General features: G+C 23.5%; 2 protein-coding genes and 1 long non-coding RNA gene across 5 annotated transcripts in view; 1 reads left to right on the top strand and 2 right to left on the bottom strand.

Moving 5' to 3' along the window:
* The window catches only part of LOC145840668 (uncharacterized), a 5,918-nt gene extending 3,432 nt beyond the window's left edge, over positions 1–2,486 (top strand). Inside the window, exons 2-3 of the long non-coding RNA XR_014370116.1 lie at positions 489–562; positions 2,353–2,486. This is a non-coding gene — a long non-coding RNA (uncharacterized LOC145840668). The remainder of the gene's footprint in view (positions 1–488; positions 563–2,352) is intronic.
* Positions 2,487–14,016: 11,530 nt separating this feature from the next.
* On the bottom strand, positions 14,017–54,174 carry LOC145840324 (G protein-coupled receptor kinase 3-like). Of its 3 annotated transcripts, XM_082947547.1 has the most exons (23): positions 53,182–53,400; positions 52,268–52,344; positions 49,105–49,175; positions 48,827–48,928; positions 39,618–39,692; positions 36,494–36,555; positions 33,537–33,588; positions 32,228–32,319; positions 30,692–30,779; positions 27,794–27,875; positions 23,729–23,781; positions 23,352–23,429; positions 21,678–21,772; positions 20,511–20,685; positions 20,289–20,389; positions 19,325–19,391; positions 18,162–18,333; positions 17,595–17,675; positions 17,106–17,239; positions 16,785–16,916; positions 16,564–16,695; positions 15,650–15,754; positions 14,680–14,809 (listed from the first exon to the last, which is right to left on the bottom strand). In XM_082947547.1, the coding sequence occupies exons 1-22, from the start codon at positions 53,292–53,294 to the stop codon at positions 15,698–15,700; spliced, it is 2,091 nt and encodes a 696-aa protein (XP_082803673.1). In that variant the 5' UTR covers positions 53,295–53,400; the 3' UTR covers positions 14,680–14,809; positions 15,650–15,697. The 3 variants fall into 3 exon arrangements, with proteins under 3 accessions (XP_082803672.1, XP_082803671.1, XP_082803673.1); XM_082947546.1 differs by lacking the exons at positions 15,650–15,754; positions 53,182–53,400 and adding an exon at positions 53,952–54,174 and having other exon boundaries at positions 14,017–14,809; XM_082947545.1 differs by lacking the exon at positions 15,650–15,754 and having other exon boundaries at positions 14,017–14,809.
* Positions 54,175–71,181: 17,007 nt separating this feature from the next.
* The window catches only part of LOC145840149 (dnaJ homolog subfamily A member 1-like), a 5,027-nt gene continuing 4,119 nt past the window's right edge, over positions 71,182–72,089 (bottom strand). Inside the window, exons 6-7 of the mRNA XM_082947295.1 lie at positions 71,966–72,089; positions 71,182–71,717 (exon numbers count right to left, since the gene is read on the bottom strand). The exon at positions 71,966–72,089 is cut by the window's right edge and continues 99 nt beyond it. Of these exons, the coding sequence (XP_082803421.1) occupies positions 71,588–71,717; positions 71,966–72,089 (254 nt within the window). The 3' untranslated portion in view covers positions 71,182–71,587. The remainder of the gene's footprint in view (positions 71,718–71,965) is intronic.

Here is a 72,089-nt window from a genome sequence, read left to right as displayed (position 1 = left end):
ATCTCAAAAATTGGTTTGAGTTTTAAAAATATGTAAAAAACTCAACAAAATAAGATCAAATTGTGAAAAAAAATGATAACCTCTTATGCCTTTAAAGTATGATTATAAGTAAATTTTTTATAAAAATTAAAATTATGTGATAAATTTTATGGATTATGATTAAAAACTTACTAGAAGTTTAATTAATTTTCCAAATTTTTGACTAAGAGAATTTCAAATGACAGGAAATATTCTTTGAACAGCTCTAAAAAACTTACTTAACAAGTTTTATTTCTTATCAATAATTATTGGTTCTTTCATCCTGATTTTGAATTGATAAATACATTTTTCATTTAGATTTTTAAAGCTATTTCTTTAATTCATAATTTTACTTAGCTGTATATTTAAAGTATGTGATAAATTAGGTATTTAGATTATTACCAGTTTAATCATGACTAATTTCTTACCAATTGTAAATAAAAACATGATAATAATCAAATATATTTCAGGTTTAAGGAATCACTATGAACTGAATTCAATCAAACGTGAAGTTTTATCAGGATATTTAAATTGCATGCAAGAAGTAAGTTGATAAATACCTTTAAAGTACCTAATTTAAAATAACTCTTTTTTTATTGATTGTCTAGTTTTGTCTGATTTATAAGTTTTACACTATATATAGTAAAATAAGTTTACTTCATTAACTCCAATTTTATTTAGAGCTATTAATATATAATGATGAAAAATTAGAATTTTTTAATTGTTTTTTGTCTTATATTTTTAATACGAAGCTTATCTTTTCAAAATTAAAAGTACTTCCAAAATTTTTTGTGACACCCATTTCTTTAATTTTTATTATAAAGTTGATAAAAATAAAATAAAAAATTTTTACTTTTTTTGCTAATGTTGGAGCAATTTATAAATAGTATTGTTATTGATATATTTATTTTGTAATTAAATATACTAATCATAAATATTATGCATTTTTATCAAAACAATTAGATTTATAGACTTATACAAATTTAAGGATATAGTGTACAAACATTTTTTTGATGTTAAGTATTTTGTAGCAGGTTTCATTGAAAAAGTACATCAGTTATAATTCATATTTAAATTGAAATTAAAAGCTCAAGCATGAATAAACATTCTTTTTAGACTTGATAAATTTTATAATTATTTATGTTTTATAAGTACAATGCTTATTCACTTATCCGGATAACTAAAAATCCGGATAAGTACAAAAAATCATTTTTTTCATATAATAATATAACTGCCCCATATAATGAACTGCATAATAAAAGTCTTATAATAAAAACAAATACATAGCAATTGTGAGTAATATATAATTAAATGATAAATAATTAAAGCTAAGTTTTAGATTAGTTAATTCATTTTTTTAAAGTAGAAAAAACATCAGACTTACTAACCCTCTGCAATAATATTAGTTTTGAGGGTCAAGCAAGTAAAATTTGTCATTTGTAATTCCAACTGCCCTAACTATTAATTTTGAAAAAAGATTAATTTTTGATTAAGAGAAAATATGAATTAAAAAATTAATTGCCTAAATTAAAATTTTCTAAACTGACTTACCTTACATGCTTACAGATTAATGATAACTAAGCTAATTTTGAACAAAGATAGAATGTAATCTTTAGTAGTATTATTACGCCATAATAATGAACAAAATTTTAGAACTTAAAAATCACTTTAAAATTTCTTACAGCAAAAGAGGTTAAATATTTGTATCATACGAAAATGTTCGAGTTTGTATTGAAATTTTTTTGAACATTCTTCTGACTGAAACTGTCCGGATTAATGAAGTCTGGATAAGTGAATAAGCACTGTACTTTAAAACGTTATAAACTTACTGTACTTAATTTTTGCCCAGTACAACTGATTGAATTAGTTTTAACTGTTTATTTTCATTTACTTTTACTGTCTTCAAATAAGATTAAGTCTTTTAAAGCATTCAGAGTGTAAATTTTCCTTGAGATTTTCATTATTTTAGTGGGAACCCTTATGTATATATTGTATAATTAAAACTTTAGTAGATATTAGTTGTCTAATATCTTAGTTTTTTTTTCGGGCTATCATTACAAAGTATATTTTTTTAAACCTTTTTTTTTTGCTTAACTGTAAAATTAAAAGTTGTGTGTTTTTTTTTACTAGTTTGCAAATATTATTAATTTGTTAAATATTTGAAGAAAAATTATCTAATCATTAAACTATTTAATTTTCAAATATGTGACAGTAATGAAACAATATATGATAATTTTATAGTAATTTAGTTTTATAATAAGAAAAAACTTAAATGGTGAGTATAATTTGTTTATTCATTTTACTTTATTTTTTTTTAAATAAATTTATTTTCAGATGGGAAATGCAATGAAGCTGTATTTATGATTTTGTTGCTGTTAATTATTTCTATGAAAGACATTAATAAAATATTTAATTTTTTAAATTATAAAAACTTGATTGATAAGTTTTATAGTTAAACAATACAGTACTCTTAACTTGTTTACAAATAAAATTATTGTTTAATGTTACTATTTTTGAAACTTTTTAACAAAACAAATTAATTTGTGTGTTTATACTTTTTACTTAAAGTTTTTTGTTGTGCAAGTTTTCTTATAAAATTGCTTTTATTTTTCTATTTACTATTATATTTAAAGCAAAAAAGTTTATTCCATTCATTTAAATTTTGGAAAATATTTAAGAAAGATAACATAAATCTTTACTTTAACTTTCTTTAAATTTGATTAGTTTATACAGTTTTTTGTTATTAAAAAATATATAAATGTTAGGTTTATGTTAATTGTAGTGATTAACATTTCTTTTTTTTTTTTGATAATAGTTCTCTAAACTAAACATTAACTAATTGCTTTAATTTTGGCCTTTTTTCTTTTCTAGTGTAGTTAGATGAATCTTGAATTTATTATTCTGTTCTTTATTCTAAATATTTTATAGTTTAATTTTGTTGATTTTTTATTTATCAGAGTGGCCTGGAATTTAGATACTTTTTGAAAAAAAACATATTTAAACAATTGTAGAAATAAAATAGTAAATTTTATAAAAGATATCTATTGTAAACAATAAGTTCTGGTAATATTATTTTAAAAAATAGTTTTAAAACACATTTAAAGTATCACTGCAGAATATTTTATACATATGAAGAATTTTTTACTAACTGTTCAAAAATATAGTTTTAATCGTTTGCTAACAAAAGATCCTAGTGAAGTAACTTCACTAGAATATAAATAAAAACAAATTTTACAGTAATCTTCCTTTATTGTACCAACATATGTTTCTGTGTGTTAACGAATCAACACTCTTCAACTAGGTTCTGTAAAAAATAATTACTGTAATGAAAGAATAGAAGCATAGAATAAAGTACATGTTTTCATTAAAATAAAATACTTTCAACAGATAATAGTTAATAATAGGTAAAATACTTAATATTAAATCCGACTGTTATAAAACTATATAATATTTGTGATTATTAAGTCTAAAATAATTTAAGTCACAAACATTATATAGTTTTATAACAGTCAGATTTAATATTAATTATTTTACTTATTATTAACTATCATCTGAAGAAAATATTTTAATGAAAACATGTATACACCTACTTTATTCTATTCTCTCATTACAGTAACAATTTTTTACAGAACCCAGTTGAAGTGTGTTGATTCGTTAACACACAGAAACATATGTTGGTACAATAAAGGAAGATTACTGTAAAATTTGAATTTTTTACCATAAATATAATTTTTTACTAAATATAAGCAAGAAAATCTCAAAAAAAAAACTCCTAAAAAACCAAGTTTTATAAATCAAGTTGGTAATTTTTTTTTACCTTGGAACTACCAACATTTAAGTTAATGTTTTTCAATTTCATATTGCAGTGTTCAAAGTAAATATTATTTTTAAATCACAAAAAATACTACGGCAGTAGTCCTAACTTAAAATTTAAAGTTAGCCTTCAAGTTAAGAAAGAAATGTTTAATGACCATGCAAATTAAATATTTTTTATTATTTATAGATAGTTTTCTAGCACTTGACAAATGTATTGTCCTATTGACTGCAGTTCCTATTTTTATCATTAAATATTAATTTGCTACTGAAAACATAACTAAAATAAAAATATCAAAACTCAATTTGTTTACAGATGTCAATAATCTTAACTTTTCTCTTAAAAAAACTGCAATCTACCGTTTGTTAGATTTTAAATACAAAAAAGTTATTACTATTTTTTACATATAAAGCAGTTTCATTTTTAAACATATCTTCCAAACATTCTTTAAGATTTGCTTGTCTAGGTAAAAAATAATTCAACTTAGACTACTGATAGTAACCTAGGTGATCATAATTATTTTGTGTTTTAAGATACAGCACATAAATATTAGATTCTAATTACTTTTAAATTTAACTATTTACTAATTCCAGCTTTCTAACTGAGTGTATTATCACTCTCTCTTCAACAGTAGCAGTATTTTGCTATATAGCTAATTTATCCTTAGTAATATTTAAAGCTTAGATCTGTATAAAAGTATTTTGTAAAGTTTTGTTGGAAGGGTTTTGTATGACTTTACTTGAGGCTATATGCTTTTTTGTGCTAGTAAGACTTAGTCGTTTCAATGAAATTAAGCTTTAAAATTTTAATAGCACCGATGTACTTTGCGTCTACTACTATCATGTTTAAATTGATCTTGCAAAATTTTAAAATAGTAATTACATTTATTAAAGATTCAACTTATAAATATGAGGTCCTTCAGTTTTCAGCTAGTCTTTTAATGAAAAATGTATGGGATACAAAATGTAACCTTTAAGTTTTTGGCTGGAAATTGTTTGAAATTTAGCAGTAATCAAAAAAACGTATGTGCATAACTAAAGACGTTTTGAAGAAAATCTTATAGAGGCCCTTTTTGATTTTCTGTAATTTTTCGTTCGTTACCAGTTTTTTTTTTAATTATGGAGAGTCTGCAAGAAATTCTTTAAATTGTCTTAAATTCTGCACAATACCTTTTTGTGATAATTGCCTCGTTCAAAAACAACTTCCAGCTAAAAATCTTAAGTCGAACTTTTGAGTCCCATACAATTTTAATTAGGGTTGTATTCAGAAAAAACAAAACTTTTGCTACCGTGAAATTTTTTTAAATCAGCTAAATTTTGCACAAGGTATTTTTGAAACATTTGCAAAAAAAAAATCAGCTGAACACTCAAGATCGCATTTTTATAAGCACCCTACTGTGCACCAATGCAAATACTTTTTTCTGTTACCATTGTTTGTGACTGTTGTTTAATAAATTTTCTGGTTTTCTTCTGATCACTTAATTTGTTTTAAGTTCAACAGACGTTTTTTACAGATGTATTAAATCTGCAATAACATGGACAACGGTTGGCTTAAAATCTTATAAGTTTCATTAATTGAAGCACACCATAGTCTTTAGTGAATTTTTGAATATTTTTTATTACCAAATAAACAGAATTTTTATTAATAAAACTGTTATACATAGTGGTAATATCTTTTGCTAAAATTTAAACTAATTTCAGATTTATAAATCATGCTTAGTTATGTTGACTTTATTCTAGGTTGTTATTTTTTACTAATCTCACAACTTCCGTATTATTTTTAACAACTTGTAAATTTCCCTCATGAATTTGTGTTAAGAACATTTAATTATCAGTTATTTAAGCTTTTGCCAGTAGTTTATACCATTTTTAATCAAAAAAGCTAAATAATAACTCAATTTTCAGCAAACATATCTCTTACTAAGTTACTTACATTGTAATTTAAACGACTAAAATTTTTCAAAGACTCTTTAAGTTTTAGTAAAAACTTCATTTCGCTTCAATTAAAGTTAACAAAAATACTGAACAATTTCATTTTTACACCAAGAAATCTCAGGTCAAATTCTGTACTTTATGTTCTGTAAATTTTAAACAGGTTGTTTTATAATAAGTTTCGAAAATATTTTTATGTTTGATTTGTAGTGATTTGAAAAATGAAAGGAACAAAAATGTCATTATCTTGTTATGTTTGTTTGCTTGTCTAAATATTTTTCATGGGTCATTTGTTTTTCAAGCAATATTTTAATAAAATCAAAAATTAATTTTCTTCTTAAAAATCTTCATAATAAATATCATTTGCCTAATATTTACCATTTGAGAAAAGATTAACAAAAACATCGGCGAAAGTTTGCAATGCAGAAACCTGGACTTTTGTATGCCGTTAGACAAGCTCAAGTTTAACAAAAGGGTTGATCATACCATTTCGATCATCAGACCACAAGCTTCGGTAGACTAAGACAGTTGTTTTAGAAAAAAACTATTTAGTTTTTTTTTTGGTAGGACTGCAGTTTCGGGTACAAACTATTTTATTCTTTTTTAAAGAACAAACTTTTTAACTCACTAAGAAAATAAAAGAGGAAAATTGTACTCTGCTTTTTTGAACAAAAAGATTGTTATCTGATAAAAATTAAATAATTTAGCGTTTTAGAAACTACTTGATAGTGAGATTATGTCTAAGTAATTAGTTACTAAATAAACTACTTTACAACTAGCTACAAAATAAGTTTAATTTTTTTTCCAATAAATAATAATAATAATATAGTGAAAATAATTAATCGTTATTTAGGCATTATTATGAAAAGATAGATAAATGTTTAGATACCTAAAATCATTAAATTTTTTTCATATTTTTGACTCTAACGTAGTACACAAACTTTGTTATTTCTAAGGTCTTCTAAAGCAGGAATCGGCAAACTGTGGCCCGCGAGCCAAATTCAGCCCTTAAAGTCTAAATCTGTGGCCCGCAGGGCACTTTTAGCTCAAAACATACCATTTTAAAAACTGTTATAAGATTTTTTTAATGGTAAAAACTTAAAATTGGGCTATTAATTTAGTTTTTACTCATTACTCATTACTAGTGCAGTGCTCTACTATTGCTTATTTTTTAAGATTTTTAGTTTATAATTTTTAGGGGTAACGTATAGTTATTTTTTTATTAACTAAAAGATTTCGCTCGACTCATTATAATGTAAAGAGCTTATTTTAACATTAGTTTAGCGCAAATTAAACATTCTATTCACTACCGGGTTTCGGTGGAGAAAAATTCTGATCTTTTAAAGTTAATTAGGTTGATTACCGCAAACATTTTGAAAAAAATTCGGCTTGTAAAGATTTTTATACAGTCCGACCCGTGATTAACTTTTATCGGGAAAATCGGCATTTAGCTTATAAAAGGCTGTCGACCCCTGTTCTAATGTATTAAAAAGTTCATGTTTTTTTATACTTACTTAAAGACTAGATAAATTCGTGGAAAAAAAATCAGTTAAAATTTACATTTTAGTTCAAAATTCCACTCACTGTGAAACAAACAATCTCAACAAATTTCTCTTTGTGTGTTGAACAACTTTCTTCAATGTCTACAGACTAATACTACAACTAAAGTAGTTAGCAAGAGTCAACAAAAATTAACAACTTGTCATTTTACCGAGAATAATCAACTATTTCTGATTGGTTACTCACTGTCATTACTACCGTCAATACAAACACCAATGCCTTATTATTTAACTGTTTAATTTTACTTTTTAAGATAAACTAGCTTTTATTGTTGTCATTTTTGTACTTTTTGTGTGTCATAAACTTCCTTAAAAGAAGAAGTTAGAATTCAGAAGCACAAGTTCTTAATAAAAATTTACTACATGAGTCTGATTATTGTTTTTCAATTTATTTTAGTTCTGACTGAGAGTAACAAATTCAAAATGTTGAAAACTTAGAAGCTATAAAAATATTTCTTTTGTTCAAGTATATAAACGACCCTAGTTTTTTCTATTAATTTATTTTTGCAGAAACTCTTTCTTTAAATTTATACAGTTTTATCATTATGTTAAAAAATTATTTAGAGCCTGGTCGTAAAATGCTCAACTTTTTTTATTTTGTTAATTGCTATCAAATTTAAAGTTAAAACAAATCACTGAAAGCATTTATAGGTTTTCAGTTTAGTTTTAGAAAAGTACAAAACAAACTAACATTGTAAAAATAGCACTTTAAATTAAAAAAAGGAACGAAATTTTTATTTTACTTAAAGTTTATAAATTAGTAAACTTTGAGGACTTATATCAAGGTAAAATAAGAAAACATAGATTATTTAGATAACTAGTTTTTATAAAACTATACTATATTTGTATAGAATTTAAAAAAGGATTTATATTATCATTGCTTTAACAAGAACTGTTAAAGTTTGAATAGCAATCAGAAAAAGGTTCAATATATTCTTTTCAATTTTAGTTGACTTAATTTTGAAATTTGTAAAAATGTTTAATGAAAGTATGTTTTATTATATTAGTAACATATTGATAAGTCAGACTGATCAATTGTTAATCTAAAAAACGTTGATGCTCAAAAGATTTGGTAACCTGCTGACCTCATCGAATCGTACACTACAAAGATACCTACAATTTTTCTAAAAACATTAGTTTGACAATAAAATTGTTTATAAGATACCAATATTGTTCCAATGATTAAATACCTATTTTAAGGTTTCAAAAATTTTCTGAGTAAGTATATTTGTTTAGAAATATTTAGGTTGTGACTACAATAAATGTCCTACTGTTTTTAGGTCATATATATTTTGGGCTTTAGAGCAAATAAAAACATAAAAAAAAACCAAACATAAAGCTTTGATTACTTGATAATATGTACAACTTACAATAGAAAAAGTTTTGCTAATAAAGTTCTATAACTTATTACTTAAGTTTAAAGTTTGAAATTGTAGCATGAATCTATTTTCACAAAAACTTGGTTACTTGGTCCTTCCTAAGACAATATTAACAGTTACTATAGTTATTTTTAAAGGTAATAACAAGAATTATTTCTGTAGATAAGTATACAAAGAAGAAACAAAACTTTATAACAATTATTTTTTTTAAACTAACAAAAGTAAAATATGTATAACACTTTAGTACTAACTGTTTAGATGTGCTAAATTAAATTAACTTACTAAATATATTTGAATTATAAAAACTAATAATTGTAAATAAACCTTATCAAAATTACCACTGTATGATTGCATATTCTTTAATTAGCTTACATCTTATTTTGTTTAAGTTTTAAGTATAAAGAGAATAAATAAACTTAGTCATGCCATTAGTTTCAATTTACTACCTCAGTATAACCTCTTGTAAAGAACTTTTAGAGTTACTTTTAATGAAAAAAATAATTTTTCAATTTTGTTTATCTTAAAAAATAAATTGAATATTAAAAAAAAATAATTCCATACTAAATAAATTAGTATGACTACTGATTTTTGCTCAAGTTTAACAAAAGGGTTGATCATACCAATTCGATCATCAGGCCACAAGCTTCGGTAGACTGAGACAGCATGATAAATCGTTTGTAGATTGAAGACTGCAAGTTTTTCGGTTATGACTGACTGATGAGTCCTAATAAGAACGAAACCGGTCTCAGTCTACCGAAGCTTGTGGTCTGGTGATCGAATTGGTATGATCAACCCTTTTGTTAAACTTGAGCTTGTCTCACGGCATACGAAAGTCCAGGCTATTGCAGACTTTCGCCGATTTTTTTGTTGATACTATTTTTTGCATTATACTTATGGTGTTCAATATAAAACAAGTAAAGTAGAAATATTTACCTAAAATTAAAATCATCAAAATTACCCAGAAAAAAGATAACTTAAATATTAAAAACTTTAGTCGCGCAAAATAAATTATTCAGTTTTTTAGTCAATTTTCGTACACTAAACAACATAAACAAACAGAAAGTAGTAGATTATACAAAAATGAAATTTATAAAACTTTTAGCAACCAATTTCAATAGATTGTTACTTAAAAAAAAATTATATGATACTTCAGTTCAAATCAACAAATAGGTTTAAAACCGAAACACTTTATAGAAACTTAAAATGCTAATTTTATTATGATGATATCAAAAAAATATATATTTATGATTTGTTATTAAGATTCCTTTGATCTAGAACAAACGACTTTTTTACAACTGTCTCTGTTATGAAATTACTCTTTAAAAAGAATGAACTTGATTTATCATAACTTTACAAACTACAAATCTTCAAAAATAGATCTTTATTTAACGTTTTATAATGAATAATAAATATTCTAACAACTAAAATCTTTTAAATGTATCAGTTCATAAGATTTTATGGTTTTACTTTATGTTAGTTAAACACATTTTTACAGAGTTTTGAATTACACCTATGTAAAATGAAATATTATCAAGTCAAGAGAAAATCTCTGATACTTAACAATAAAATGCTTCTAATTTGTAATAAGAACTGACAGCAAAGCAGAAACTAATATTTATAAACTTTGTACACTCAATCTCAAAAGAATCGTCAAAAATATTTCAATCAGATAACGAATTGTAGTATTAATTTTTTTGTAATAACATAAAGTATAAAGCTTCAAAAAATAAAGATTTTTAATTTTTTTGGAGTTTTATAATTATCTGAAATACTTTTAAATGATTAAAATAATAACTATCGCATATCTTTAATATTAAAAATAAATAAACAAAGTCTAAACGATAATAAAAATTAGATACTATCACTTAAAGTTGAACAAAATTTTCAAAATTTACCTAAAAGTTATAATTTATCACAGTAAATATAGTTGCAAATAAAGTTTTGTGATTTTTTGTTTTTGATAATTTTACGAGTTTTAGATACTAGGTATAAGTATTATACTGTTACTTTATTAAAAAAAAACAAAAAGTTAAAATAATAAAAAATATTTATTTACTGACCTAGATTTGTTCCAAAATTATTTTTATTGATATAATGTGACAGGTTTGTGGTCTCTGCTATATATAATGCTTAATCCGTAACAATACCAAAAAGTATATAAACATTTTTCAACTAAATATAATGTAGATAAGCTATCATAGGTAAATTTATAATAGTCTGAAGTCTTTCACAAACGCTAGCAAACAAATCAAATTCATATTTGGTTGGAAAGGTCAGTTAGTTTGTTTTTAATTAGACTGTCAGTATTAAGTGCTGTATTAGCATTTTCAAAGTTTAGAAACGTACTTAATAATATTCATACCCCTGGTAGTAGTAATAAGTATATGGTAGAATGAAGATTACAATAAAGAAATACCCTTGTCTCATTGCTAGTTCTTATTTTGAAGCTCAAGCAAGTTTTTTAAGAAACTAACAAGAGCACCTACAGTTAGCTATGGGCATCACCTGAATATATATGTATGATAAATAAAGCAAATATTCATCTGTTACGTAATTAAAAGATTTAAATGAAACCAACGACTGCACTTCTAAAATTTATAAACAAAGTGAGTATTAAAAACTATGATCATGTATTTCGTTTTTATTAATTCAACATTAGTTGTATGCATAATTAAGCGGAAAAATAAATTAAAAGTGAGTGTTTGTCTATAACATTCACTTTGGATTTGTTACTAAAGGGAGAATTTAGAAAAAGTTGCAAAGTCTTTTTTTAAATAAAGTATTAAAATTTTATATACCTCAATCATACAATTAGTTGATTCATAAATGTAGTTAGCTTTTTTTATTGTATATGTACGAAAAACAAGTAAGAACAGTTAGGTATTTCGTTTACAAGGTAGCAACCAAAACTTACAAAACTGCTACTTAAAAAACGCTACAAATGTTTCCTTAACTTAAGAAGTAAAAATGTATACTTGATATAGAAACTCTGTGTTTGATTTTGAAATAATTAAGCGATATTAGGTTCGCCACAATGAAATTCTTTACCTCGCTCTGAACACAGCAATAGAATTTTTTTTTCGTAGTTAAATGAAAAACTATATTTCTTTTACATTTATCATAATCAGGAAAAAAAAAATCTTGAAAATAAAACACTTTAAAATAAAAAGTCTACCAAAAACTTAAACTAACTTTTGTTAATTTTGATACAAATACACGTTTTTTTTAAAGGTTGGTATTGAAAACTGAGAATGAGTCATTTTAGGAGAAAATAATAAAATTTGTGTGCAGCTACTTCTGCAGTTAGGTCGTTTCTTTTCAGGTTTATTTTCTAAAGTTTTAGCATCCAAGAAAGTCATTGAAAAATTTTCTTTTGTTTTCTGTTTACCTTCTTCTGCTTTGCAAAGATCAAATTTGAAAATATATAAAACTTTCGGCGCACAGCCTTACTCAACACAACTGTAAATTTTTCAGTTAAAAAAGAACGTATCTTTTTATTTTAACATAGTCGTTATAACAGTATGTTTGAACTTTTTATTGTTTTAACAAGAAACTTTTATTGCCAGATTACTTTTTTGTCAATGAAGGAAATAGAATTTTATATATTTTGCTTTGCGATTTTTTCCTGCAACTAAATAACTAAGAAAAAATATCAGCTGTTGCCTGAAACTAGTTCACAATGTTTTTATATGCATGTACACGTCTTGAAAATTGTGTGAATTCGGATAATACCTGCAAAGATCTCGCTAACAACTTTAATCTCTCGATAACTACAAAATTACTTTATTTTCCTTCATTCTCGTCTAATTATTTATTTTGGCATCATTTGTTTCCTGAAAAAAACTTTCTTTTCAAGTCAATATATTCAGATAACTAAAGCAGTGTTTGTATCAGAAAGAACAAATTTTTGTAGCTCTTTTTAGTTTTAAAGATAACATTGATAATTAAAACTTTCGAAATAGTTATAACATTTATAGAATTTGTAGTGGTAGTTTAACTATCTGCTAATATACATATTTGTTAGTATCATACTGCTACCCCAGTTTTATCCATAAGCTCTTTTTTTAGACTTGTTTTCTAAATTCTATACTGCAGTTGTAAGTCCTAGAACTCTTTTCAACATAAACTTTCTAAATGTTTTAATTTTTTTTAAGTTTAAAGAGCAACTAGTTTTCTTAAATTAAAACAACAACTAATTAGAGGAGTATACGTTGCCGAACTTACCTGAGATTAAAAAACTTATTAACATTAATTAATTTACTAGGACGAGTAAGTGGTATTTTTTTACAAAACATAATTGTTAAATTTCTTGCGAGTTTCAGTGTGTTTATAATTGTTCTGCATATAACAATACAAAATTTATCTTATTTCTGTCACATAAATTTTTCAGTACTGCAAGTTCTGAGTTTTTCATTGGAGTATTGGTGAGCTGATGCAAACATTTAAAAATTTAGTTTTTGACGTTAGTTTTCTAATAATATACCTAAATAAGTGAAATTATTATCTTTTATATTAATTTCCAATACCAAAATTTTTGTTTGTGTCATGATTACTGCTATAAGATCGTAGTAGAATAGTTTTCTTTGTAAAATCATCAGGTTAAAAGATTTGAATCAGTTATGTCCTATAGAAACTTTCTTTTCATGTCATTGTTTTAGTAAATATGAAGCAGCTTATTAGAAGTTTTTATGGGGTAAACATTTTATGTTGAGGTCTTCAAACATAATTTGATTGCTACCAGTTAGGAAGTTAATGAGCTTCAAGTATTCTTATTAAAAATGTGTAAACGAATTTATAAATAACAAATACAAGTTTTGTAATTAGTCCAATAGCTTTTTATTAAATTCGTACAAGAGTTTTTCCAGGTTTCTGTTTAACATTTTTAAACGTTTTATGAACATATATACTTTTTGATGATCGTGTATAGATTTCTAGTTTAAATATATAAGTTCAAATTTTTTTAAATACTAGATTTTCTTGACAACAGCTCAACTTAATTTTTTAAGATGTAAAGAACGCGGAAACTATAAAAAATACTAATGTGTACTTCTTAAAAACAAATAAAGTTTTTTAATAACTTTCATTTAACAAATAAATCTAAATGTTCTACATCTTTTTAAAATTATTTTAAGTCTTCAAAATATAACAATTCAAACTCACACGAGAAACTTAATGAATAACTCATGTTTTTTTAACATCTTAATAGATCTTGAACAATACACAAACTTAAAAACGTCAACAAAAATAGTTCAGACTAAAGTGTTAACCTATGTATACTAATAAAGCAATTCAACTTTGATTTTATTCGTCGAAAACGAGAAATACGGTGATAAAAATTGCAAAAAATCAAATTTTGAAATTATTATATTATGTATTAATAAATTTTTGTACCAGTCGAAGATTTTGTAAATAAAGTACCGAATTAGATTCAGATTTTTTATACATTTTGTATTAAAAGGACGGTTTATTTTTCTTTCTAAAATGAGGAATTTAAAAATTAAAGTTACCATGGGGTTGCTATTGACAATTCAAAAAAAAGTATTTAGCTTTTGTGGCAGAAAGTAAAGACATGCTCAAAAAAAAAAGATAAATCTATATATCTACTATTTAAATAAATTAAAACTAAATCTAGCTACTTTTAAATTTGAAAGTTTTTGTTTAAATTATACTTATGTTTTTTACTTTAATATAGTTTTAAGAGTCATATGATTAAAAAGATCAACAGCTATCCCAGCCGCTAAAAAATATAAAAATTTATAAAAATACATTTACTCTACTATTTTTAGTTCAAGACATAGCAACAAAATAAAAAATAATTTCAAAAATGTAAACAACTACAATATATATTTAATTTACCGTGATAATAAGTGAGTGAAGCTAATTATAATACTTTTAGTAATTGGTAAACTTTTAAACTATATTAAAACACAAAACTAAAAGTTTACTTCAGTCTTAAAAAATATAAAAACGACGAAAAATCCCCATAATAAAAACTAATCAGTCATGTTGTGTACAGTGGTCGTCTTGGTTGTCTTGGCTACCAAGTTGTTGAACTTGCAAATGATTTCCATGGTAACTAACACTCTTCGCCTGTGCTGCCAATATCGCCTGTATTACGTCATAATAACATTTTTATTAAGTATTTTAGAACAAATACTACTTTATGATTATAAAACTAGTTGGAAGAATGTTTTTAAATAGAATTTTACAGTGTCAACAAAGCACCTGTACTTGTGATTAAAATCAAAGAAATGGGGTAACATATTTTACTATCAAATCAATTGCTGAATGTTAATAAACAACTACTTATATGTTTGAGGCTGTTAAGATTGTAGAAGATTTATAGAAACTAAAATAAAGAAGATAATTTAACCTTTTCTTAAACTACTCAGACCATTGGTAGTTTTACTCAACATTTTATAAAAACTTTTAACATTTAAATTAATTTATTGACCAACTAGTTTTATTTCTTTCTTTACAGTTAAAATAAAACGTTCATCATATTTTATTTCAAATTTTAGACAATAGCAGTCTCATACATAATGCTTTACATTTCACAACATAAAATAAACATTCTTCAAACTTTTTTTGTTTTAAAGTCAAATAAATCAAAATAAAAAACAAAAACTTTATTGTTTTGCATTCACATACAACTTTACTATAAAAAACTATATTTAAAACATTGAAACGTCTAATATGTTCTAACTATAGGCTTAAAGGTAAATCTAATAGATTAAAAAGACTTTAAAACCTTTTCAAGTTAATGTAAAATGTATAGACTTGTGTAAAAACATTATAAATTATATTTTATAAATAAAAAAAGCTTTAAGCTCATATAAAAAGGTCTAACAATGTATACAAATACAATGTTTCAAATAATAATTTTAAAATAAAATTTTATTTTTGAACTATCAATATAGAAACAAATACATGCAAACAACAACTAACACTACAAACAAACACATAGCAACAAGTTGCCGTGACAACTAATTGTTGCTACGTGTGGTGATGGAAACCCCAAAATCTTCCCAACGCCCTATTCATACCTCTTGTCTGAAAATCATTAAAAAGTATTGAGGTTTTTGTTATACCTGATCGAAAATCCTTCAGTTATGTTAGTATTTTCTGATATTTACCAGCTTTTTCAAATCAAGTATAAGAATACCAATCAAAGTAAAAGAAGCTTTGTATATGTTTAGTTAAACTGTAGATTATTAATTTACCAACTCAAACTAAAAAATTATGTATTTTCGACATATTTCTAAATATGATTTTTAACTGTTTTTATTTTAATTGTTAAAATCCGGTTAAGATTTAAAAAATGTAAATAAGTAGTAGAAAAAAAGAAAGTTGGTTATAATACTTCAGAAAATGCCTCCATATTCTTATTCAACTTATTTAAGATTTAAATTACTTTGTTCAGTAACTTTAGCACTAAATCAAACTAAAAACTTACAACATTCTATGTTTTTGTAGAAGAAAAAAATGGCATTAAACGAAATAAATTCCGACGCAGTATTTGTGAATAACGTCTTACGCTCTACATACAGTACAATTTACAAAAATTAATTATTTTGCAAAAATATTTAATAAATATATAGTAGTACATACTATACAATTTACATTAACGAAAACACTTATCCAAAATATAGTACTACACTCAGCACAATTTACAAACATCAACTATTTACATTTACAAGAATATTTACAAGTTATACTAGCATATCAAACGAAACAAATAATAGAATTTTATAATTAAAACTTTTTATCTAAACTTAATAGAAGTATATTTTAAAAGACTAAAATGTGCGCTAATATAACTATTAATTTTTTCAACATACAAGTTTTAAAAAAGGTGATACCTTGTTATAATTGGCATCTTTAGCAACGCTTCTCTGCGTAGTTATGAGTTTGGGACCTTTTCTCATAACCCTCTTTGCGGCGCACCACGCTTTTGTGAGGTCATTCGACCACTGGAAGAACTCAGGTTTTGTCTGAAATAAAATTTCATTAGAACTTTAGGTAGAAAGCGCGTAAACGCAGTTTCATTATAAACTTGAGATGAACAATGTTTAAAACGAACTTCGCATCTCAGGATGAGGTCTTTGTTGTTGTCTCTTGTGCTAATAAATATGCAATACTTCATTCCTTTCGCCTGGCCTTCTTTGATGTTAGTTACTGCCTCGAAAACAATCAGTTGCTGCTGATTGGCGAACTGAACAATTTATTTGTTTTTCATTTTTAAAACCAAATTGAAAAACAGTTGTATATGAAATTTTAGCAAATAAGAACTTTCTGCATAAAGGTTTTTTTTAGTATACTACTTTCAACACAGTTTGAAGTTAGATGTTTAGTAAATATAGCAGTTTTAAAATTTAAAAATAGTATACAATGTGAAACTAACAACTGATTCAGGGTCTCTCCATTCTAGTCTGTTTGGATATAGATAAAAATATTTCTTCTGCCAAGCAGTAAGTGTAACAATACCTCCCAATCTGTATAAGTAGCCGTGTAGTATGCAGTCACTCTCTGAATTTTCTGTAAAATTTTTAGTGAAGTACGAATGTTATTCTAAACTTAGTTGTACAATATATGCAATGTACAATTTCCCTCTAAATTTTCTGTTAAATTTTTGTGAGAACCTAACATCAATGATTTTTAAATGAACAAATATTTCTAAATTCCCTTTGATTCGTTTTTGGTAAAAAACAAAACGAATTTTATAAAAACATAAGTGTAAGCAACATGCTTAATATTTTCTACTCGAATACTGTTAACTTTTTATGTTCAATTTTAGGTAGGGTTATGTTTATTACAATTCATAAAATATTTTTTTTGTTTGTTAAAATTTTTATAATTTTCCGAAAGTAAAACTTGCCAATATTTAACAAACCTGGAAGTAATTGTTTGGATTTAAGTTTCTTTTTCGCTTCTAATCTATCAGTTTCAGCATTTGCCATGTCAAAAATCGTGTCTAAAAATATTATTCTATTTTATCAACTAATAATGAAGAGAAATTTATATTTGAAAGGATATTTTAAACTGTAATTAATTATTATTTGTACGCTTTTACAAATACTTTCATAGAATTTAATATAAAATAATATCAAAACTAACATATAAAACAAAAGGTTAAATGTTACTCAAAATTTTTAAAAAGCTATCAAATATACAATAGCAAGTACTTTTTTTTTTGTATTTCTTAGCTGAGTGTATTACACAACAGTTAATATTGGTAAAAAAAATGGTTTCAAAATAAAATTTTTACATGTGTTTTTAAGAAGTTAATAAGTTATTACTACTTTTATACACTTTTTTTATAACAACTCATAGATCTTTAACTTTTTGAATACTAATTAACAATGAGTATAAAGCCTTAGAATCATAGATTTTAGATGTAATTAAGATAGTTGTGAATTTGAAAATTTATTTATAAAACTTTTATTTATTTTCAACTAACCACAGACTTCTTTTTGCCATCTACTAGACACAACAAGATCAAATTCATCGTACAAGGATTGATCTGATTCGTTCAATTTAATTCCTTTAGTCTCATCATCATCAAAATTTCCAATATCAAACGCGTCAGCTGCGTTTACCTCACCGCGAGGTGGCGTGAGAGGCGGTACATACTGTTAATAAAAGTGTTTACTAGATGTATAATTTTTTTTAATTTAATTTTTATTTCTAAAGTACGCTGTTAAGCATACTTTACTTAGTTGTGCTTAGTGCTCACAAGAATAAGTATAAACTATTTAACTTATAATATTTTAGTAAAAAGGCTTGTTCTTAAGCTGTTTTGTAGTTTTTTTATCGTTTTATTTATTAACCAAGAAAAAGTTCTGGAAATTAGAAACATTTTGATACAATAGCTACGATGTCATAGAAGTAGAATTTAATGTTAAAAATGTTTAAAGCATTTGAACAAGTTTCAAAACTAAAATACTTTTATTAGTTTGTTATATAAAACAAAGTATAATTATTGTATATATCTGAAGACTTAAGTTAAAATTATTTTTCTAAATACAATTCAATTTGGTACATTATATTGAAAATTTCAAATACTAATTTTACGAAAAAACGAATGTCTATGTTTTTGTGCCACATGTTATAAAATATCTAATAAACTGTTTATCAGCAGTTTTAACGTAGAGTAGTGTTTACTGAAAACCAAAAATACAAACAATAAGTTTTTTATATGTTCTATTTTACTAGAACAAAAATAGATAAACAACTCTTCTATTAACTTTTAATAAATTCAGAGTTTAAATGTTATATTTAATCGGTCTAAATAAAAAAACATACACTTTAATAACGAGGTAATATAACGTCAGATACGTGTAAAAATTTTATGTTAAATTACAAGCTTTCTTGTATCTCATAAAAAATAATTAAATAACTTAAGTGTTATTTTATTAGTTTTATAAAAACTGACAAAACATCATACTAATATATGTAATAAGTAAAATAAGAAAATAAATATTTGATTATTAATAAACGCATTAACTTTTTATTAAAAGAACTAAGGCAAACTTACTAACAAGTTTTAATATTTTAGTACAAATTGAAACACAAATACTAAGTAACATTAATTATTTTACTAAATATTATTTTAGCACTTACATTTCTTCTTTCTATTTGCTCCCAGTCAAGATGTTTGAAAAATGAAGCTTCTTTAAGTTCAGCTCCCCTTATAATTAATTTGTAATTTAAAACTTGTTAACTTGTAACTTATTTATTATCATTTTGTACAACTAATAATTTTTATTTCCGTATATTTTTTTATTTAAAACACATTTTGATTAAAACTTAGTTCAATTAAACCAAAACTCAATAAAAAGACATAAAACTATAACAAACTAAAAAATTAATCAAATTTTATAGTTTTCACTGCAGTTGATAATTTATAAATTTTTAGTGAGTTTTCGTTTACTTATATATTTTAAATACTTATCAATAGCCTCTACTACAACTTTTTTAATTTAATTGAAAGAAAATAACAACTGTTGTATAAAAGTTTACAGAAATAATAAAAAGAAAAATTATTAAGTATTATCAATTTTATGGCGGGAGGGCAAATAACTACAAGTTTGAATATTAATTTTAATAACTAATTTAAAATTCAGTTGAAACTTTACACCTGTAACTTATTAATGAGTAAATTGCTTGTCATAACTTCTTAATTTCTCAAAGGTGGTCCTTAATAAAACCAATGCATAATGCTAATATGCTTTAAATTTGTTTTAAATTAACTGTTACAGTATGTTGCGAACAGTCTTTAAAAATAAATAAACAAATGGTAACACTTTCTAAAACTTATAAACAAATTTAATTTTTTTTTTGTTTTAGACGTGCTTTGTGGTTTGAATACAAATAATATTGATGATAAAATAGCGTTATACATCACACTTATATTCTTTAAAATAGTTAAGTAAAAAAAGTGAAGTGGAATTATTTTACTATTTTTATTAGTATTATGCTACAAGACACAGAGACCTTATTTTAAGTTTTTTACATCACTAACAAGTTTGGATAATTACTTATAATGCTTTTTGATATATTTTAAATAATACGTTTTAACACTAACCCTCTTCCTTTACAGCCAAGTCTTTCACTGACATCTTTTTTGAACAATCCCGTCAAAAATTCAATCATTTCTTCCGAGAAACTTTTATGCATTTCTGGTTCCTATATTGATATAATTTGGAATAATCTTGTGTAATTATTTTAAAACAACAATAGAATAACGGTTATACTTTAAAATAAATAATACACCATGTTAGCTTTTATTAATTTTTCAAATATTTACCTCATTAAGTGTCATGCGATCAATTTCAGATTTATCTTTGGTCTTGGAAGTTCTGAATGGAGAATGTCCTCTTAACAGCTTGTAGATTGTGCATCCGTAACTGAACCAATCAGCTCCCGATCCGTAAGACTTTCCTCGTTGAAGAACTTCCGGTGCTATATATCCGTGTGTTCCCCTGAAAGTTATATATATATAAATTTTTGAAAAAATCACAAAAATTATAAATACTGAAACAAAGTTATAAACTCCACATTATGAAAAGTTTAAAGTATACTGGTGTTCCTATACATTTTTTTTTTTAAATGTCTTAAAAAATATAAAATAATTATGCGTATGTTCTTGTATATAGTATAACATGTTAACTGTAAATCTTTATAAAAGTTAAGCAGATTTTGATCTATTTATCTTAAAAATGATAGAAATTAGATAAATTTTGTTTAGTTTAAGTTTGAAAATAAGCTCTACACTAAACGGCTCATGGATACATTTAAGATTATATTTTTACAATTACTTTAATTTTATTAAAATTTTCTTTATGCTCTTAAAAAAATTATCAATACAAATTTTAAAATTTATAAGTATCTTTTTACCTTTGTTCTTAATTTTCTTAAGATATATTATAAATAATTTTGAGTTTATTAAAGTTCAGTACTTTCCGTAAACTAATTAAAACATAAAGGGCATACAAAAAACAACATTAGCTTAAAAGTTGAATATATAACCAAATAGACTTGCTTAATGAAAAAAACCATAACGAAGTTAAAAACCCTCATTAGTTTTAAACACAAAGATGTCAATCAGCTAACATGGCAAGAAGCTAGTTTCTACATCGTAGCAATTCTCTTGAGAATATTTTATTCTTCCTTGTCAAATTTGTTTTAAAATATTTTGAAAGCGTTTAACATATATAAAACCATTCAATAATCTTGGCTTTAATGTTAACTAAACAAGCTAATTTTAAAGTCGTTAGGACTAAAGAATTAAACTATTTTTAATAAAATTGTATCAATAAATGTCTTCCTATACGTATGAAAAACCGTTATAGAGCTAAAACGCTTTATATGTGCATTAAAATTTTACATTTAACTTTTTATAAATACTCAAACATTATAAAGCTTAAAAGCTCTTATATAATAATTAAGTTGTACGTTTATGTTATCAACTAACACCGAAGCGTAAGGTTTCTTCTGTGAAAGATCACAAGCTAATCCAAGATCAGATATCTTAGTGTGTCCTCTCTCATCAAGTAAAATATTTGCAGGCTATTAGAAACATTTTAGGTTGAAAAGTTTATCATAAATACTAAAAAATTAAATTGACTTTTAAATAACACAACATCAGTAATAACACAACCATTACATAGATTGTTTGTATATTAATATTCGAAAATAAACAAAACATATATGTTGGCACACTTTTAACACATAACAGATAATTCTATATATATATAATGTCATCTGGTAGTAAATTTTTAAGCTTTATGACGTCATTAAAATCACGTTTGTCATAATCGTGATGTTTATTAGAGCCAGTTCGAAAGTTCAAATATAAAAATACAAATATTCAACACGAAATGTCGTATAATTTCAGTGAAGTTTAAAAACAAAACTCAAGTACTAATTTATGTTAAATCTGAAATAAACTTTGTTTTTAATTTACATAACAACATGTTAAAAATGCAAAATAAACTATAAATAATTATTCATCAATTGTTTAACATACATTTGTTTTTGAGTTAACATTTATTGATGTCGAAGATATTAATAACCGTTACTTACGTACTATAGAAAAAAAGTGTATTTATTAACTATATTGTTAAGTTTGGTAAAATTATATGTAAATCTTATACTACTTGCTGTCAAATTATGTGTTTACGTATTTAAAAACAGTTTTCAATTAAACTTAAACTGAGTTGTTGCTATTTTTGATATATTTTAAAATCTATTTTTTAATCTAATCACTACTGCTTATCATTTGCATTTACGTTAATCACCTGAAAAGTTGAACATTAAAGTTCCTACGTACTTTGATAATTAATGATAAATAAGTTTTTTTTTTGTTAAAAACTGTTTTATATTGTAATTTTATAGTTTCTAACATACAGTTTAAATTATCATAAATAAGTAAAGACTTGTAAGAAAAATATGTTAAATAATTAAAGTAATAACTATTCCTTCATTATTGGTTTAAAATTTTTTATAGATTTTATAAATTATAAAATGGTACATTTCAACAGATAGAAAAAAGCTTTGTTAAATACTTTTAGTTATCAAAGATGCTGTGTAAAAATTAGCTATTATTTTTATACGATTTATATTTACCTTAATTTATAAGCTGTTAGAAAACTGATACCAGTTTAGTAAACGAATATGAACTGTTTGTTTATAGTTGTTAAGTTTAAAAAACATTTCTGTTATCAAAAACATTTTCATTCTATTTTGAACTGTACAGTCTTTAAATTTAATTACATATAAAGCAACGCTTATATAAATGAAAGCAATTTAAGAGAAAGTTTGTTTTAAAAACAATAATTTTATTAAACTTTCAATACTACAAAATAAACTTTACATTTTTAACAACTAAGCTTTAATTGGCTGAATACCAACTTTAACAATTAAACTATTCAAACTTATAAAATATTATGTTTGGTTAATATATATTTATGCCTTAAAATCTGGATACATAATTTATTTAAAAAAAGCAATTCAAAAATTAGATCCAATCTAAAAAATATTTTTACTTAAATATGTTATAATTTATTTAAATGTTAATACTTTAGATCTTTTTTAAACATTTATTTTTATCTTAAGACATGCATATATATATGAAACGATTTTTAACCTTAAGATCTCTATATACAATCTTTTTCTGATGCATATGATCGAGTCCCAATAAGATCTCCGCTGCGTAGAATCTCACCTTAAAATAATATAAATAAACAAATATATATACAAAACCTTGTTTGAAAACAACTTTCAAATAAATTATGTATAAAAATATAATGTACACATTAGTATAATCTAAACTTTAGTTATTAAATAGTCATGCATGTTTATCTTACAATATACCTAGGCAACATTCTAACCGAAATTGAGAAATAAACTAAATAATAATACACAAAATGTTTATTCTACAACTAAGAAATATCTTATTGAAGCTTCATTATAAATTAAATGTAATAAAATAAACACTTGTTAATTATCTGAATAAAGTTTTACCTCATTTTCGTTAAACGTTCCCCTCTGTGTAAGTTGGTAGTGTAGATCCCCACCTAGTAGATGAAATAAATTGTTTCAATTTTTTGTTTGCAATAATAATAATTTTTTCACTATACTTACGTTTTCACTAAAAAAAATAGTTAGACAAGTCCTCAAATATATTATAAATGATTTTTTTTCCTTTTGATATTATCACTTACTAGTATGATTTATTAAATTCCCAATTATGCCGCAGACATACATTTTTACATAAATTTTTCCTTAGATATTGCAACAATGGTTTGTTTCTATTACTATTTTAAAAGTAGTTCGTAAACTTTAATATATAATTCTTAGTTGTTTACATTTTAAAAATTACCTAATCGTTTAATTACATCTACATACAACAACATATAAAAACTAAAGAGTGTGTTAAAATTACTTTTGTTTCGTATGTTTGTTTTAATTGAAATGATTTGTAAATTGTTTGTTAAACTTTTAATCATCAATTAACTAGTTTTTTATTTCATCTGATATATTATACTTTTAATACGTAAATAAGATTATATTAATGTCCTAAGAATACGTCAACGTTTACATTACGTTAATAAATATCAGATTAAACGGATTATAGTGCAGAGTTTACAATAAGTAAACGCATGCCTTATACTTATATGATTTTTGTTTGCTTTTATCTTAAAGTGCAATTAGGTTTCTTATTTTTTTAATGTTTAAAAAACTCATTTGCTAAAAACTGAAGATTTTCTTTTGAGAGTTAATTTAAAGTAATGATGTTTTGAGATGACATATGCTCCTTTGGTTAAAACTTGGCGTTTTTAGAGAAAAAATGACAAATTTTTCTGTAGTTACTTACACACTGCAACATACGGAGTTCGATATTATACCTGTTTGTTTTACAAAGCATGTTTGATTTTTGAGCATATGTTAACATAATTATTATGTAACATAAAACTTTTGTGATAACTAATGTTAAACAAGTTGTGACTTTAAGTATAAATCAAAAAAAAGTAAACATTTTCAAAAGATTGTTTTTGCTTTATTATTGGTAAATCTTTTTTATTACAAAAATGAAATACTTATATACTTTAGTAAGTTATCTTTACCTATATCTAAGAAAAAATCCAAATAAAACACTGGTTACTGCTTTGTATTTTGCAGTATTTTGTTTAATAAAAACTAAACAAACTTTTTTATAAAGCAATTTTTAATGTTTTTTTTTTAATATACAACAAATTTAGCTTTATAATCAAAATAAAGTATATATAAACCGAGCTATTATACTGCAAATTTTAAAATCAAGCGAAGTATATCTATAAAGGAATATTGATCACAGTTAAAATTTATAATTTCACACTTTTTGTTGAGATAAAAGCCTCTTTTTATGTAACTGTTTTTATAATGTAGAGAGTTTTATGTAATGTAATAAACGATTTTTCATGGTGATGAAGTTTATATACTATGTTTTCAATAAAACTTTTCAACTCATCTTTTATAAACAGTTTTTATTTAAAAAATTTTAAAATCTGCCACAATGTCGTTAATATTTTAGTTTGTATAGTAAAAATAACTTTATGATTAATAAAAAAAACTTTAAACTATTAAGAAAAAAAATATTTTGTTTTTGTAGCACAAACATTAACTTTAGTTTCTATGTGATTAACAATACGTTGCTTTGTTTATTATAAATTACATTAAAACTCTTAAGAATACAATTTTATGTTTTAAATGGTTTAAAATAAGTTGGATTTACTAGCATTCATAATAGTGTACTTTTTAAATAACCAAAAATATATTATGTAGAATAACAAATAAAGTAAAACATTAACAAATTTTATGACAAATTGTTTATAAATTTTATGGCTAATACATTTAAACTTTTTATGACAAACCTATTAACTGCAATAAAATACAGCCTATTAATTTAAATATAGTTGAAATTATAAAATCACTATTTTATTTTATTATCATACTTTAATCATCTTATTTTTTATAACTTTTTTAGCTTTAATATCTTTTAGTGTATTTTTTATAGTACCTATTAATGACTAATTAAATTGTTATGTAATAATTTTTACATAAATTTATTAAAACTTTTTTTTTATGAACATTTACAATAAAAACAAATAAATGTTTCTGTTTAAAACTTTAAAGTTTACAAAGAATTGTTATTCTAATCAGCTTCCTCAATTATTTTAAAAAACAATTGTCAACTAACTTTTTTTTTAAGTTGGTTTAAAAGAAAAAGTTAAGTTTATGAACAAAAGTTTGATGCTGTTTATAAATAAAAAAACATAACTAACTTAAAATATTTAAGCTGTAAAATCTAATTCAAATAAATTTTAAGAGAATTTAAAAAGGATTTACCTTATTTTAGTTGTTTACTATGTTAAATAAAAACAAAAAAAAAATTTTTTATTATGTAGTGTTTTATATGACGTATATATAATTAAACTAACAACTTATAAACAAAAAGTAAACTTTATTTGTAAAATAACTATGAAAAATTACTTTTTGTATAATACTTTATATTGAAAAATACTTTGTACTGAAAAGTAAATATGGTACGGTTCAAATTAAAATACCAATTTAGTATTAAGCATATTCTACTCAAAATGTTAACAAACAATATCAATGTTCTCTTATATTTATCTTTACTGATAAAAGTTATTGCTACTTATAGACGTCACGTTCAGAATGTGAACTTTATAAAGGTTATTTAAGTGCAATTTTTTAATAAAACTGTCAATAATCTCTTCTCAAGAAAACTGAACAAAATATAAAAACTTAGCGTGATATTTTAAGTAACTAAAAGATAGTTTTTATAGTTATTTTAAAAAATTCTCAATTAAAAGTTTTATCAATTAAACAATATACATTTGAAAAGTTTTAAATACTAAAAAAAAAAATTAAGTATATAATTTTTTTTCAAGAAATTAAACATAAGTGCATATAACGTTATAACTTGACAATAATAAATATCTATTATATGAATTTCTATTCAATGAATATTTATTCTAAAAAGTGGTGTTGTCAGTCTATTATGCAACATTAAACAATATTTTTGGGTGCTAGTGTTTGATTTAATTACTCAGTTTTTTTTATTAAATGTTAATGAAATTAATATAAATATTTTTATCAAGGTGTTGCGCTACCTTTTTTAGTTGAGGTGAAAATGTACATGTTTATAAATATTGAAGTCGTTTTAACAATAAATTTTAAAAGAGCTTCACAATTAAGGAGCCTTTATACAATTATGACAAAAGTTAATTACTTATCTAAAACTATATAAAATGTTTGTCCGTTGCAACTCATTAGTTTGTTTACTTTTACTTGTGAATATCGCACTAGCGTGAAACAATTGTTAAGTAATAAACTTTTAACAATTTAACTTTTTTCATAATTGCATGTTTATAAATTACAAATAGTTAAAGTTTCAGTTACAATTAGTAAGAAGTTAAGTCTCTTTTGTTTAGAACATTTAAGTTTTTTTTCTAACTCAATATTCTGTTATATTGTCATAGCTAAATATACATCATACTTTAATATAAATAATTTAACATTTTAATATCTAAATTCAAGAGTCTGTCTCATGCATTTACTAAATTAAAACATATTTGTATGTAGTTAAATAAATCTTTTTGACATTTAAAATTACCGATAAGAATAAAGAAAATTATAACTGAACAATTGAAATTTTTATTTTTTTTTTTCTCCTATAAAATTAATTATTAAAAACCTATACAAATTTATACAAAAATTTGAAAAAAAATTATTCTATATCACCTTTTATTCTAAATGTTTTATTGCGCAAAAGTATTGATTTTAGAAATGTGGGTTTAAAACAACAACTTATTTTTTAAAGCATAGTTTTTAAGAAACTATTTTTAACTTCATAAGTTTTCATTAAAATGTATATCTAGTTGATATATTTACCAAATAAAACTAAGTTTAATATTTATATAATTTCAACATTTTGATCCCAAGAATTAAAACTCTTCCAACTACACAACTAAACTAATTCATTTTAACATTCAATTAATTAATAACATAATTCAGATAACTAACCGTTCATTAAATCGAGAACGAAACACAATTTGTCGGGAGATTGAAATGCATATGAAATACAAACTATGAACGGTGAATCAACCTGTTTGTTAAAATATTAAACTTTTAATTGTTTATAAAATAAGCTCAAAATATAAATAAATACTTTATTCTATTATTATTAATAAAAATATATTTCTTGTGTGCAAATATTCTGAATTTAACTGCCTCTGTTTCGTTCAAACTACAGAATTCAAACACAAAGAATTTTCAAGGGAATAGATAACACTGAACTAAAGCAAATGCGAATATAACAGGATGTACTCAAAAAGCAAGTATAAAAACAATAAAAATATTTTAATTGCAATAAATATTCATCCGATCGCACTTTTTGACCTTGCAGCTTAGCAACGAAATTTTACATGGCAACCATTTGTATGACGTCACAATTTGAAATCCGGTTTGGCTGCAGGCAGCAAGTAGCTGATTGGTTTTTTGAAACAAATGGTCGCTTCTGATTCGCGCGATTTTGTTGCGTCAAAACGCTTGTGACGTCACAACGTCAAGATTTCGAGAAGTTGAAGGTCTTGCGTTTGTTTAAATTTAAAAACAAAGCTTTTAATAAAATACAATCAACTGATCAAAAAACTTTATTTTTTTCGGTTTTTATAATAATTTGATAGTTTGTACTTAAATTTTAAAGTACTTTTAAATCTATACATGCTTAGTTTTTTTTTAAAGAATTTCTAAAAATAACATTATAAAATGTTGCCTAAACGGAGATTATGCGTTTTCAACTTTTCTTTTTTGTAGTAAGAGTTATCAAAAATATGAAAACAGAGTACAAATTAAATACTGAAACTGGAAATTTATTTTTTAGTTTCATTAGTCATGTATACAAACTACTTAAAATTATTATAAAAAAAATATAAGTTGTTTTGTACAAATTTGATAATATTTCAATTGAACAGACAAACTTTTATTTAATGTTAATTTATGGTCATAGAGATTAAACTATTTTTTTGTAGATGTAATGTTTAAATTTTTATATTATCACAAAATATTTTTTGTTAAAACAGATTTTTTTGAAATGTATACTGAGTGTTGATAACAATTAAACTTTTATAAATACATAGTTTTTTAAAACTGACAAAGGTAACTTTTATGGAATTAAAGTTAACAAGATTAAACTTTTATCTTAGTAGGTAAAAAGTAATATGAAAAACCATAAAGCATAGAAATTAAATATAAAAACGTTATTTGTTCTGAAGTTTTGTGTGAAAAAAATAGAAATTTGAGCTTAAAAAATCCCTAAAACTAGTAAAGCGTAGAAATAAACAATCTAAGCGTAAAGTTTTATTATGTGATTTATCAGTAAATAAAATTAATTTAAACAAGGTGATATAAACCCAAAACTAAGAGAAAAACGTTTATTTTAAAAACAAAATATACAATTTATATTAAGCTTTAAAACTAAAAACAGATAAAACAAATATTAAAAAAGATGAGTTATCAATATTCTGACTTTGCTTAGTTTTACGCTTTTCTGTTTTGAATATCTTCTGTATCCTATCAAATAATATAAACTAGGTTTTAAAGTATTTTGAATTAGTTTTTAATACTTGTTTTGTGAAAAATGTATAGATACGTAATTCCAAGTTCTAACTAATATTGTGACAGCATAAAAACTTAGAGTTCAGTGAAATATATCTGCAATTAGTAAATTCCTTGTAAGTTTACGGGAGTACATAAGCTAGGTGCATATATTTAAGATCTAATCAGCGAAATTACAACTTTCTTACAAGGACATTTATTGATTTCTCAGTGAAAAAAGAGAAAATAACTACAAAAGTACAAGATGAAAAGTAAAATTAATTAATTAAAGGTTTTGTATTAATGATAATGCCTTTTTAGTGGCTCTAAAAAGTATTTTGGTACTCTGTTTTTAATTTCGAATGTTTAAAGTTGCAAAAAACTTATTACGTTTGAATGTTATGAATTCTGCTTAAGGTTTTTTTTTAACTAAATGTTTATTAAAAGTATACAAATAAAAACTTAAACTTATCTTTATTAATTTTTTCAATTAATTTTTTATTTATGTGTTTGAACTTTTGAAACCGTTTTAATAATTTTTGAGCTGCAATGAAAGAATTTTGGTAGATGGATTTACAAATTACAGAAAAAATAAACTTAGTTCATTTAAATTTATTTTGAGTTTACATATAAAGAATAGAGAAAATTACTAGAGTTTAACAAAAGTTATCCAAGTACTTTGTAAATTTGTTGAAATGTTTACACTTAAACAAACTTTAATAATTGCAAAAACTAGAAAAAATAACTAAAGGTGTATGTTTTTTTTAATAAGAACTGAAAACCATCAAGATATATTCAAATTAAATAACTATATGATTGCATAAACTGTTTTTAAACGGAAAAGAAGTTAACCACAAAAATTTTAATATTTAAAATTACGGTTTTTTAATTCACAAAAACTTTTAAAACAAATAACAGTTTTTGCTACAGTTAAATATGAAATATTCAAAATAGAACAAAAGCATAATTTGGATAAAAATAAGCATAGTCTAATAATGAGGTATACTGATACTTTTAGAACAATATATCAAAATAAACTATTACAAAGTTGATGCGTACTACAATAAACTATTGTTTTGTTAAAAAACTAACAGTTCAACAAATTCTGTATAGTGTTTAATCAAATTGGAAAAAAAACAATGATGGGTAAAAAATAAAACAAAGATATAAACGAAAACATTTTCTTAGAAACTTAAACAACTTTAATATTTTAAATTCTTATGATAAAATACTATTTAATGTGTATGAGTAATGTATATATATTTTTCTAATTTGTTATAAATTTTGATAATCAAATGTTAAATAAATATTTCAAAATTCACTTACTCTTTGCAGCATACATCTTTCATTGAGTGCTAAGCTTTCCCCTTTCTTAAGTTTTATTCTTTTTTTGTACAAACATTTCATGGCATACCTGTATGTTTTATATGTTTAAATTTATAACTATTTAAGTAAAATTAAAAAATTAACATAAAACAATATCTAGCTGTTTTCATATAGTATATAGTATAAACTAAACCTAAGTTTGTAAATAAAACATAAAAAACATGATTTAATATAATGAGTGTTTAGCTAACTATATATATTCTCTAAATTGATATATTTTGATACTAATTTTGGTATACTTTTTGTTGATTTACATTATTTTTGCAAGGAATATCTATTTAAAAGTAACTTTTGTTTGGAGCTTTTTATCACAGAAACAAAAATAAAGCATGTAATTGAATAATTAAAAATTTTATTAAAAGAAATTAATTGGATCTACGTATATTGTTTAAATTTTTTAATATTAATTTGACTATTAAAATTAATTCAAAATACGTATTTTAAGAAAAACTTCTAACCAGCAGAATATAAGTGTTAAAGCAAAAACTACCGACATAATTTAAAAGAACAGTTGAATTGATATAGTTAGAAAATAAATGAATTACTACTTCTACGTCTATTTTAATAAACTATTTTTACTTTGTACAAAATCAATAAAAAACTAATTTATTCTAATTAAAAGTACTGGACCGACTTTCCTATTAGCTTAACTTTTAGCTTTATCAAAATTATAGACAAAGTTAAAATCTGTTTATTTTTTATAAGAATACTGTAAACACTTTAACCTGATAAACTTACGAGGACAATTAAACTTAAATAAATTCATAAACATTATGACGTATACAACAAGTCATTAAGACCCACTTTCAAACCACAAAAATGTTTTTTAATATGTTACTTTTTGGCCTAATAAACAAATACAATTTGAAATTAGTAAAGTAATAATTTAGTTTTTGTTAAATTTTAGAGTTTAAGTGAACTAGCTTAAACTTCAGCCAAATATAATTGTTGTAGACATACTATACTAGTTTCAATAACTGTTTATGAGAAGTAATTAAGATGTTTTTTTAATAGGTGAATATGTTTTGCATTATTAATAAAAAATAAAGATAAAATCAAAATTAAACTACGTCAATGACTTCTAAGAAAATACTGCCAACTTTGTTTCCAGCTACATAAATATTCTACTTTAATTTTTTTACAACATGTTTATTAATATATATTGTTTTACAGTAAGAATAAAACACCCTTACACAAAACAAACAATTAAAATTATCCATTAGTAGCATTATATTACAATACAAAATGGTTTATCACTAACAATGTAATAAAAATATAAATCTATATATTTAATTTTTTTTTCACTAACACTGTGCCAAGTTTTGTCTAATATGTTATTAACATTGTAGCAAGTACTATTTTATTTGTCAGCTAAAATTGTTAAAAAATGTTTTTTGTCGACTAACCTTATAAAAAGTTTGTTATATATTTATTTACCAACATCTTAAAAAACATAATTTGATTCATAATACTTACATTGTACCGGTATCTGCTTTTCTACATCCATAAACTTCACCGAACCCACCTCTTCCAATGATTCTGTGGACACTAAAGTCGTTCATTGTGAGCTGAAATAATTATCATAAATATTATTATCAAATATTTTATATTTAATTGCTTCTTCCAATGATTCTGTGGACACTAAAGTCGTTCATTGTGAGCTGAAATATATAAATATTATTATCAAATATTTTATATTTAATTGTTTCTTCCAATGATTCTGTGGACACTAAAGTCGTTTATTGTGAGCTGAAATAATTATCATAAATATTATTATCAAATATTTTATATTTAATTGTTTCTTCTAACGATTCTGTGAACACTAAAGTCGTTCATTGTGAGCTGAAATAGTTATCATAAATATTATTTTCAAATATTTTATATTTAATTGTTTCTTCTAACGATTCTGTGAACACTAAAGTCGTTCATAACAAGCTGAAAAAATTAGTATATAAAAACTTTATTTAAAGTATTTAAATAAATTTTCCAATAATTTCGTGAACGTCTAAAATCGTTCATAGCCAGCTCAAGTGTTATATAAACTATTAAATTTACGTTATTTAATAAATTATTTCGATAATATATATATAGACATTAAATTTCATTATCTATCATTTACTACATATATTCTGTTGAAATTAAATGATTTGTGGTCAGCTAAAATAGAAAACAAAGTATTTTTATTGTTATTGGTAATTTATTTAGTTAATAAAAAAAACTTATTTTGAAAATAGAATACTTGAAAATATGTGCATATAGTTTAAAAATGTTTAGTATTAAACAATTTTATCCAAACGTAGAATAAATAACTTTTTAGTTTTTTGTATTAGTAAAAATATGTGGTGCAGTGTAAAATTATCACATGGAAATATATTTTAGTCATAACAGTTGTTCAAACGTTTAAACTAATTTCAAGTTTACATACTTAAAAAATAATAATTTACCAGGGCAGCATTTAAATGTTTTTAAAATATTTTCAGATAAAAATTTCAAATACTTTACACTGTTTTAACTAATTTTAGGTATTACTAATTTATAGACAAATAAACGTATACGATATCCTCTTACTGAATTTCACACAATTTCAATAAAAAAAGTACGTAAAAAATAACGTTAAGCTGGCAATAAAAAAAAATTATACGCTTGAGTTTAATAACATAAAAACAAAATATTTTTATACATTAAAATTTAATAACGTTTATAAACATAAATTTTAAAATTTTAAGTTAAATAAACTTTTTACACTACAGTAGTTTTTTATTTAAAACAAGAACTATAAACTAACATGCATACTTAACTCAACTAATTTCCACTGAAGATATCTCGTAAATTTCTCACTGAAATATTAAAATTTGAATAGAATCAATAATAACACTATTCAAGTATATTTGTAGTAACATAAAATATTTTATATGTTTTAATAACTGTATAAATATAAATATATAACTATAAAAAATTAAGATGTAAACTGTTGTATTAATGTAAAATTTATTTTAGCTGATTTCTTTTATTGAAGTAATAGAATAAGTTAATTTAATTTTAATACTTATTTAGAATTAGTTTTATTTACATAGTATATTTAAATCTAGTTTTAGTAACATTTGTTTCATAGCATCAGTTCTTAACCTTTTATAACTTTAAATGTTATTAAAGGAAACCAAAATACCAAACGGATAAAAACAAATGTTTTAAAATTACAAAAAGATAAACAACAAAATTAATATCGACGAAAATGTCAAGTTCTATAAGTTAAAGGTTAAAAATAATTTCTATAAAATTAAAACTGAAAAATTTAAAAGCATTCAAAGTTCTATAAAAAGTTAAAATTTGTGTTTTTTTTTGCAAAAAGTAAATTTTTAAGATTTGGAAAGTCCTGCGCAGTTATTTACAATTCTTAAAATATTTTATTTTGTTTTGCAATATCAATTTGCTTTAAAAAGCATTTTGTATAACCTTTTACTTTGTACTAATCAACATTTACTGTTTTTCACAAAGCTATACACACTAAACTATACTAACTGTTTACAATTTTACACTTAAAATAGTTATTAAAATAGATTATGGTAATTGATACATACAAGAAAATTAATTCCTAATTTGAAGCAACATTTTAATTGAATGTACAGTTAAAGTGTAAGTAGGTTAATTTGTTGTTGATTTATGACACAAATCATACTACAGACCTATGTAACAACTTAACCTAGATAAATTTCTCACACTTACCTAGTAACTTGTTGAAAACAATTACACTATTTAATAAGCAATAAAATGTTTTCTGGCACCAAAGCCTGATAAAAGATATTAAACTTTGGCCGAAATTTATGTGTATGATAATTTGTTACGCAAAAACTTTTAATTTTAATAATTTTTAGTTTTTTAAATAAATATAGCTTTAAACTTTCTTATTAAACTATTTTATTAAAAAGTCTGTTGACATACATTAAATATCAAAACTTTAGAAAATAACAGAAAAGAGTGGCTTTGTTCAAATTAAATTAAAAACAGAGAGATTATATAACGTTTTTTTGAATATTAAAAAGTTTACTAGGGCATAACACTCATATTAAACTATTACTGATTTTACCTTATATTAATCACTTAAATAGAACTACTATATGTAATATTTAAATAGTATTATATAAGAAAATAACATCAATTTTTTCAGTATTTTTATTTCCTGAAGTTAGTTAAAGTTATCAAACATTTTTTCAAAATTTTTCGAACAACATTAAGCAGTAAGTCTTAGTATAATAAATATTCGTTTAAAAACCATTAAAAGGCATACAACAAAAAATAGAAAATATAATCAAAAAATTTATCTTAAGTACGGAAGCTTAATGAAAAATATTGATTAATATGATGGAAATTGAAATAAAAGTTTCATATGTACTTATAAAAGGGAAAAACAGTATTGATTTGAAGCTGCAAGTTTTAATAAAGTTTTCAACTTCAAACGTTTAATTATTCATTTGTATCGAGCTTATTTTAAATATGAAGTTCACTCATAATTAACATTCGTAACGGTTTCAATATTTAAGTACTGATAGTTTATATAATATTATTACCTATATAAACTTATCATGTTATCTAAAACAGTTTTTATCATATAACTCAAAATAACTAAATAAGTTTTTTATTTAATAACGTTAACTATTTTATACTAAGTATTTATTTATTGCAAAACAAACAGGTTATCTAAATAAAACAAAATATAAAAACTTATAATAACTTTGATCAAATTGTTGGACAAAACTTACTGCTAATAAAACATTGGTAGTTTAAATGTAAACTTAAAAGTTATTTTAGTTTGTATCTTTGAATCAACTTTCAGTATAACTTTTTCGTAAAAAGACATACTGATTAACTTCAACTAAAAAAAGCGTTTTTTAAACATATATTTTTCCTAGGGTGCAACTTATTTTGAGTCTATTTTTAAAGTAGTGTTTGATTAGAAAATGTACACTATTTAGTTTAGAATAAGTATATTGTTACTAACTAATTATTAAGTTATCAAAATTGTGTGATACTTTTCTAAAATTTAAACTTATTTTAAACCAAATTATACAAAATAATAACACACTTTATAAGTTTTTATTTATTAGTTTAACTTTATTCTATGATTCATTACCGTTAATTTCAAGTAAAGTATAAAAATTTAAAAATTGTTCTAAGTGATAAGTACTAATAATAAAATTCACACAATTTAAGTGATAACCAGATCTAAATTGTAAATATTCATATTAGATTAGCAATTTCAAATCAACGTGTCATTTCTACAATGGTCATTTATAAATTGTCATTTTAAATAAGTCCTTCTTCTTACTAATTTGCTCTACTTTAATTGTTTTTCAAAAATGACTAATGGTGATTTTGAATATACGTTTTAGTTACTTATTATCTAAATTCTCAAGATACTTGTGTAATCATTTTTATATTTAATGAAATTTTAGACATTTAGCTACTCTTTGATAAAGACTTGTATAAAAAATTTAGTCTTCATGGGCTTAAGTCGATATACTTTTAAAAGATATTTATACTTTCATCGATTTTATTTTAATTAAAGATTAAAACTCAAGTCTCGGCAAATTAAGTTTTGGTAGGTTTAAGTAAAGAAATTATGCAGTTTAGAATATTTTATAAAACGTTTAAGTCTTTAACTTGCAATGTGATTATGTATTTATAAGTAGTGCTGGTTTTACGAAGAACAACTTTTATTTAGTTTGTTATAAATGTAAGTTTTACCTGACAAGGAATCGGTGAAAGTAGTTCTTTTCAAGACTCGATCGAATAACTGAGTCATAAACCTAAAAGAAATTTTCATAATTAAAAAACAAAGTATAAATGCTAAGTAAAAATAATTTATAGTTTTATAAAAACTTTAGCTGATTTGAATCTTTACTTTCGTTCTTGTAAAACTATGCAAAAATTTAAGGGACTCTTGAAAAATCTTATTTTGTTTTAAAATAGTTATAATGGTAAAATAGACTTACTTTTTCGAATACCTATTACAGTAAAGTACAAAATAAAGTATTGTCGATTAAAATAATAAGTTATTTTGTGAAGAATCAACAATTATTTTTTTTATAAAGATTTAAACATTTAAACTTTTTTAATTAACAACATTTAGTGCTCTATAAACTTGTTAAAAAGTAGTAACTTAAACCTTAAACGTGTGTTTTTAATTTTTTACTTATAGTTTATATTCTGATTAAGACTTATGTTAACAAAATACTTTTTATTTTATTGAAATATGTAGAGGACATTTCAACTTAGTAATAGTTATAAATTCTATATCGTGATTTTTATTTGAATTAGTGTTGCACGGCAAATAGATCAGACTGTAAAGTTTTGTCATTTGTAGGCCTTTATATAATGATAATCAATACAAGATTAAAACAGAGACACGTAATTCAAAAAACCTTTAATTCCGTCTCAGTAGTCGCTTACGAAACTTTATGTAAAATTGCTAATCTTATTTGAAATTTCGTATTATATTATTTTAATTCAAGTTTATAAGTATTATTTTTAAACTTGAAAACTATTCTTAGTCTGACTGTTGTTTAAACTCATATAAAACTTTAATTATAGTTTGACAACAACAGCTAGTCAAACAGATAATTATTTTAATTTAAACTTTTAGAAGAGCCACTTTTATATTTAATTTCGGTTAATGTAAAACAAATTAGTTGCTTAAACAAATTTCAGATTTTTTTTTGGAAATTTTAGTTTTTTTTTTTTTTCATTATTGTCACTTCTAATTAATATAAAGTTTAATATACGTTGTCTAGGTTTTTTATCATTTCTTGGATAAAGTAACAAATTCATTTTTAATTTTTTTATTTCTTGTTACAAATATTAGTTTTTTCATGGAAAACAAATTGATACAAAACTGCCTGTTTTAATTCTTTTTTATCAGAAACTAATTTATGCCTAAAAATTTTATAATAAAAAATGAACCAATAAAAAAACTTAAATAGTATTCAAGAAACATTTATTACCCGCGTAAACTAAAATAGTGTTCTAAATTTTTACCTTTAAGTATGTTCAAGAAGTTTTGTTTGATTTATTATTGATACATACCTTTTATAACGCATGCAGATGCTTTATAATTTTAATTATTTGAAAACAATTAATATTTTTGCATATAAAATACTTCGAAAGAATAAGTTTCCATTTTCTGTTTTTAAATATTGTATAACTATTTTGAAATTTATAATACTAATTAAATTAAGTATTGAAAAAATGTGAGAATAACTTATTTATACACTACAGTTTATTAAACTTAGTGATAATATTCAACTATCATAGTTTAAAATAAGCATACTTAACTTGATAATACTTCTAACGCTGACAATATATTTAAAAAACCTATAAAAGTTTTAGAAACTTAATAAATTTAAATATTATTAAGCATACGCTTTACTTTTGTATATAACACAAACACTCATAAGATTTCAGCGTAAAAATTATTTATTTATGCTGTCGACTTTTGAATATTTTTCTAAACATTTCTTATTTTACATAAGCATATATTGTTTAAATTTCATACATTATTTAAATAATTTAGATCATGTATACATTATTTTTTTTTAAACTGATTTTTTCTTATATTAATTGAACTCTAAGTATATATTCTACAAATATTGTTAAACTTATTGGAATCATACCTTTACTTAAGATTTAGCATCTTTTTAGTTGAAAATAAAATCAACGACTATACTTTATTATGACTTTTTAGTCCACCAATTCTCTAATAATACTTTTACTGGTGCTTATAATATAATGTGAATTATTTCGATTGACAGTACGGTATAATATCGAAATATAATATTTTTCTTCGAGTTTAAACTACAAGCATGTATTACTTTATCTTCTTTAAAAAAACTGACCTACATAAGATTTTAAAGATTATTTTCAGTCATATATCATTTTGTGGTACTTTTAAGGAAAAAAATAGATGTTTCTTAGTAATATAAAAATTGAAAAACTTTAACCACAAAAATGCTTTTAGTGTGTTTAAAGCTTTTTTTTGTACATATTTTTAGTACTTGTGATACTTTAAAAAACTAAAACTTGCTTAAACTATTCAATTGAAACTTATGTTTAAATTTAAATATACTTTCTTAGTTTGCATAACTAAAAAGTTGAAGCAAAATCTTTATTAATAATTTATATCAATATACTCTTAAAAAGACTTTCGTTGAATTAAAATGAAACTTTGACCTTATAATCTGATTATGTGAGAAATTTTAAGTAAAGTATGGTAGCATTGGATTGAAATTTGTACAGTTTTAAACCCATTTGCGTTTATATAAAAAATTAATTTTTTTTTATAAATAAGGATTGAAAATCCCTTTAAATTCCTTATTTAACTTTTAATACAAGCTAAATTAAATATGTTTATATGTATACCATATGTCGTTTTATATATTTATTTATATATATAGGAATCCTTATTCGTTTTAAGTTTAAATTAATCTCAAAGGTAACATTGTTTTGTATTATAATCTTTTGCAACTGTACTTTGTTACTAATTCTAAAAGCACTCATTAATACATTTTTAATGTAACTAAAGACATAAACATGCATTAGGTTTAGTAAAGGTTTAACTAAACCAATATTTTTTTTATTCTAATGTAAAACACTTTTTAGCTCAATTTAAATGTAGACAATTTTAAAAACAAACTTTATGTACTTTTTGTTATTTAGACCTATTAAACATAATGTATAGTTTAAATAATATTTCATCTTAATATTTTGTTATAGTTTTTTTTAACATTTATTTTTAAACGTCTTTTTTTTTTAATATACTTTTAATTTAGTTTTCTTTTCTTTCAAAATAAATAAAATTTGATTAAGATATCACCTTGAAAAGGTCGGTCGGGTATTCACTGTTCAAAATTTTCTCACTAATCATATCCACAGCGGTTTGAGTAAATTCCTGTAAAAATTATATCAAAAACTAGAAAACAAGAATTAAATAAAATTAAACAAACATATATTCCAATTAAAAAGTTTAAAAAAACTAAAATTTCGTCTTTTCTTGTAGAAAACATTAAAAAAAAACTTTCTACATTTATAAAATGTTTCAAAAATTCGAAAGCAACATCAATAATAAATTTAATATTCTGCAAAACGAAACAAGCAAGTTGATGCAATGACTCAACTTATTAAATTATGACGTAACAAACGAAACAAATTCGTCATCAACAGCAAGTGTGATGTCATAATACTGCAGATAAAAGTTTTTACCGCAACTTATATTAAACAATTTTTTCTTGTTTTTAGGAATCCTTTTAAAAACTTTAAAACTATGTTCAGGTATTAGTCTTAATATATTTATAAAGTATTAAAACGAATTTATTTTTACCATAAAATACTATTTATGTTTTAGTTTTGTTTTGTAGTAAATGTTTTTGGTATTTTTTAAGATTTTGTGAGTGTTTTATTTACTGTTTAACACATTTCATTCTTAAAAGTGAAAACTTTAGAAAAAATTTAATTGAAAACTAGTAGATAAGTTTGTCACACGCTTCTAATAAATTCATAGAAAAAGTAGTAAGATATTTAGTTGTTCTCCTCAATGCAGGAAACAGGCAGAAATTTGTTGTTATCTGTAAGTAAGCTAATTACTCTATAATCTGTTTCCACGCTTTAAACAAAGATTATTACGTCATAAGAAGAAAATGAGATCTCTGAAGACATCTTTTTTGTATGTTGCTAACGTGTTTTATTTAGTGTTTGCAAAACTAAAATGAACTCTTTGAGTTTGTTTACTGTAGTTTAAACTTATTCACTTATAAAAATAGGTTGTTTCAGACTTTAAGTATTTTGGACTCTTTTGTATGACAAAACGAAGTACAAAATTAAAAACACTTAACGAAAATATTTTAAAACAGTAGCAACAAAGTGTGGAATTATTTAAGTGTTTTTTATTCTATTTTAATCAATGTAAAATAGTTGTAAGTAAAGAAAAAAGTAATTAATTTCAAATTTCATTTATGCTCAGACAGTGAACATTTTTTTTTCGATATTATTTTTACTTATACCCCAGTTTATTAAAATTAAGTTATAAAATAACTATACTTATCAGAGAGTAGTATTACATAACCAATTTACAGGTAAAACAAAAAAGGTTAGATGTGAACACAACTGTAAAACAAAATACGTGTAAGAAGTTTAACAACAATTATCAGACAAAACTATACCAAAAAAACTATATTAGCACATGAAACATATCAAAATATGAATTGAATCCGTTAAAAAATGAGCAAAAAAGTGAAATCCCTGTGGACTTTTAAGAAGTTTTTATCTTGTAGAGATTCTCATAAAAACATCGGTGTAGACTCTCTTGGGATTAAGTTTAACAAGCTTCAGCACCAGTAACATAATGTTAATCATGGGTCAGAGTTTATCAATATTTTCAATTTTTTATGAAACTATTTCTGCTATTAATTGGAGTTAACTTTTAGTATCAAAACAAAACATTGCGTTTTATATTTGTTTCAAAACTTTGTAAATTGTTTGTTTTATTTTTTAAACTATAACAGTTTCAAAACTTTTTGTATGTAATTCAACCTCATGTATTTTTAATGATTAAAACTTAGTGATGTCACACTGATATAGATAATGCCAAAATAGATTATCAGTTATTAATTACATTATGACAGGATTTACATTTTAGCAGAATTATTCAGAAAAAGTTTTATGTGTTTGCCTGGAACAAAATTAATTTTTTTTGGTGTTTAATTAATTTAAGTATTGTGATTGACTTGTTTTTGACCACTAATAGAAGTCAGTAAACTTTTGTTTAAAAATAATCATTCAAGAGCTCACTAATAATATTTTACTGATGTCACAAACATAAATACAACTATCATTCTCAGTTTTATGATCTCAGTATAAAAAAAAAATCGAAATAAAAATTGTTATCTAGTTTAAGTTCAAGGCTTAAATATAGTACAATACAACGCAAATAGTTTTTGTTCAGTAAGACACGGATAAATATATATTCGAAATAAAGTTTAGAAGAAAATGTATGAATAATTCAAAGAAATCAATACAAAAACATTCAGGAAGAAACACCTATAAGGTTTTCATCTGTCTCATAACTTTTTAAACTTTATTTTCCATCTTTAATGTTTCCATTTGACATATATACTTTTTAAATTTATTTTCACCTTTTTATTTTCAATGTTGAGAAAGCATGTTAGATTTATTTTTTCACCAATGTAATTATTATTTGTTATTAAATGTTTTTTTTCACGCAAAGGGTGTCGTTTTTTAAACATTTTAACATGTTATTACAGCCTAAATAAATATCATAAATAGTCCTTTTTTCTTCTTTATAAAAAAACAAATTTATTTGCATAAGCTTCGTTAAGCTACTTTTGACTAAAAAATATTTTTTGCATCAGCTTTATTAAACTACTGATTAAAAAATATTTAGGGTTTATTTGATACTTGTATTATTAAAATGAAGTATGTTTTTAATACTTTTTTGTACATTATACTCATTATATTTTTTTAGTACAGTTTAGTTAAAGCATATGTGCATAAAGATCAACAAAATCAGAAATTTTTTATAGATAAATAAGTTTTATCAGTACCTTGTATACATTAACCTTTTATAAGTTAATGTGTTCGTAAAAATATACATTACCATTTTTTAAGTATATTTACGTACAAAAATATAAATTATTTACACACCATAAGATTACTTATGAGTTTGTTTAACATTTTAAAACGATAATATTTTAAAAGAAGTAAGAAATAATTAGATACTTACAGTTTACTACTTTTATATTTTAATAACTTTTTCGACTCGTATGCTAGCTAGTAGCTGTTTGTTTTTAACAACTTCTATTAAGCAAACTATTAATTAGTACTAAAAATAATACAGTTAACGTAAAACAATTCAAAATTTTCTGTTTTTTTATAAACTTTTACTAAAAATATGTGTGTAGTTAAAGAAAATACTTTGTATTTTCATTCCAAAAGCGACAAATCGAACCGCATGCTTTGCATATAAGTTTGCTTATTTGAAAATTTAAACAAATTTATTTAATATATAACTAAAAAATCGTAGCTCAACTAAAAAGTATAGAATCTTAACAATTCTTTAGTATAGTCTAAAAAAAATAAAGTTATACCACTAACAAACTATGAAATAATTTGATCAATTTTTTCTATTTAATTGGATTATTATAACGTAAACAGGTTTTTTAATAAACTTAAGTTCGTTTTGAGAAAGATGCCAACTAAAGAAAAGTAATTTTACATGAATAAATATAAACCAAGTAACTACTACTAATTATGTTTGGTAATTATCTTTTTTTTAAGGTTTTGCCTTTGCTGTTGAACAAATTAAATTATCCATAAAATAAATAGACAAAGATAATTAAACTGATAATCAATTCTAAGCAGAAAATATTAACTTTAGTTTCAAAATTTTAAATAAAGTTGTAAATTAAGTTGAAAAATAAAAGTCAAATTTAATTTAAGAACATATGAGTTGAAAGAAACAATTAGTTTATTCATTTCGACAACAGAAAACGTTTTCTTAACTTTTTATAAAATAGTTGCAAACTTAGTTCTTTTTTAACTATAAAATATTAATTCAGTTTAATATAAAACAAATAATTTTGAATTAATTACCAATATAATGAAATTTAACTCTTTTGGCAATTTTTTTTGTAAAAGTTTTCTAGGCATAAACAAATAATTTGTTAATTTACTTTTAGTAATAAAACAATAAAAACTTTGTATATTTCGAAAGTTTTTACTTTGGCTATAAATTTTTACTTGATTTTCGTTTAGTTGGTTCTTACACTAACAAAAAAGTATATAAACTTTATTGTTTATAAACCTTTTATACAAACTTTAATACCTTTTTTTTTATAAAAAAATATGTAAAAATTCAAGTTATAAACAATTTAAAGAATGAAAACACAGAGAAAAAACAATTTGAGCAACAAAAAAGAAAAAAAGGGGTAATTGACTGGATATCTAAAAATAAATCGTTCTATTTTCGTTATCAGTGAAGTTTTGTCAACCTCGGGTGTATTTGTATAAACTTTAAGCTGCATGAATTTGTATTTCCACTAAAATAAACTTTTTTATATCGTTTTCAAGGTTTATAGTTGTATTAATGTGTTTTTACACACCAGTTATCATTATAACTGTTTGTATAAGTTTTTAAATACACGATAAAGCTGAGATATAGTAAAAATACATCGAAACTATGTTGTAAATAAGTTCATTTACATCATGGAAAACCACAATTTTACACTTTTATTTTTGTTACAAGTGTAAGAGTTTAAAAATATCTTAAAGTTTATGATAGTTTTGGTATTTATAGAATAAACTTTTATTTTTGTACTTTAAAATACTTTAGTTTAGATAGTTTCCTATTTTTTATCCGTATACTTAATCGATAAGCGATTTTAATAAACGTTCTTTAGGATTTAATAGTTTAAAGTACTTCTTAACTTTGTTTTTATTTCTTATTCTAAGTACAAAAGAGTTTGAAATCTTATTTTTCTGATTAGAAATAATCAAATGTTTCACTTTTTAAAACTTTACAAAACAACTTTTTCATTTAAAGGTTTTTTTTCTTTTAAGTTTTCTTAAATTTGTTTAAGCACTTAGATTAGTCGCAACACTTTTAAAAAGTTTATAAGAAATTAAGCAAAGAGCAAAACTATAAAAACTATTGAACTAGATACAAAATGTTAGCCTGAAGTATAACAAAACGTAGACTAAAAATTTTTAAATTCCTACCTGTAGAAAATTTATAAGCTAAGATCCTTTCCTATGTATGTATTGTGTTTTACTTAATCATGTGTTGAAAGACTCAATTTGTTTTCACTCTTATATGGTTTAAACTTTTTTTTAATTCTCTTTATGACCATTGTACATTTTTTTTTAACTTTCGTTAAAATGTTATATTTTTTGTAAAGGTTTTTAATCATGAAGAATATATTCACAGAAAATTCATGACTTTACGAGGAAACAAACCGGAATTGTCATGTATCGCGTCACTAATACGTCATAAACGCTTTTAACTTAAAAAAGAATTTTTTGTGCAATTTTTTATATTTTTAGTTTTTTTAGAATTTTACAGAAAAAATATTATTTTGAAAACACAAAAAATATATAAAATTTTGATACAAACAAGTTTTTCCCTTTAAAACATACTTAATTAGTTTAAATTCTATTTTATTACTAACTTTAGCAAAACTTTTAGTATATATTAGAAAATTGTTAATCTTAACAAGGTTTAAACTATATCTTATTAAATAGTATAATAAAAATATAATTACACTTTAAAAGTTAAAAAAATGATACATCAATATTGTGGTATATATGTAATTAGGTAAATATTAAACTTTATTATTTTATTAATCTTTTTTAATATTTATTTTAGACTGTGTATATTTTTAGAAAGATTTTGATAAGTAAAAAACTTTTGGTCTTTATTTTATGTTATGGAGAATAGTATATTATTTTATAAATTTTTATTAAGTTTAGATAGTTTTTAAATAATATAAACAGTTTGAACCCAGCTTAAAATTAAAAACTAACAAAAAAAAGTTAAAATAGCTTTAAAACATGCACTTAAAATAAAGATTTAACAACTTAAAAATGATTGTTATTAGATTATACTTTCGTTTATGTTGATTCAAATGATTTTAGCAAAATCTAAAAAAGTTTTTATATTCTTATACTAATACAATATCTATTCGAGTAGTTTTCTTAATTGTGGTATATTATCAGAATAAAAAAAAAAAGTTTTAATGGATTAAGCAGATGAAGTTGAAAATTTTCAGGGGAATTGGATATAAGTAGATTTCCTTGTACAGATCAATAATATGCATTACTAAATTGATCCTGTAAGAACTTATGAAACTTTTATTTTCCTACATCTTAGCTGTAATTACGTTTAGTTGTATACCAATTTGTATGTGTTATGAAAGTATTTTTAGATTACATTTTCTAATTTTATCTTAGAATTTTTTTTTAATATTCTCAAAACTTTAAAAGTTTAACCCGAACTGTACTCTAATGACTTCTAAAAAAATATTTGTAATGATATAACAGCTAAAATTGATTAATATATAAAATTGTGTTTTTTTTTTAACTAATTACTATGTAGCTTTTCAACTAACAGGTAATTGTGTTATATTCATACTTTTAAAGCTTTTTAAATATAAAAAACCCTAAAACAATTTATAATTTGGGTTCCGATTACTCGTCTATTTTTACGTGTATATTTTCAGAGAACTACCAGTTTAGTAAAATATTCACTAAAATTTTATTTAAGTTGGTTGAAAATAGCAGTATTAGTTACATTGAATTATGTTTTTTTATTCAGAAGGAGCTCTCTATATGTGTGCAATGTAATATTACTTACTCTTAGTAGAAAAAACACATACAAACTTTTATATTTGGAAAACAACATTATTTTCTGGGATTATTAGGAATTAAGTCTAATAAAAATGATAATAAAAGCCAGCGGAAGAACAAGTAAAAATAGAAATAAGAGGCTTAAAAACGAGCACAAAAACACGCTACAAAAAAAAACAGAGAAAATATTTACAAGCAGGATTTACTACAAAGCAAAATGTTATGACATTTTCACAAAACTTTGTTGTTTTCAGGGTAATATAAAGAGAATAAAACAGAACAATTGTGAATAATCTTGACCTTTTATTGTAAATATTAAGTTTTAATTTGAATTGAAATTCTTATACAGCACTTTTACATTAGTTTAGAAAAGTAGGAACTATAATAAAAGTATATATTTTAAATTATTAAGTATGAGCTAAATATGATCTATTTATTGAATTACTGTAAGCTTATTAATTTTTTATAATTTTTAATTTAAGATTTTATAATATAATTATGTGGATTAATAAACTTTTGAAATAAAAATTTAAGAACTAAACTTACAAACAGCTTTTAGTACTTAAGCTATTAATTTAAAGATTGCTACTTTTTTTCAAAGTTACTGTAACATGTTTTTACAATATATCCAAACGATAGATATATTTAACAATTTATAATTAATTTGATATCATTTTTTACAATACACAATTCCACCATTACACTTTTTATATAGAAAATAATATACTTAAGATAAGCTATTCTGCGAAATCTCAGGAATTCAGTTTGTAAATTACTTCATTTTTAAACATAAATTTGTGGTTTTAAACATCTTCACTATAAATGTTGTAAATTACTAAATGATGTTGTTTAATTTTATATACAGCTGTTCCTAACGTATGATATCACGATTTGTTCTTAAAAATAATGTTAATATACTATGTACAAATAAAAAATACATAATCATTCATCATAATTTAATATAAATTTTGGTGGCTAAAAGGAGTAACATATTGAATTAAATTTGTCTATCATGTACTTTTGTTTTTTGTAAATAAGTCGTTAAAAAAAATTAAATTCAGCAGTTTTTACTGTGTTTAAGTAATCTGAAAAAGTTGTACCATATTATTGAATATTAAACATATCAACCAAAGTTATTAAATAGAATTACAATTGATTTGTAAAAGCTCAAATTACAGTTTTCACTTTTAAACTACTTTTCTTTCATTTTGTTAGTTGATTGTTTTATTACTAAAGATTTAAATTTTTAGATTATAAAAAATTATGTGTATAGCTCGTAAGAAATTTTATAAGCATTTTATAAGAGTGTACGACTAAACAAGTGTAAGTAAATAGAAATTTTATAAGAGTGTACGACTCGATAACCGAAAGGTTTCTTTGTACACAAGGTTCTTAGACCAAACTTTTTGAGCACTTTTTTTTTATCGTTCAATAAACAGTATATATATTTATAGTACTTATGTTACTAAACAAGATTCATAGTACATTATTAAATACAAAATTTAGTTAATTTTCGTTTAGTATTATTTTCTTTCATTTTTCTTTTCGTTTAAATAATTGTTTTATTACTAAAGATTTAAATATTTAAATTTCAAATGAGAAAAAATACTATGTGTAATAGCTCGTAAGAAATTTTATAAGCATGTGGTGTACGACTCGATAACCAAAAGGCTCCTTTTTACACCAGGTCCTTAGACCAAACTTTTTGAGTGCTTTTTTATCGTTCAATAAACAATAATAATAGTGATGAAAACATAAATATTTGAATAGTGATATTTTACCTTTTGTTAAGTTAATTTTATAAGTCTACAAGGTTTGGTCATACCAACTCGATCATCAGACCACAAGCTTTTGGTAGACTAAGACCGGTTTCTGATTAGGACTCATCAGTCAGTCACAACCTAACATCTACCAAAAACTTGTGGTCTGATGATCGAATTGGTATGATCAAATCTTGTTAACTTGAGCTTGTCTCACGGCATATGAAAGTCCAGGCTTCGGTTCTGTAGACTTTCGCTAATTTTTTTGTTGTTGTTTAGATAAAATATCTAATCTAAAACAGCTAAGGTTTTCAAATAATTTTTCAAGTTAATTTATTTTGAATAATTTTCGAAACATAATGAAAATTTATGAGGTGAACTCGTATGATTCTGGTTACATATAATAACGAAACAGCTTGGAAGCAAACTTCAAATTAGAAACTTATGCTTTAAACTTTGCAAGTTGTAAAAGTGCAGCACTAATAATAATTAGCACAAAAAACTCGCATGTTGGTTTAATATTTACTTATAAATCAAGTATTTCAAACTCATATTGATTTATTAAACCAACATAAGACAAACATATTTCTAAGGCAAAATTCAATTTTACAATGTTTCGATAAAAATTATAATTAATCAACAATTTATTTATTGACAGGCCTCTAGCAAACTACCAATAACAAATAAGCTTGTAAACAAATAATTTTATTTTATTTATTATTTCCTGCGGTGTAATTCATGTTAAAGTAATAATTCTTTATTCATTTATAATAACAGCTTTATCTGTTTGTAGAATTTTATTATTCAACCAACTTGATCGTTTTTGTTTGAAAGCTTTTATTTTTAATTGTTTTTATTTTTACATTATACAGTTTTACAATTTATGTATTTTACTATATTAACTAACATTATCGGGATGGATATTTTCATTGACGACAAATTTATCGTAAATCATTTTGGCTTGCTGAATTTTCTCATCATCTCTGTCCATATTCTCATAAACCAAGATCTGTTACGTCATAATAATGTTTGTGTGGTTTTATAACTGGTAAAAGTGAAGTGATAATAGTTAAAAACAATATTTTTACAAAAAATTGTTAAAAAAAAAAAGCTCATACTTTTATCGAACAACATAATATGCATAGTAATATTTATTTGATCACAACACATGTTTTAAAAATTTACCTGTTCATAAAATGTTAATTGGGGTATGTCGGAATCCGTTTCCATGCAGAATTCCTTAAATAATCTGTAACCTGAAAAAATATATGTTATAAAAAATTGTTACATGTAACCTATAAAAATTAGTTACTTGAATCTGAATATAATGCTTATTTGTGTTCTTATTTTGTTTAAACAACCAACCGTTTCAAAACACTTAATAAACTGTTTTTTACTTACAAATTTTAAGCTTTATAACTTTTTTTAGCTACTGAAATTTAAACAAAAAATTTTTTTAATACAATAATACTTTTAAAAGTATATATTTAATTAAAAGTTCAAAGTAATTTATAAACTTTTTGTTAGAAAACAGAAAATATATAACAAGATCACTTGATGTGTGTAATACACTACAAAATATAAGTATTACTTACGAAATAAATTTTCACTCGGTTTTCTATTATAATCTAATAGAAAATTAATATTATATATATATTTATTTATTTATTTATATTTGCGTGCTTTAGAATTATTTGTTTTTAAAAATTTGTTTTTAATCTTGACGTATTTTACCACAAATAAACAGTTAAACACGTAATTTAACTATTATTACAAAACACGTCTTAGAATCTTAAGATATAGAAGTCATTAGATTTGAAGTTTATTTTTTGTATTTGCATAATCAAAATAATTTCAACAAACACATTTCACGTACGATAAACAAAGTGTTAAATCAAAACACAGACAAATTAATTTTACATCTGTTTACGTACTTCTACGGTACGTATATAAATTTTGTTTATTTAATAATGCGTATATAACTACGTAGTTCATATTTGCAAATCTGCATTGTGCATTGGCAAACTGTTTACATATTATATTTTTTGTGGGAACTTTGTTTTTATTCGTTCAAATCAATTATAGGCTGTGAAAAAGAAACTTTTGTTTAAAGAGTTTTGTAACTTGATTTTTTAAAACTAATAGTTAAGAAAATACTAAAAAGTTTAATAAAAGTATCCATTTACTTTATGATGAGCAGCTTTTAAGATATATACAATTTTTTAGTTGACAGTCAAACTTTTTTTTACTTTTTTGTAAAATCGCAGCTTTTTATAACTTTGATTAAACGTCTTTATTTGAAATATTCATAATTTTATGCTCAAATTTATTTTTTCAAAAAAAATCACTGGAAATTTTGTGTAATTTCTACGACGCCAGAAAACTAAAGATTTGATAAAAAATAGCAGCAGATTTTTAGAATGTAAATATTTGTAAAAAGAAAATGTGCACCTTTTAACAGAGAGCTCAACAAAAAACAAAAGAATACATGCAAAGTTAATATGTTGTGGCAATTGGAAAAAAAGCAGTACTTTTTACATGTAGCTCACGAAAATAATTAAATTTGATCGATAATATCTTAAATTATTTATTACTTCATAACTTACATCGAAAATTCTTATACCTTTATCTACATGTTTTTAAACAAATGTTTAAATGTAGACTTACAGTTTTTTTTTTCTTATTTTTATGTTTAAGTTGAAGCTTCAATTTTAAATATCGAAGTAACAAACTTGTAATTTCGCTTTAAATTGTAAATAACATTTTATCATGTATCTTTTTTTTTTACCCTAAATTTTGCTTTTATAATTTTACACATTAACACTAAAATTAAGTTTTTTTAGTTATTCTTAGCTAAACATAAAAACTACTAACATTTTTCTAAAAAGTTAATAAAAAATAGTTGCTGTTTTAGCAGAAAATTGAGTAATAAAACCATATGTATTAATTAGCTCACGTTTTAAGATTAAACAAGATTTATTAAAATGTTCTCTAATTCTTCAGAGGCTTAATAAAATGTGTCACATTATTTTCAACATAAGCATAAAGTTCATATTAAAGAGGTAGTACAACTTAGTCTTTAAATAAATTGAAACTAAGCCACAATAACAAAAAAAAATTAACTTTTATAAATTTTAAACACTGCCAGTAGGTGAATGGTAAAAGTAACACTTAATTTTAGAAAATATTTTTTTTAACTTAAAGTTTATTTAAAGTTACTAGTTTTTTTTTTTAATTAGAATTTTAGTTTTTTTTTTTCTTTTTTTCTATTAACAGTGGAACTGGTAAAAATCTAGAAACATTTTAAAATTGTATTTCTTAAAAAATGTAAGTATTGAACAAAATAAAATCAGTTGAATTTTGCTGTTTTTTTTTACTTAAAATGCATTTTTATTAAATTAGTTATAAAATAATAGCTTAAAGGAAAACACGAGTTGTCGCTATAACAAACGGATACAAAACAAATTTAAAATTTACTTTTGAAATGAATTTTTTAATGGTGAAATATTTATTTTATATTTAATGCGTTAATATTAACAACTATGGAAAAAATACTACAAATTAATTTAAACTTTGATAACCAAGGAAATATTTAAGATTTGTTTTTAATTAGTTTTCTTTAACAAGCTTAAATAATGATGTTAATGTCACATATTCAGCTAAACATAACTTAAGAGCAACAAAAACTAAAGATATAACTAAATTGTTAATTTATACTTAAAACTTCCTGACATAAGTTTATTACAGATATTTATTAAACTTCAGATTAAATGTTTAAAAAATTACAAACTTATTTCCACTTAAAATCATAAAACTACCTAAAACTTGCTCAAAAAACTAAAAATTTTTTTTTTGATTTAGCAATATCAGTAACTTAGATTTAAACAAAAGAGTAACCAGCTCTAAATATAGAAATTTTGAAGGTCAAAATTCGTGGATCGGAAGTTATAATCGAGCTTTAAAACTTTTGTGAGATTTAAAATAATGCAAAAAATTTGTAGGTTTGTTCTGAAATTCTCTAGTGATAAAACGTTACATGTTTATATATTGTAAAACTGTATATTATTTATACTTAAAGTTTAAATATTCATAATAATAACTGAAGATAACAATTAATTTTTAAACTTTTGAAACCTTTGAAACTTTGAAAATGCGTAGATTGTTTTAAGTTCTTTGTATCTTTTTTAAATCTAAAAAGCTAAATCAAAATTTAATTTTGTTTTAATGCGCTTTTAAACTTATTAAAGCTGTTGTTGTATCCAATCACTAATGATGATATATAACTATATGATGGTAAAATTAAACTAACTCATAATCAAATACTTTAAATAGTCAAGTTTAAACAAACCAATTTGTTGATTGAATATTTCTTCAAAAGTTAAAAGATTTCTTTCACTCAAAAATTTGTTCATCAAACACCGAATACTGTAATAAAAACAATTAAATACAAAATAGATTTACGCAATATTAGCCAAGTTTTAAAGTTTTACAATTTTAAAACTATTACATAGTTAAATTCACTGGGTTTTTATAACCCTCTAAACAAAATTTACAAAAATCAGTTAAGAAATATATGTATTAGAATTATAAAGGTCTATGAATAAAACTAACTAAATTGTATACCAGTTATATTAAAACAAAGGAAGCTAAAAAAGTTTAAGTTTACTTAGATAAATCATAAAATTAATAAGCTAGCTGTTTTCAACTACAGCTCTATAATTTTATTAAAATAAACTTAATTACCAGCACTTTTTTATAAAACGTAAAAGTTGAATAACAATCATATTTAAATGAACTAATGTTGAAACACTGTTTTCATTATCTTATTTTATAGTAAATTTGTTAGATAGTAGGTATGAGAACTTTTTTTGACTTATATAAAGATAAATAAATAAAGCTTAATTAATTTAGTTTTATTAAAATAAATTCTAAATAACCATTCTTAATTTAAACTAAAAGTTTTAAAGTTTCTTTTTCTCTAAAACCCTTATTAATAAATAAGCGTATAAATATGCATAACAAAAACATTTTTAATAACATAATTACTAACACACATAATACTAATATTTACCGACACCATATATTACTAATGCTCATTAACATTCACAAACACAAATATTAGTTGATGTTTTACTAAAAATATCAGTTAAGTTTTATTTTGCATTAAAACCCGAACGTGCACAAAAGGTCAGTGTTTTTATTTTAGAAGTTTATACGCAGCTTAATATAACAGGGTAAAAATATATTATGACGTCATACAACCTCGGATCAGGAAGGGGAATTTTTTTGATGGTGAGTCTTGCTGGAGCTCCTCTAGATTTTTCCATCGCCATCAGGTAACTGACGTCGGCGAGGACTGCTTCTAAATCCGCCATCTTTTAACACTAGGTGGCAGTTTTCAGGGTTTTTTATTACTAGGTTTCTTATTGACGTGTTTTGTGTCAATGGGGGTTAGTAGGTATTAGTTGTTAGCATTTAATAATTAAAATTCTGTTTTGTTTGTTTTATATATATTTTATATTTAATCTCGAAATCAGTTACTGTTTTGTTATTTGCAGTAGTAATTATAAATCATATATGTATTTGTAAAAAAAATATAAATTGCTTATTTGAGAGTTAATTTTGTACTAAACATCCATTTTTAAAATACATAAACTAATATTACTAACATAATAAGTAAAAAGGAGCTTCGGTTTTTGAAATTATTAACTTAATTGCAATTTAAGTTAAATCTGCTAATATAGTATAGGACATGGAACTACAAACTTGTACAAAGGGAGTTTTTTGAGACTATACAGGTAGCAAGTAGAAACAAAAATAGTTCAAAAATCAATTATCAGTTTATTTTACTATTAATTTATAAGGATATTAATGTGGACATATACACACTGTGAATACCACTGATTTAAGCACAATGTTAATTAACTTAATATTTATAATACCATACAACATTGTATAATCTCTAAAAAAAACATGCAGGTTTAAACAAAATTCCTCTAGACCACCAAAAGTACGTTATGACGTCATAATACCTCGGATCAGGGAGGGGGATCCTTTTCATCACCGCTCTTGCAGGAGCTCCTCTAGATTTTTCCATCGCCATCAAGTAACTGACGTCAGCGAGAACTGCTTCTAAATCCGCCATCTTTTAACACTAGGTGGCAGCTTTCAGGTATTTTATTACTAGGTTTCTTATTGAGGTGTTTTGTGTCAATGGGGGTTAGTAGGTGTTAGTTATTAGCATTTAATAATTAAAATTCTGTTTTGTTTGTTATCATTTTAATTCAGTTATATAGTTAGCTGCAATAGTAATTATGTATGAAGTCTGATAAGTTCTTTAAAATGTACAAATGTTAATACAAACTACAACTTCCAAATTGAGTTTATAAAGCACTATTCAAATATATAAAAGAGAAGGAAATATATGAACTCTAACAATTTTGGTCAATCTGGAGAGAGCAAAGATCTTTTGGGTCATTGATCTACACCAGGGTTTCCTGAACTTTTTTGGCCCCCTTTAAAGAAACAAAAACAAGCTATGGCCCCCTCTAACAAGACTTCTCAAAAAACTACCCTAAAATACACTTCAGACTTTTTTTTTGTGCTTTTCACCATCAAATTCAGAAAATCTAGTGTAACTTTCAAACTATGGCTTCATGACGCCCCTGCGGCCCCTTTAGTCATCGCCCCTAAACTTCTGTAATGGCTCCCAAGAGGGCCATATGAACCACTTTGAAAAACCCTGACCTACACACTACTCATTTTATTTACAGTTTTAAGCTTTATTGTTTTAAAGAGTATTAACCAATTAGAAACTTTTTAAATTAAATTCTTGAATAGACAAATTAACTTTAATTGCAAGTAAAAGATATGCTCTTTTTTTAATTTTTTGTTGCCAAAATAAACCATGAAAACCATAAGTATCACTTTCCTATTTCCTCCTTTATGTTTCAATTTTAGCTATTTATATTCGTATTTTTTCCTTATGCTTTTTACAAATCAAGTCACAACTAAATAAATGTTTAACAGGAAAAGTTGTATATATTAATTTTTATGTATCAACACAGAGATCACTAAAAACACTGCTTTGAGTTTTATTATTAACTTATAAACAAGTTTTGATGGTAACATTGTAATAAACTTCACCAAAAGTTTTGTTAAGTATTGTTAAAATAATACTTACTTTTCTTAAAAGTATTATAATCAGTTAATTTTTAGCTAGTTTACAGATTTTGATATAAAAACCCAAAAAGTATAAAATTTATTTATGTTGTTATACAGTTGTTAAATACTAGTTATCATTTACAATTATATTTAGAGATTAAGAACTTACTTAAGTTTTTCAAAATAATTTAATTTAAATTTTTTAATTCGTTCAAAGAACAAGTCTGATTATTAACTAAGAACCTTCTGTAATCATTAAACATATTCATATATATATATATACCCTTTTTTAGTAAATTATATAATAAAATATAGTTAGAACCCAGCAACTACCTTTATTTTTTTACTTATAGTTGATATCAATTTATACTATCATTTTAATACAAAAATATTATTTAACTTACATGAATCAAAGCATTTGGTATTACTAAAAATATTTAAAACAAGTAAACAGTTTTGTCAAAATTTTTGGCAAATATTATTTATTAGTAGATTTAATTTTCACATAACAATGTTATTGAAAACAAACTTGTTTAAACTTTAGGGTGCCTTACATACCAATATTTCATGAAATTTTACAAAACTTGATACTATTGTTTAAAGATTTTTGTAACAAAATTATGTTAAGTTAGCCTAATATACCAGATCAAACATAATTTTTAATCATAAAGAAATAAAATTCTATGTTGTTTTTATCTTTAATAACTGAAGTTTTAAAACATTTAAAAAAAATTAGAGTTTTTATCATTTAATTACTACCTATTGTATTCTAATAAATTAGTAGAGGATGAGTATAAATTAGTTGTAAAAGTGTTTGTCAGGAAAAGTATTTATGTCTAACTTTTATATGTGAAAGGGTTATTTAAATATTTTAGTATCATAAGTATACATTTATGTTTGTTTATTTCATAAAAATATCAAAAATATATAACACAAAACTCAAAATTTTGTCAAAAAAATTTTGAGTTTATTTGAAAATAGTTGGATAACTTATAAGTTTTTATCTAGAAGTTTTGTTTTATCTTTCGTCAAGTTTTTTAATAATATTACAAGTTTAAACTATAAATTACATAACTGTTGCTATATAAACAAAGAAACTATTTTAAAAATTTAAAACATAATCATCTATCTTGAAAAACAAAAAAAAAGGCTTCTTACTTCAGCTATAATAAAATAATTGGTTTTGTAGTTTTCAAAACAAAAATGAAAAGTTCTGAATTTTAAAGATAAAATATATGGTCAACTCACTTAAAAGTAAAAGTTTGTTAGCTGCAAGATATAAACTTATAAAAGGTTGTATATTAAACCATTTTTAATTATTAGCTTATTCATATAAGGTTTTTTAGTATAATTAGTAGTGGTTATTTAAAGCTATACTGCATACTTAAATTAAATTAGTTATATACTTTTAATTACTTATAATTCAATTATCTATTTGCACCAAATTTGGACTTAATTAATTTCTATTAATTTCTCTAAATGATTAAGCCTGTGTTTTTTTTAGTAATTTCTTATTTTAGTGAAAATTTATAAGCTTCAAGTTTTAATATGTATTTTATAAAAACTTAAAACAAAGTCTAATGTTATTCCTATCTATTAAGGTTTAAAATTTACTTTTACATTTGATGCTTTTATATGACTTTTCTTGTCAATTTATTTAAAATAGTGTTAATAAGCTAAGATCAAACTAATTTTAAAACAATTACATACAAATTTAGTTAGATATAAATATACAAAACTATATTTTGTTTTTTTTTTATTCAAAAATAAAAATAGTTTAGTTAAAAATTTATATTTATGTTTGCCACACAAAGCTTTACATAAACAAATTATGTTTAATAAATATTACTAATAAAGCATTTTATTAATTTAAATTACATTATAAAGATTTACCTTAGTTATTATATATATAATATTTTATACTTTTCAGTTAAAAAACAAACAACAACTAAATGGTTTTTTCATAAATTTAGCTAAATGTAATGAAAAACAAACTGTTTAAAAAAGCAAACTTAGTTTCTTTACTTCGGTATAAAACAAAAGTAAAAAATTAAAAAAAAGAAATTAAATAACAAAGTAATAATTTCACAGCTGTACCATCGCAATTAAGCATGAAGATTATGTGAGAAGTAAATTCATCTCATTCAATTAACAGCATTGTTTACTCTTTTGAAGAGAAAATCTCTTTTGAAGCAAAATTACAATTTCGCACTTTTAAAACAACAATACCAATGCTTGATTTAAGCTAGTAGAAAAAAATTAAAGTTTAGTAAATAAAACAATAACTTCTCAAAATAACTATTATTGGATTAGTTTAGTTATACTTTATATTGAAAATAAAATATATTAAAAATTTTGAAACTTAAATTAAGAAAGTTAAAAGAAAATGGCTGTTATAAAAATTTTACACTATAAAAAAATATCTTATTAAACAACTGGACTGGTCTTTTTTTATGAAAATTGAATTAAGCCGAAAGATATATTGCTTCTAAAAATTAAAAACAAAACAGTTGTTGATTAATGTTAAAAATCCTCTTCTCTGTTAATAAGCCATACATAACAAATAACTTAATAATCAAAATTAATATCTACGACAAAAATAAAATAAAAGGACACAAAGAGTTAACCGGAGGTTTGTTACAGTTAGCAGGGTTGTTACAGTTTTAGTTTTTCTAAATCTAGCTGCTAGAAATCTATGGTATCTTAAATTTGGATAGATAGTCATGTGCTTAGCCTTAATAATAAATTTAAAACGTATAATTTTTTATAAATTAGAAAAAATAATTTATAACAGCTCTGCTTTAAAAATAAGTTCAATTTTTACTGACACCTATTTACTAAAAAAATAAAGAAGTATAATATTGAAACTAATATAGTTTTAGCAACAAGTATATTGAAATATTACTTAAGGTTAAAATTGATAATAAAACTGAATAATGATTAACTTTAAATAAAAAACACTCTATTAGATATATTTTTATGATCTTGTAAATGTGAAAAAAACTGCGAATACTCAATGAATATTAATAAACAAATTTGGCACTACATGCCTAGACTTTAACATGCAATAACTTTGATATTAAAAAAAAATTGATCTATACTTTAAAATGTACATTAATTTTGCTTTTTATGACAGCAGTATCTATATTTTAGACATACTTGATTTATTTTAAATTGATTTTTTTCTTGTTTTCTAAATCCATTTCAAAAACGTTCATATTGTTAAAAGTGAATAACAAAGAGTTATTAGGTTATGTTTTAAATAAGACTTGGTAGCAAAAGAAGACCAACTTTTAATAATATACCTTTTGTTAAGTTTGTTAAGTTTGTTAGTTTTAAAATATTTTGTTTTATCAAAATATTTCCTGTAATAATTATAAAAATTTCTAAGTTAAACTCAGAGACCGCAAAGTGCAAGTATTTTTCAGTGAAATAAAAATGTATCTGAGAAAGTTTTAAGTTCCAACAATCTTTGCATACTACAAAGTATAAAGTAATATTTGTTTTTTTATCTGTTTGCTTTTTTATAATTGTGTCTACTTGAAGAATAAACTTATTTAGTTTAAATAAAAAACGACTTGGTTTTATTTATAATATTTCTCATTAAATAAATGGTAAGTTACAACATTCAAATATAATATTTATGTTGTTAAGCCGTTACCAGCTTAGAGTTTTAAATTTTATAATTCAGGAAACTTATTTTTACAACTTTTTCTTTTCAATCTAAAATTTTTTTAAACAAATAAATATTCATTTTTAATTTGGGGCATAAACAATTAAACCCACTTTTACACAATTGTTTAGAAGTATAAATCTAGTACACTAATAAAAACATCAACGTTTTATAACTGTAAAAGTAATTATGTTCTGATAAATTTCAACTTTCGTCTATATGGTGTACTTAAACTGCAAGTACATTAGTTTTTTAAATCAAGTAAAATTTATTTAGATTAAGTATAACAGCCACTAATGTATATCTCATTAAACTTTATTAAAGTAATGAAAATAAATTAAATTTTCCTGCCTAGTTTAAATCTTAGTTAAAGCCTTTCTTTTTTAAATGGAACTTGTGTATATACTAATAAAGTTTCTCTGTCAATTATGTGATATTTTTTTGTTTTACTTCTTAAACCATAAGAATATGCTATGCTTTTTATTAATTTTTTATTACGGTAAACCTTTCAAAAGGTAACCAAAGGTTTTTCGTATAGTTCAAGTCTTTGTAGTATATGCTTTTTTAATCTAAATTTTTACTAACGTTTTTTAATCATTTTCTGATTTGAATAACCGTGTAATGAGTTATTTAATAGTTAAAAGAATGAAAATAAATGCAGATTGTAAAACCTGTTAGTGTAAGTTTGAATTTTCAAAAAGTTCTAACTATTCTATGTAAAAAGGACTTATATTTTCTTGTTTATGTGTAACAAATACAATTTTAAATTTCGATTTAAATAAATATCTTATTATAACTGAAGTCTTCTAATAGAGAGAAATGTTATTTTATAATGTAATTCTTTGGAACAAAACTTTTCTAGAAAGGCTTCTTAAGCTAATAAGTCATTTAATTTACAATATTTTGCTTGAAAAGGTCGCAATCTCTTGCCACCGAAACCGGTCGCGAATAAAATATACAATTTGCACAAATCTATTTACAATATTTTATAAAAAATAATTTTTTTATACTCAACAAATTTGTTATTAACTTAACTCACAAAAGTGGGGTAATCTAAAAAATTCTTGAGAACAGTAAGAACTAGTGTAAATTAAACCAGTAGTAACTAGACTTTTGTAATTAACTGGTCAGGTTAAGTAGAATAAAGTTTTTACCGTAATTTTGAAAAGTTACACTTAAAAATTTAAAAACGCCATTTATAAGCATCATTGATGAGCATAAAATTAAACTATGAGCAAAAATTTTGTTTTAAGCTCAACTTTTATTGTTTTGTACAACCTGTTTATACGGAAACAAATATTTCGTGGGTTTTCTTGAAACAGATCTGGTTCGAATGCCGTAGTTAGCAGACCCTTCTTTTTATGTATCAGTGCTTTATGGTTTTAAGTTCAGTAGATTTTTTATTAGAGATTAAAATTTTGAACTTGTAAAATAATTCAGCGATAAAAAATACTATTTGAAATAAAACAGCTTTCAGTTTAGACTTATATGAACTAAACTCAAGTCAGCTTCGATTCAACTTATATGTTATCTTTAAGTTTAAATTTTTCTAAAGTTTTTTAAGTATTTGCTATTTATATTTTAAACACAGTTATTTGTTACTTAGTTCGTTTGCTTTTCAATATTAATACTCAAACAAACTAAAATTAGTTTTATTTTAATTTCCTTACTAGATTAGCTATATATATATATATATATGGCAATTATTTATAATTTAAAATGTAAACTAGCTTGTATAACTAATATAAAATTTTAAAAAAAAAAATTATATTCGGATTATTTTGTTGAACTCAACTTAATAATTTTGTATAGTTACATTGTTATTTAGTAAATTATTTATAGATTAAAATCAAAATAAATCTTTGCTCGTTTTAAAATTTCAGAAGTATAAATGCTTTTAGAGCCTAGTAAGTGAAAATATTATTAAAAGTTAGGTTAAGTAGCCTAAACTATTTTAATGTTGTCTTTTCTTTCTTATAAAACGTTCACTTTTACTTATGAACTTAATATTTTTTCTTTACAAAAAATCTTTTCAATTTTATAACAAAAGTTAGCAAGAGTTGTCAAAAACTAATTTAGGTATATATAAACTAACCAGATTTTATAGCTGAAACTAAACTGTGTCTTTTTAAAAGATTATTAAACAATTAATAAGTGCAAGACTAAATGTGTTTGAATAAATAAGGCAGCTAGAAATTTTTACATTACTAAAACATAAAATACAGGATTTACATTACAGGATAGCAATAGTAATAAAACCTAAGTTAAGTATTTAAATGTAACCACCAAAAAAAAAATTCACGCAGTAAAAACTTGAGTATATAAAACTGGAAAAATAAATAAGTATTAAAACTATTTACATATTAACCTTTTTTTATTAACACTTACAATAGTATTAGTTGTTAGACAAATGATGAAAGTCCAAAATATTCTACATAACTAAGGGGAGATTTTAATTATTATTATTATTATTATTATTATCATTATTATATTGTTTATTGTGCAATGTTGGACTCAGGCATCAAAACCTGAGCCACTTAAACAGGACACACAAAAAGAGAAAAAGAAAATAAACTTATATTCAAAACTTTAAGATAAATTATATATATATAAACATAATTTAAATGAAAACACAAAGCTAAACACAATATGATATACAAATGAACTAAATTTAAAATTCAATTCAAAAAATTTAAACTTATATATATTACTTAATACACTCAACAAAGAAGTTTGTCTAAAATCATCGCTTATAAAACAAAATTCATAATTACAAAACAAATAAGTAAACTAATAGTTTGTAGGGGGGAGGCGTAGGTTTACGAATATTTTTCTTTTGTTTATAGTGGAAAATTAGTGAATTTTACTGGTATTTATTGTATTTAAATCAAATCTTTTTAGCTTTAAACGAAATTGTTCTATCCCCTCACAAGATACTATATCCTGAGGTAGTCTGTTCCACATAGCTTTTGCTCTGTGAAAAAATGCACCTTGCCACTGACTGTTTTGAAAATCATGTTTACATTTTATTTTAAATTTATTTCCTCTTAATTGATATTTATTTTGGGAAAATTAAAAAACTGGTTAAAAAAACTTTTATATTTGCCATTGATAATTTTGTAAAGAGTTAATAGATCAAATTCCAATCTTCTATATTTCAAGCCAAATTTAATTATTCTATCATTATATGATGTGTAAGATATGTTGCAACGACTACAAATATGACGGGTAAAACTCCTTTGCACAGATTCAATTTTATTAATATCCTTTTTTAAATGGGGTGACCAAATTTGGGTACTAAACTCAAGTTTAGGGCGAACGTATGTTTTAAATAGTTTTGTTAGAATTGAAGCAGAATTAATTTTAAAACTTTTTAATATTTGATAACATGTAATTTTTGCAATCTTATATAAATAGTTGATATGTTCATTCCATTTTAAATCTTTAGAAATATAAATTCCCAAATCTTTAAAAACTTTGATTTCTGGTAACTTGATGTTATTGATTAAGAGGTCAGTTGGAGAAGATTTTTTTTGTTAATGGTTAGAATTTTACATTTGCTAGGATTTAAGTTTAGTTAACTTTTTTTTAACCGTCTGTAAATATTATCTAAAGATAGTTGTAATGAAGTATTTGATTGACTTAAGGTTTTGGCATCATCTGCAAATAAGCTTAACTCACTTTTAATATCAATGTTTGAACAAATATCATTAATATAAATTAAAAAGAGAAGGGGACCAACTACACCACTTTGTGGTACTCCACTGTAGATTGTTAAAGAGTCAGAAAGCGTATTATTGATGAGTACTCTTTGTGATATATTATTTAAAAAGTTATCAAACCAACCAATTAAGCTTTCATGTAGCCCATACTGATTTAAAATTTTTAATAATCTTTTGTGTGATACTGAATCAAAGGCTTTTTGAATATCCGTATAAACTACTTTAGTAAATTCATTTTTGAGATAAGGAACTAACCAAGAATGTAAGCATATTAACAGTTGAATGGTTGATGAGCGGTTTGGGACAAAACCAAACTGTTTGTTAGTTAATAATTTGTTATGTTCATAAATTCTTGAAAAGCCACTTGTTAGAGATATTGGTCTGTAATTTAACGCATCGTCAAAATATATGAGTCAAAATATTAATAAAGTGTTTTTATTTCGTAAACTTGCTAGTGTATTTACAACTATTAAAACTAGTTTATAATTAAAATTATTAATAAAAAACAGTATAAAACTTTGAAATTCTAAAATAAGATATTTTGTATTAAAATATGAAATTATTTATTTCTCAAAACTAGCCTACAAATAGTTTTGAAAAACATTACTTGTAAAACTGACACTACATTGATTTTAATTTGGGTTAGTAAGTTAGTGTAAAAGTTTAATAATATTTGTGTTTTTGTAAAACAAACTTGTAAATTAATAAAAAAGTTATGAAAATAAATAGTTACGTATTCTATATTGTATGGACTATACTTAGGAACAATGTTTAACATATAATTTACGGTTTATTAAGTCTACATAGTTTTTGAGTATTAGTTCTACACTCGTTATAACTAGAACAGAGTACTTACAATGGTACGATGAAAAATTACTGAATTAATACTTTTTATCAAAGTTCTAAGTGAGATGTAAAAAGACTACACAGTAAACGTTTTATTAAAATGTTTAAAATATTGAAGAAAAGTGTTAAAAAGTTATTTAAATGATAAATAAAAACAATTGTTGTGCATTTTCTTTACCCCAACTTGTAGCATTAAAACTCCACCTTAATAAATATATGTTATGGAGTCAAAGCAAACAAAAATTAATAGTAGCCTAGTTTAAATTTCATACATTTATCCCCTTATTTTTTAAATAGTAATAATAGTCATGCCAAGTTTAATGTTTATCAACCAATTAGACCAACTTTTGTTTATCATTTATGCCAAAAATACTAGTTGTGTAAAAATTGTAAAAAAATCCTCATTTACAATGATTGAGTGTAGCAAAGCCACTAACACTAAGGCAGGGGTCGGCAAACTGCGGCCCGCGGGCCAAATGCGGCCCGCAAAGGGTAAATCTGCGGCCCGCGAGTACGTTATTTTTTTGAATGGAATGCGGCCCGCGAAAGAAAATTTTGCGGCCCGCGAGCATGTAAATGTGGCCCGCTGAGCAAAATCATATTTTAAGTTAAATCTGTTTGATAAATTTAGTTTTAAGGTCCTGTATAAAATTTTTAAAGTAATTAAAATACTTTACTGATTTAGCTTAAAAATAAAATAAAAAATACAGGTTAGCATTCTACCAGGTTTATTTTTCTCAATTCATAATAACTTTCTTTTTACAGCAGCAAGTTATTTTCTGAAAAAAGAGTGTAAAAAGTGCTTTGAATTAGTAAGATAGTTATAAAATACTTATTTGGTAAAAACTAATTGCAAATTTTTTCCGTTTTGTACAAAAGTAACTCACAGTAACTAACTAAAATGTCATTTCTTTCAAGTTTAGTTTTTTTACACGTTTTTTATACCTAAGTTTCTATTACAGATGCTTTATTTTTAATAGTTATATTCTAGCTTAGACAAAACATTAAAAATAACATAATAATAATAATAATAATAAAAATAATGATAAAAAGTTCTTTTTTTTGTTCATTTTTACACCTTTGATTTTTTAGAAGTTTTCTTTGCATTTTAAATTTATTCCTAAGCACACCAATGAACAAAGATGCTCATATTTTAAACCACTTTTTATTCAGTACTTAACAAAATAAAATTTAGTTTATGCACAGTTTTGTAACATTGTTGTTTCTACATGTAATATCTAAGTGTGTACAGACACATTTAAAACAATATATATATATATATATATATATATGACATAAACTAAAAAAGCTTTTGTTAGGTATACTTTTTGATTTTTCAAACTAAATAAATTAATTTTTATGCGTTGCATACTAATATAAACAGTTGCTGTTTTTTGTAACTACCTATGTAATACAAACTAGATTGAGAAATAGTAATTTATTAAGTTTGTACATTTCTAATTAAAATAGTTCAAATTAGATCAAATATACAAATAAAAATTGCTACACACTCAGACTATGACTATTTGAAGACTTCAAATCTCAGGCCAATTTAGTCATTTTTCAGTTTTTGGCTTGAATTGCTTTTTGTATGCTTAAATATCAGGCTAGTTTTGGTCACTCGGACTGACTTTTTTGCTTTAAAGAGTGGTAATCTGAATTTATAATGTATGTTTTGTTCAATGCACAATGTTAGTTTTAATTAAAGAATACTTTAAATTTTAAGTCTTTCAGCTGATATAATTTGAACTGTTATTTATACTAATTGTATACATATAAGTGTGAACAGTTAGTGTTGCCAAAAAATCCCAGAAAAGCTTGAAATTTGACAATTTATACTCAAACGTCTAAAAAAGCCTTGAATTTGAGAGTTATCGAAAAAACCTGAATTTTAAACAGTTTTTACATGTAAAGTAATGAAATTTCGACTTGACACAAAAAATCTATCATATAATTATATTTTAATAAAAAAAATTTAAAGCAGCGTAACTCTTTTAAATTTTTCTATATTATTTAATACAGTTTTTTTACCTTTATCTTAATTATATACTAAAAGTAGAAGCAAAATGTTGTACTCTTAAAAACTTTATATTAGTGCAATGCACATTTGCTTTTAAAATATATTTTCCTATTGTTGTGCTTTGTATTGGAACTAAACCTAGAAACTCTTTTAAAATGTAACGATTATTAAAACCACCTGTATGAAAATTTTTAAATTAGCAACATATGTTGTACCAATTCTCGCATCTTAACAGATTGATTTACGCCTTAATTTGGTTTATTCAACGTTTTAATCTCAGACATTTCCTAAACATGACTTCTTGTTGATATTGAAGAAATTAAACAAATATTTAACTAATGCAAACACAAATTATTTAAATAAGTTTTCAACTCTCAACGGTATCTTCTTTTTATTGATTGCTTTAGCTACTTTATAACTTGCCTAAACAGTTTTTTCTGATCAGTCTGTAATTACTGAAAATAATTATGTGCGTTGTTGAAACTGACTTATACGCTTTTTTTTTTGTCATTTCTCGCAATAATTTCAAACTAACGTATTATAATAGTTCTTTTATAATAAACATTTGGTCTTTTTAAATGCAATATTATTATTGCAGATAAAGAATTGCTATACTGCTCAATAAAAAATAGGTTTTTCTAATTCATTATTAGCTTAACACTTGTTAAAAATTTTTAAAAACTTAGTTGTTCATTCAAGCTGAATTATAATAATTTTTATTACTTATATAATTAACTTATTGTTAATAAACTTCCGTATATCTTTATTTTTTGAACTTTATTTTAAACAGGATTGTCATACAAATAGGCTAGTTTAAATTTTTTTCAAATTCAGACTAGGTTAAAGCTGTTTAAGAAATTTTTATAAAACTCAGGTGTATCTGAAACTTTTAATTCAAACACTTTGAATTCTCAGAATAGTTTTTACGACTGTTGTGTAGTTTACTAATTGTAAGTTTTTGACTAAAAAAATGTCGTGCTTTTTGATAATAATTATATTTTAGTTATGTATATAAGCTTGATTAGTAGAAAGATTTTAGCTATTTTAAGTTTTAGTAGACTTTTATATAAATAAGACATTTTTGCTTTTAAAGTGGCAACCGTATAAAAGTTTAATTAATTACAATAAAGTATTTTATTAAAGTATTCTAGCATTAATTATGCTAAAAAAATTGATTTAGCTTATCAACAGTATAAATAGGTATCAATTTTATTTAATTAACTAATTACTTAATTTTCTAAAGAGTGTAAATTATTTAAGACGCAAAAACTATTTTCTAAAGTTAACATTTTTAAAAATATTTAAAGGTGGTTTATAATATAAAAAATGTATAAGTTAAAACCAATAAATGTTTTTCAAGCTCGGTTTTTATAGATAGTTAAGTTGTAAGTAAAATAATAAAGGTATTTTATTAAGTTTAATTTAAAGAGTATTTGAAAAAATGCATATTTTATCAAGACTTAAGTATATTAAACAATGTAAATTTATATATTAAATAGGCATTCTATGTGTAGCTAAAAGAAATTTAAAGTAATTAAGTGATTAAAAGTAAAACTATCTCTGGTTTAAACAAAACTAAACCCTAAAGATTATTCAAACATCACTAAAACTAAAACTGTGGCCCGCGAAGATTTTGAAAACTTGAAATTTGGCCCGCGAGCACCAACTGCCTGCCGACCCCTGCACTTAGGTATGTATATTTTTTATCATTTTGAAACATGTACTAAATTTTTCATTATGGTTTTTTTTACAAGTTTTTGTGTTGAAAATGTATTAAGTTTTTAAATAGCTAGTTAATAGACGAAAATAAAATTATTCAATACTTGTAAAAACATGAATCATGGTACTTAAAAGTGTTAACATTTTAATTCTTTATATGATTTTACTTATAATGAAATATTAAAATGCTTATTAAAAGAAGTGATCTATGTTGTAGTTTATATTTTCAAAACGCTTTTTTTAATTGCTAGCTTTTTCTAATGTTCATACTTATAAAAAATATGTAATCATTTTTTCAGTAAAAAATTGATTTCAAATTGACAAGACACAAATTAAAATTATTATGCAGTAAAGTTTCTTAATATTCAGAATAAAATGTCGTCGTTGAATTAGAAATCAAATAGATTTGTACATGATGGTTAAATTTGTATTGTTCCAACTATAATAGAATAGAGTACTGATGTAAACTATTAATATTTTTAGTTTCTAGAATAAGTTATCATGTCAAGTCGCTAAACACTTTTTGAGTTATAATTTCAAAAATAAATTCATGCAATATAATTTGTAAACTCATATTAGAAAAACTAAAAATATTATAAAGAAAAGCTACACTTTTTGCAAAAAAAAGAGGATAAAATAAATTAAATTAAAAAGAAACTACAGATATTTTCATCTTTATTTGACAAAGCTGTTTAGTAATGGTACTTCAAATTTTAAAGTTAACAAAAATAAGATAGAAAACACTTTCTATGCACTTAATTAAATTTTATATTAACATGGATGCAATACTATCCTTATTTTTCACAGAAGTATCTGATTAGTTACTAAAAACAGATTAGACAAATTAATAAAGTTAAGTTTAGACAAAGTTATAAAACTAAATACTTTTAGTATATGTTCGATTTTCGTTAGTGTGTAAACAGGTACTTTAAATTCTAGGGCATAACTTTTCTTTTTTTAAGTTTAACTTTACAAAATAAAAGAAGTTTTAGTGTGCTAAATTTCAAATTAAATCTGAATTATATTATAACGGGTCGCATAGGTTTTTATTAAACATATTTTTATACTAAAAATCTGTAATTGTTAAAACTTTTTTCTTAAAGATAATAAGTTAATTTTAGTTATAAGAAGTACATTCTAAGTTTTTTTTTAAAGGTATTTCATAACACTCCGTGTGTTAAGAAACTGTTGTATCACTAAAGACTTTGTTGCCCACAGAATTCTAACTTTTACATAAAGCCCTCAAGTCTTACTATTTACTGATACTATTTCATTTTTTTTACGAAGTAAATGAGTATTTTGCAGTGTTAAAGCACAAGCCAGAGGTTGTTCTTACAGCGACATATAAGAAAACGAAGACTAGTGAGGAATATACTGGAAAGTTCAAACAGCTACTTGAACGTTTCTTAGATGGATCTTGTCTCTCTAGGAAGAGAAGAACTTTTACAAATTGACAAAAAATTTATACATTCGAGAAAGACGTTTTAAAGTAACAAGATTCTATCAGCAGAAAAATGCGATCACATAAAGCAGGGATTAATAGCCTTTTGAGGAACAAGCAAAATTTACTTTAAAATTTTTTTTGTGGTCCACAGCGTTTAAAAAACAACTTAGAATTACAAGTACAAGAGCAAAGGTGAAATTAAATAAATATAAAATATACAAAAAGAATACTTACTTCTACAACATTTTAGCTTGAAACGAATTGGTGGGCAACATATGACCCACACTTATCCGACTACTGATATAAAGTAATATTATGTGGAAACGAAATAATGTTTAAAAAATTTCAACTTTTTAAACATTTTGGTTGACATTACATAAAAATTTGCTTTAATATATTCAAACTAGTACTTTAACCTGAAAGCTCAGAGAGTTTTGTGTAGTTATAATCTCACAGTTTTTCGTAATTTTATTTCCATTTACTTAATGCTGAAGTTGTGCTTTTTATTTTGATTATTTAATAACTTCAAGATTCTATCAGCAAAACAAAGTGACCACATGTTTATATTAGTGTCACTTTAGTAAACTTGTCATTCTTCTTTCATAAACCAGGTCCTTAGGCCGAGCATTTTTAGAGCTTCTCATTTATCGTTAACTAAACAATATACTGCCTTAAAATTATGAACTTTACCAAGTGTTTTCAACTTAAATTGATACCTTACTTTACTAATTACTACTGTTACTTCTATATTTCTTAATTTCTTAGTTTGAATTTATACTTTTTGCATAAGGTAAATTGATTTCTAAAATAAGTTACAAACTCACAAAAGTTAAACGTACTTAAGGATGTATAGTATCGCTTAAAAATCACCAAACATTAAGTTAATAAAACATGATGAATCTTTGTCAGCATACTTTAGATATGATGATTAATTAAACTTAAATAATAGAATTAAACAAGGACAGCTTGGTAGAGCGAGTAACAAATACAATAAATCACTTTAACAACAATTCATAATTTACAAGATCCGAACTTCTTCAATGCACTTTGATAATTTGTCGTCAATGTGTTCTGGATTTGTTTTAAAGCGCGATTCCTAAAAATTTTAAACGATAGTTTATAATCTTTTACTGGCACAGGATCTTTGCGAATTTTTTTTGTGTTGACGACCAAGCAATAGCATTGGACGTATTCAATAACTAAAAATATCTTTTTACTTAAAAAACCTTCAACGTTTCCGGCTGGTGTTGAAGCAGTTTCGTAACCAGCTGTTACAATTGTAGTGTTTCTTGTGGAAGTGAGACAAACCTTGTATTTGCCGGTACAAAAGCAATTTATTTTTCAGGCTTATGACTTTACTTCTTACATAATAATTTTTTGGGTTTATTGAAAACATTTTGGTATGGTGGTATGATTTAACTCGGCTTAACATAGTAAAAATACTAGTTAAAGACACAAGATGATTTTTAGCTACAAGTAAAACAAATAATGTCACTAAGAAGGTTTAGTAGCGTAGTTAGTAACCTTGATTACACTTAGCGTATATTGAAGGTTGCTATTCACAGCTAGAGTCTGAATGAGTTAACTGGCGCGCAGACAAACCTTCTCAGGTATAATAGTTTTGTTGGTTCTTGTAAGGAAATTTAACCAGGGTTACCAAATGTTTTTGTAAATTTCTTCCGGGTTTTTTAAAAGCAAGTTTTTTGGTTCATTTTTAGTATTAAATTAAACTTAAGGTAAAATAATGTCTTAAATATTATTAAAGCCTTGAAAAGGTACTATAAAACAACTGGAAATGTGTTTTAAAAAAATCTTAATGATACAAAAGTTTTTTGTCATTATGATAGATTTTTTGTATCATATAGAAGTGAAGTTAATTTACATGTAAAAAAATTTTCTAGAATTTCAAGTTTTTTGGCAACCTTGTTTAAGCATTGAACAATCACAATTCGGATTGTCAAAAAAAAAAAGTTCGATTATTAAATAGATTGTTTATTACTAATAGCATTCATAATTAATAAATGGAGCTATCCTAAGAGTATTGAATTATGATATGCGACGCAATGAGTTACAAAACTCTAGTTGAGGGCTTCCCAAACTTTTTTCAAAGGCCCCTTTTAAAAAAAATTAAAAAGCTATGACCCCTCCAAGAAGATTTCTCAAAAAAAAAAAAAAAAAAAAGACTTTGATTTTTTTTTGCTCTTCATCATCAACTTCAGAATATCTAGTGTAAGTTTCGATTTATGACCTCATGGCCCCCTAATTTTTTATAATGGCCTCCAAGGGGGCCACTTGACCCAGTTTGGGAAACCCTGCTCAAGTTTATAAGCATATTATTCAAAAGACCAAGCAAAAGCCCAACACTTTTAGAATGTGCTTTTTTTCACATTTAATTTTTAGATCTAATAAGCTTTAACATAAAAATATTATTTAGACAACCTCTTGAAAATTTTATTGTCTTTATTATTTCTATTCAATTTACACCTACAATTTAGGTTGTTTGTTAACCATGTTTACAATAGGAACTATAAAAACTATATAAACAAAATCATTTCACACTTAAAAAATTGGTGAACAGTAGAAAATACAATGAATAAATATCATTAAATTAAACTTATTAAATAAATTTTTTTGTTACTATATAAAACATATACAAGACAAATTAGTATACAAAAGTTTATATGCAATCGTAAAAAAAAGCGCCAAAATCTTTAAACAAAATCTAGATAAATATCAAGAAGTTGATAAATATAGAAAATTCGTCTAATAAAAATACAGATTTAGTTTTTAAGAATTTCAATTAAAAATTAACTGCCAAAATCACTTATTAGTTTATAGAATTATTTAGAAATAAAACGACATCTAGTGATGGTCAAAATAATATATTTAAAATTGATTCGATAATTTCTTAATCTGACAAAAACAAGATAAAATGGTGTGTTTTCAAAAGCTATTTTTATAAGAAGTATAAAATTATTATTTAGTATTTTAAATATAATAACTCAATAACTTTTTAACTTGTAATGATGTAACTAGTGCTGTCAAAACTTTATATATTCATGACATATAAATATATACATTTATTGAGTTTGACACTGCACTCCCTGTTGGCCACCTCCCCTCCTGGGGTCCTCATCATCATCCGAATCAATATCCATGCGCGACCTCTGGTGGTAACTCCTTTGCGAGGATCGAGCGCTCGGATCGTATCTGCGTTCAATTACTTAGTTGATACAATATCATTTCTTAGTAAAAACGTTTATTTAGTTGATACAATATCATATATTAGTAAAAACGTTTATTTATTTTTGACCATCATAACAAAATCTTTCACCAAAATAATTCTGTATCTGGTAAAGCTTGGTTATAATCATTTAGTCTTTTTTGAATGTTTTTATGATAAAACGTTTGTTTAAAAGTAAATAATACTAATAAAACGGAAATTCAAATAAACAAACGTTTCCATTTCCACTTCTTCGTAATCTCCTTCAATTTCGACTTGTTTTTTGGGCGGAAGTAATTTTTCAAGTTGTTTCAACTTGTTGGCATCATTACACCATCCGCTAGGTGGAAACGTGACTG

This window comes from Thalia democratica, chromosome 7 (assembly GCF_965202585.1).
Source record: "Thalia democratica chromosome 7, ktThaDemo2.hap1.1, whole genome shotgun sequence".
Taxonomy (NCBI): domain Eukaryota; kingdom Metazoa; phylum Chordata; class Thaliacea; order Salpida; family Salpidae; genus Thalia; species Thalia democratica.
The sequence above is the reverse complement of the archived record's forward strand: the minus strand, read 5'-3'. Positions and strand labels throughout refer to the sequence as shown.

Coding starts and splice junctions, on each gene's coding strand:
- LOC145840324 (XM_082947546.1), bottom strand. CDS start 54,064: ATGGCGGATTTAGAAGCAGTTCTCGCTGACGTCAGTTACTTGATGGCG. Junction 23,430..23,728: donor GAACGTTTAACGAAAATGAG/GTAAAACTTTAT, acceptor TATTATTTTAAG/GTGAGATTCTACGCAGCGGA. Junction 19,392..20,288: donor CTTGGCTGTAAAGGAAGAGG/GTTAGTGTTAAA, acceptor ATTAATTATAAG/GGGAGCTGAACTTAAAGAAG.